At 42.4% G+C, this 63,230-nt stretch overlaps 1 protein-coding gene, 1 long non-coding RNA gene and 1 other non-coding gene across 7 annotated transcripts; 2 read left to right on the forward strand and 1 right to left on the reverse strand.

Moving 5' to 3' along the window:
- The first annotated feature begins 4,568 nt into the window (after nucleotides 1-4,568).
- On the forward strand, nucleotides 4,569-19,874 carry LOC136639463 (uncharacterized). Of its 4 annotated transcripts, none has more exons than XR_010793687.1 (4): nucleotides 4,569-4,927; nucleotides 12,472-12,715; nucleotides 17,228-17,334; nucleotides 19,496-19,874. It is a non-coding gene; the product is annotated as an uncharacterized lncRNA (long non-coding RNA). The 4 variants fall into 4 exon arrangements; XR_010793685.1 differs by having other exon boundaries at nucleotides 17,228-17,296; XR_010793686.1 differs by lacking the exon at nucleotides 17,228-17,334.
- Nucleotides 12,190-12,326, forward strand: LOC136643431 (small nucleolar RNA SNORA47). The gene has a single exon (XR_010794030.1). It is a non-coding gene; the product is annotated as a small nucleolar RNA SNORA47 (small nucleolar RNA).
- On the reverse strand, nucleotides 12,507-50,765 carry AGGF1 (angiogenic factor with G-patch and FHA domains 1). 2 transcript variants are annotated; one of them, XM_066613659.1, is made up of 14 exons: nucleotides 50,309-50,765; nucleotides 48,308-48,407; nucleotides 43,809-44,011; nucleotides 39,867-40,013; nucleotides 38,160-38,348; nucleotides 23,508-23,853; nucleotides 21,868-21,979; nucleotides 20,743-20,794; nucleotides 20,496-20,597; nucleotides 20,111-20,276; nucleotides 19,424-19,506; nucleotides 18,376-18,503; nucleotides 16,885-16,984; nucleotides 12,507-15,920 (listed from the first exon to the last, which is right to left on the reverse strand). In XM_066613659.1, exons 1-14 carry the CDS (start codon nucleotides 50,465-50,467, stop codon nucleotides 15,723-15,725), a joined length of 2,085 nt encoding a protein of 694 aa, XP_066469756.1. In that variant the 5' UTR covers nucleotides 50,468-50,765; the 3' UTR covers nucleotides 12,507-15,722. The 2 variants fall into 2 exon arrangements, with proteins under 2 accessions (XP_066469756.1, XP_066469757.1); XM_066613660.1 differs by lacking the exon at nucleotides 23,508-23,853 and adding an exon at nucleotides 30,996-31,065.
- Between the last annotated feature and the right edge of the window lie 12,465 nt (nucleotides 50,766-63,230).

A 63,230-nucleotide genomic window follows, 5' to 3' on the forward strand; every position in this document is an offset into this window, starting at 1 on the left:
TGTCGTCTGCAAACTTAGCCATCTCACTGCTCACCCCCGTCTCCAGGTCATTTATGAAGAGGTTCAAAAGCACCGGTCCCAGGACAGATCCTTGGGGCACACCACTTTTCACATCTCTCCATTGTGAAAATTGCCCGTTGACACCCACTCTCTGTTTCCTGGTCTTCAACCAGGTCTCAATCCAGGAGAGGACCTGCCCACTAATTCCCTGACTGTGGAGTTTTTTCAGTAGCATTTGGTGAGGGACTGTGTCAAACGCCTTCTGAAAGTCCAGATATATAATGTCCACGGTTTCTCCCAGATCCACATGCCTGTTGACCTTTTCAAATAATTCTAAAAGATTTGTGAGGCAAGACTTACCCTTACAGAAGCCATGCTGATTCTCCCTCAGCAAGGCCTGTTCTATGTGTTTTGAGATTCCCGGGTCCCCCCTCTTTCCCTTTTTAAAGATTGGTATGACATTTGCTATCTTCCAATCCTCTGGCAACATGGCCATTTTGAGGGATAAGTTGCATATTTTAGTCAAGAGATCAGCAACTTCATTCTTCAATTCCTTAATAACTCTTGGGTGGATGCCATCTGGCCCTGTGACTTATTGATCTTTAATTTATCAATGAGGTCTGAAACATCTTCTCTTTCAACTTCTATCTGACTTAATTCCTTGGTCAGGAGGGGCTGTTTGGGCAGTGGTAATTGCCCGAGGTCTTCTGCCATGAAGACAGATGCAAAGAACTCATTCAATTTCTCTGCCATCTCTAAGTTTCCTTTTATCTCCCCTTTCCCTCCCTCACCATCCAGAGGGCCAACCGCTTCTCTGGTGGGTTTCCTGCTTCTAACATATTTGAAGAAGCTTTTATTATTCCCCTTAATGTTGCTGGCCATGCATTCCTCATAGTCTCGCTTGGCCTCCCGTATCACCTTCTTACATTTCTTTTGCCACAGTTTATGTTCCTTTTTATTCTCTTCAGTAGGGCAAGACTTCCATTTATGGAAGTAAGCTTCTTTGCCCTTTACAGCCTCTCTAACTTGGTTGGTTAGCCATGTGGGCAGCCTCCTGGACTTAGTCAAGCCCTTCTTCCTTTGCGGTATACACCTCTGCTGGGTCTCTATTACTGTTGTTTTAAGCAGCCTCCATGCACTCTGGAGGGATTGGACTCTTTTTACCTTCCCTTTCAACCTCCGTCTAACCAGCCTTCTCATTTGAGGGAAGTCCGCTCGTCGGAAGTCAAGGGTTTTTGTGAGAGATTTGCCTGGTATTCTTCCCCCAATGTGCATGTCGAAACGGATCACAGCATGATCACTGTCCCCCAACGGCTCCGTAGCATTGACATCTCTAACCAGGTCCTGAGTACTGCACAATATTCAATCCAAAGTCACCTGTCCTCTGGTGGGCTCCATGACTAGCTGCTCTAAGGCACAGTCATTTAGCATGTCAAGGATTTCGGTCTCCTTTTCGTGACCAGAACACAAATTGACCCAGTCTATATGAGGATAATTGAAGTCCCCCATGATTACAACCCTGCCCCTCCTTGTCACCTCCCTGATCTGTTTCCTCATTTCAAGGTCCCCTTCCGGTTTCTGGTCTGGAGGACGATAGTACGCCCCCAGTATTACATTGCTCCTGAGGCCTGGTAATTTAACCCACAGAGATTCTATGGTGGAGTCGGACCCGCCTTCAATCTCTACTTTGTTGGATTCTATCCCTTCCTTAACGTAAACAGCCACCCCACCTCCAACAGGCCCCTCCCTGTCCCTCCTGTAGAGTTTATAGCCCAGGTATAACAGTGGGATTGCGGTATCCCACTGATTTTCCGCATTCCACCAGGTTTCCGTTATGCCCACTATGTCAATGTTTTCCCTTGTCACCAGACATTCCAGTTCTCCCATCTTTGCTCGGAGACTTTGGGCATTTGCATAAAAGCATTTGTACATGGAATGCCCCAGGATGGGCTGCTTATTAGCTCCTTTGTCCCTGCAACCTCTCACTGCGCCAAACCATCTATTACATCCCATCATGCTACCATTCCTAATTTCTTCTCCTACTCTGCCTTTACCTTGTTGTTCTCTAACATCCCCATCCTTGCCCCATAAGGATGAGGAGTTCCAAACTGGATGCCCTTCGGCTCCTGTCGGCTTTCCCCCAGGGATCAGTTTAAAAGCTGATCTGCCACCTTTTTAATGTTATGCGCCAGCAGTCTGGTTCCATTCTGGTTCAAGTGAAGCCCGTCCCTCTTGTACAGGCCCTGCTTGTCCCAAAAGTTCCCCAGTGCCTAACGAATCTAAACCCTTCATCCCTACACTAATGAAGGAAAACCAGGGAGCATAAGCTACACACATAAAATGCCTTCAGACAGACACATCTAAATCCCACCAGCGCGTTACTTGTGTCAAAGAATTCAGAAAGCATAACTCCGGGTGCCAAGTCATCGTTCACGGTCAAAATTAGCTTTCTGAAAGGTCTCTTGAAGTCACAAAGACTGGAACCCCTCTGAATGTTCTGGAGTCAGTCTTACAAAATCAGAAGTTCTTCTTCCTTTCCTTGCCAATGGTCTGTGGAGCATCCACCAGAGAGCATTTTCTCTTGACAGCAGGTGTACTCATGGACAAACAAGAAGGTACCTTTCCATAGCAAATGTCCAAGCTGCCTAAAAACAAATATAAAAAAACACAGTCATTTAAAAAAATGCTTAAAATCAAAATATCTCAATAAACTTTCAATAACTCTCTTCACTGCTTGGTAAATGATGCCAAGGTGGTGGTGTTTTTTCCTGGTAGGTCCTTGCTGACTTAGGGCCCAATCCTATCCAATTTTCCAGCACCGGTGCAGCTACAATGCAGCCAAGAGGTAAGGGAACAAATGTTCCCATACCTTGAGGAGGTCTCTATGACTGCCTCCCCACCACAGGATGCAGTGCATGCCCAGTGGCATAGCTGCACTAACGAGGGAAAATTGGATAGGATTGGGCCCTTACAGCCCAATCCTATCCACACTTTCCTGGGAGTAAGCCCCATTGACTCAATGGGACTTACTTCTGAGTAGACATGCCTAAGATTGGGCTGTCAGGGCCCAATCCTATCCAGCACCAGTGCAGCCACAATGCAGCCCCAGGGTAAGGGAACAAATGTTCCCATACCTTGAGGAGGTCTCTGTGACTGCCTCCCCACCACAGGATGCAGTGCTTGCCCCATTGTGACCGCTACACCTGCACTAGAAAATTGGATAGGATTTGGCCTTTTAACTGTAGAATGAGCAAAACAGTCAACTTGCAAATGTTTATTGCTTCATAGATGCATAACAGAAAAAGCTACACTGCTGAATTACTGCATGTCAGGCAACTCTTAAGGGCCCCTTATTGTTAGAACCTACAAGCATGTGACTTGTACAAAAGAGATACAAAAGTGCTGTAAATATAGCTGATGTGCAGCTCAATCCTAAAGGCGGCACTGCTGCCAGGTGCAGCAGTGCCAAAGCAGCTACTGCTGCATCGTACAGCACTGCAGCAGCTACATGAGGTCTCCTTGGAGGAAGGGGACTTTTGACCCATAAGAAAATAAGAAGAGCCCAGTTGGATCAGGCCATAGGCCCATCTAGTCCAGCTTCCTGTATCTCTCACAGGGGCCCACCAAATGCCCCAGGGAGCACACAAGACAAGAGACCTGCATCCTGGTGCCCTTACTTGCACCTTGCATTCTGACATCCCCTTCCCCGAGGGAAAGCCCAGCCCCACAATGGGGCTTCTCAAGCCTGTGCTGGCTGACTTGAGAGACTCTATGTTGGGCAGGAAGACCTGATGCGGGGTTCTGGGTACAATGAAGCAGAGCTCTACCAATCCCACCCACTTCTGTCATGCTTCCTCCTCTCCATCCTGCCCCGGAATGCCTTCCCCCCTGCCCTGATGAAGCGTAGTGCCTGGACGGTGTGTGGAGCAAAGGAAGAGTGCTGACTTGGCAAGGGGTGTCGTGGGTGTGCATTATGGTTTGTTTGCAACACCCAGCTCCAGTGGTACGCTTTTTCCACCGGGGCTGACGAACTCAGGATTGCGCTCTAAGGCTGCAATCCTATCCACACTTACCTGGGAGTCTTATTGACTATAAAGAGACATACTTCTGTGTAGACATGCGTAAGATTGGGCTCCAAGGCTGCAATGCTATGCACTTTCCTGAGAGTAAGCCCCATTGAAGACAATAGGACTTACTTTTGAGTAGACAAGCTTAGGCTTGTGCTCTAAATTTGTATGAAAAAGGAAGAGGAGGAGGTCATGTCTTTGAAAAAGGAAATAAAAGATCAATTGTTATTTGAAGCGTTCTCTTGAGACACACATGGAATGCCTTTTGCCAGAATATTGGCCTGGACATTGGTTGACTGATTTCTGAAAAGTAAAAAGTGCAAATGATTTTTTTGCAGCTGTTTTTGTTTTGCAACAGTTTGGGGTTTTTTTGTGTGTGTGTGTGTGTGTGTTTTTGCAACTGTTTTGCTCCATCTGCGTTGGAGCAAGGCAGACAAAATTGAGCACTGCTTCTTTAAGAGGAAGCACGTGATGTCCTGCACTTTTTGGGGGGCTGGAGTAGATGGCTGAGTGTGATGTAGGAGAAATAATGGCGTTTGCAGCCCTGGAGCCTCTTCCTGGGCTTCCTATGAAATGGATTAAAGGCTTTTTTTTTTGGTCTCCTCGCCTAAATCTCTGGAAGGAAACTGGGTTGCAGGCACCAGCTGCAGCCTCCGCTTGGGGAAGTTTGCCCAGGAAAAGGCGAGGGCGATGCAAGAAGGGACTGGGCTGAAGCTACTACCGGTAGGATTCTAGGCTGCAAATGGCTTTGCAAACGCCCCAAAGGCTTTGCATCCTCCGCCTGGGAAGTTTGCCAGGAGCGATGCAAGAAAGGACTCTGCTGGAGCTACCACCGGTGGGATGTGGGGCTTCCTGGGCAGGTAATCGCTGCAAATGGTTTTGCAAACGGTCAGGCTCTGCAACTGCCCTGTTAGGCACCCCGTGCACAGGGCGTCAGGAGTCCCACTTGCCGCTAGAAATGGGGTCTGGTTTTGGTTGGGGTAGTTTAAAACCGTCACCGTTCCCCTTCCCTCTGCAGATTAAGGCTGCAGTCCTGTCCACGCTTACCCAGGAGCAAGTCCCATTGACTATAAGAGAGGTGGGCAAACTTTCAGCTATAGAGATCCTGGACCTTTAACCTTGTGTAGAAGAGGAAATTTCAGCAAGTGCAGCTTCTAAGGATCTAAAGACTCTACACAAGATACAGACTATGCAGTCAGGCAGCCAGCAGCAGGGTGCGGACTATCCAGTTCTGCATGTAGTGCCACACGTAAGACTGTATGCCTGGGGGGGCATAAGTCATGGGTGTATCCTCATTGCAAGGAGCTCCAGGGCCTCAGGGATCATGTCTACTCCCTTGAAGCCTTGGTGGCCAACCTGCAAAAGCAGAGGCAGGTAGAGAGGGACCACAAGGGGCGTGCAGGCTTCGTCCCATCCTTAAGCAGGCAGCTCACCAGCTGCCCGGGTAGGAAGTCTTGGGGCTAGTGGATGTCACTCTCCAGGAGGGAGGAGAGAAACAATCCCCTAGGGATTGGGCCCATATCCATTTGCACGAAGGATACTCCTTGGTGGGAGGGGGGTTGGGGACTTCTTGGAGTGGGTGAATCAGTTACCAGGAACACAGAGAGGGGGTTCTGTGACGGAGGTGAAGATCGCATGGTGACTTGCCTGCCTGGTCCGAAGGTTGCAGACCTCACTTCTCATCTAGACAGGCTGGTAGATAGTGCTGGGGGGAGGTAGTGGTTGTGGCGCATGTCGGCACCAACAATGTGAGGAAGTGCAGCTGGGAGGTCCTGGAGGCCAGATTTAGGCTATTGGGTAGGAAGCTGAAAGCCAGGACCCCAAAGGTAGTGTTCTCAGAAGTGCTGCCTGTTCCATGCGCAGGACCAGCTAGGCAGGTGGAGATCAGTGGTCTCAGTGCATGGATGAGACAGTGGTGTCTGGAGGAGGGGTTTAGATTTGCTAGGCACTAGGGAACATTTTGGGACAAGCAGGGCCTGTACAAGAGGGACGGGCTTCACTTGAACCAGAATGGGACCAGACTGCCAGCGCATAATATTAAAAAGGTGGCAGAGCAGCTTTTAAACTGATCCCTAGGGGAAAGCCGACAGGAGCCAAGGGGTATCCGGTTTGGGACTTCTCATCCCTGTGGAATGAGGATGGGCAGGCTAGAGAAGAACAAGGCAGGGATAAAGTAGCAGTAGGAATTGGGAGCAGAAACATAATGGGATGTGATAGCGCATTCAGCAAAATGAGAGACTGCAAGGATAAAGGAGAGAATAAGCAGTCCATCTTGGATTTCGATGCGAATGCCTGAAGTCTCTGAGCAAAGATGGGGGAACTGGATTGTTTGGTGACTAGGAAAAACGTTGACATAGTGGACATAACAGGAACCATGGTGGAATGTGGAGAACCAGTGGGATACCGCAATCCCGGGCTATAAACGCTATAGGAGGGACAGAGAAGGGCGTGGTGGGGGTGGCCATCTATGTTAAAGAAGGGGTGAAATCCTGCAAAGTAGAGCTTGAAGGTGGGTCTGACTCTGTTACAAGGTTCAAAAGCAAACTCAGTAGGCAAGAGTGGGATCATTTCCAAGCCTTTATTCCATTCCCATCAACCTGCATCTCAAGGGATTCCATTCCAAGCGTTGAGAGAGAGTGAGAATACCTTCTCCAGTCTGAATCCCTCTCTTTTATTATAATTTTGGGTCCCCTCTTTGAGACATGTACACTTTTCATTGGCTGGGGGATTGACGTCATACTTGGAGCTTTGACATCATAACCGGGGTTTTACTTTTCATTGGCTGGAGATAGTGTTAGATATTCGATTGTTGAGTTTCAAGTCACCAGTTTTTCAAATTAGGCAATTCCATACATTTACAATTTAAAGATTTTGAACAGTCAGTAGATGGCACTGTAACCTTAATTTTGCTTAGAACCGGCCTATGCCCTTATCTTTTTGCACAGGAATTGCATGTCTTCCATTTTTTTGTTGCAAGCACAATTTGCTGATGCTACTTTTTTCTGTTCTCAGCAAATTCTGTAAGGTTTTCCCCAACCTTTGTTTTAACCTTTTCCCATTTGTATGTACCCTAGGAATGTATAGTGATATACCTTCAATGTAGCTTCTACTGTAATACAAAGCAAGCCAAAATTCTCATTATAAGGTAAGATTTGAAAGCAATCTTTTTCCTTTTTGAACCCACACTACCTTTGCTCTGTCAGCGTTTTAGAACTTTCTCATGGGATTTGGTTATCTCTCGTCAATCAAACATACTGAAACCTAATGTTGCAACCCCATTGCAACTTTATGCGTGTTCTCTTCCTACTCCCATCTTCATGACTTTCTTTTCCCCGCTTTTGTAGCCAAAGAACCTGTGAAATGCAACTTACTTTGCCATTGATGTAAAGGTTTTGGGCTCAGCTAAAAAAACTGCTGCCTGTACTTGTTCTCTGGGAACCTGACTTATGATGTTGACCTGAAATGGCTTTGTTATATCTTCTGAGACCCTTTTAATGAAGTTAGGCAACTACAACTCACTTAGGATAACTCCTATATGTTAGTTACACCTGTTTAGACACAAAACTGGTTTTAAAATATTGAATAAGTGAAAATAAGTAAAAATAAACTGACTAATGTTCTTCTGTAATATTGCTATGGTGTGAATACCTACTAAAATACCTCTCTTAATAATTTTATACATATTAGACTTTTTAGCTAAATCAATACTGTCCTGTGGTTTGAAAAGCAAAACAGACAGATTTTAAAACCACAACCCCCCTTTTTTTCTTTTCTTTGAGAACAAAGGCCTGTTGATTTTGCCTGCATATTCTTATCAGAATGTTCTGCTATGCCAAGAACATCCTGACATGCTGCCAAGATTTAGCAAAAGGATTGCATTTTCAAACCAGGGACAAAAAAAAATTTCTTTCCCATTTTCAAACAGAAAAATGATTTCTGAAGCATGTGAGCATCTATAGCATAAATGAATGTCATTCTATACTGTCCAACAACTCCACCATAGAATCGCTGTGGGTTAAATTACAAGGTATGAGGAGCAATGTAATAGTGGGGGCATGATATTGTCCTCTGGATCAGAAACTAGAAGGGGACCTTGAAATGAGGAAACAGATCGGGGAGGTGTTGAGGAGGGACAGGGTTGTAATCATTGGGGACTTCAATTATCCTCACATTGACTGGGTCAATTTGTGTTCTGGTCATGAAAGAGAGACTGGTTTCCTTGACATGCTAAATGACTTGTGCTTTAGAGCAGGGGTCTCCAAACTTTTTTGCCGGAGGGCCGCATCAAATATCTGGCATGGTGTTGAGGGCCAGGAAAAAAATTTAAATATAAAATTTAAATAAATTAGAGATGGAATTTAGATGAGTGAATAAGTGAATGAATGGGCTCATTCATTCAACCTCTCTGCCCCTCAGAACACCTTCCAGACACAATCAGAGCACAGTTGTGGTCATATTCAGCTGAGTGGGGCACAGGCTTTCAGGGGATAAGAGGTTGGCTGTGGGCCAGAAAGAGGCTTGCTGCGGCTTGTTTCTCGCCCCCGGGCTGGGGTTTGGAGACCCCTGCTTTAGAGCAGCTAGTCATGGAGCCCACCAGAGGACAGGTGACTCTGGATTTAATATTGTGTGGCACTCAGGACCTGGTTAGAGAGGTAAATGTTACTGAGCCATTGGGGAAGAGTGACCATGCTGCAATTAGTTTCACCATGCATGTCAGGGGAAGAGTGCCAAACAAATCTCTCACAAAAACCCTTGACTTCTGAAGGGCGGACTTCCCTCAAATGAGGAGGCTAGTTCGGAAGAAGTTGAAAGGGAAGGTAAAGAGGTCCAATCTCTCCAGAGTGCATGGAAGCTGTTTCAAACAATAGTGGCCCAGCAGAAGCGTATACCGCAAAGGAAGAAGGGCTCGACTAACTCCAGGAGGGTGCCCGTATGGCTAATGAGCCAAGTTAGAGAGGCCATAAAGGGCAAGGAAACTTCCTTCTGTAAATGGAAGTCTTGCCCTAACAAGGAGAATAATGAAAATGTCGACCCAATGCGTGGCAGCCGTGAAGAGGGCTAATTCCGTGCTTGGGATCTTTAGGAAAGGCATTGAAAATATTGTATTGGCAACCTTCAGTCTTGAAAGACTATGGTATCGCACTCTGAAAGGTGGTTCTGGCACAGCGTCTAGTGTGGCTGAAAAGGCCAGTCTGGGAGTGACAATCCCTTCCACACTGGGAGCAAGTGCAGTCTGTCCCTGGTTTGTCTCCCTGGCTATGGGCCTTCCTTCTTTGCCTCTTTGCCTCAGACTGTTGGCAAAATGTCTCTTCAAACTGGGAAAGGCCATGCTGCACAGCCTGCCTCCAAGCAGGCCGCTCGGAGGCCAGGGTTTCCCACTTGTTGAGGTCCATTCCTAAGGCCTTCAGATCCCTCTTGCAGATGTCCTTGTATTGCAGCTGTGGTCTACCTGTAGGGCACTTTCCTTGCACGAGTTCACCATGGAGGAGATCCTTTGGGATCCGCCCATCATCCTTTCTCATGACATGACCGAGCCAACGCAGGCATCTCTGTTTCAGTAGTGCATACATGCTAGGGATTCCAGCACGTTCCAGGACTGTGTTGTTTGGAACTTTGTCCTGCCAGGTGATGCCAAGGATGCGTCGGAGGCAGCGCATGTGGAAAGCGTTCAGTTTCTTCTCCTGTTGTGAGCGGAGATTCCATTACTCACTGCAGTACAGAAGTGTACTCAGGACGCAAGAACTCAGGACACATAACTGCAACAGAAGGCATCTATCTCAGATCTATCTCAGATCAGACGGAAAGCTCTTCAACCTTTCCAGACTGAGAGCAAAGTCCAGCTGAAATTGAAAATAAGACAGCTAATATTGTAATGCCGTTGTACAAATCGATGGTAAGGCCACACCTGGAGTATTGTGTCCAGTTCTGGTCGCCACATCTCAAAAAGGATATAGTGGAGATGGAAAAGGTGCAAAGGAGAGCAACCAAAATGATTACTGGACTGGGGCACATTCCCTATGAGGAAAGGCTACGGCATCTGGGTCTCTTCGTTCTAGAAAAGAAGCGCCTGAGGGGGGACATGATTGAGACATACAAAATCATGCAGGGGATGGACAAAGTGGATAGAGAGACGCTCTTCTCCCTATTGCACAGCACCAGAGGTTGTCCACGAAAGTTGAGTGTTGGGAGAGTTAGGACAGACAGAAGAAAATATTTCTTTACCCAGCGTGTAATTAGTTTGTGGAACTCTGTCACAAGAAGTAGTGGGCATCTTGCCTGGATGCCTTTAAGAGGGAATTGGACAAATCTCTGGAGGAGAAGTTCATTATGGGTAACAAGTAGTAGGTATGTGCAAGCTCTTGGTTTTAGAGGCAAGCTGCCTCTGATTGCCAGATGCAGGGGAGGGTACCAAGATGCAAGTTGTGTCTGTTGTCTTTTGTGTTCCCTGGGGCATTTGGTGGGCCACTGTGAGATACAGGAAGCTGAATGGATGGGCCTTTGGCCTAATCTAGTAGGGCTCTTATGTTCTTATGTCATCTGTGAGATGACAAGATGCACCTGCTGAAATTCCCTCTTCTGTACCATTATTAAAGGTTCAGGATCCCTACAGTTGAAAGTTTGCCCACCCCTGGACTATAATGAGGCTTACTCCTGAGTAGGCACACATAGGATTGGGCTAAGATTGCACTTCTGTGTGCTTTTCCCAAAGACAAACACAATAGGACTTATAATCATGAATAGGTTGCATGAATAGTAAATGCGGAAGTAGTCATGATATAGTTCTTCATTGTTTCAGTTACTTCCATGTGTCTTCTACTCTTTCATAATTAAGACCAGGTTTTAATCTGATAGGGTTCAGTCGTAGCAGAGTGCCTCTGAACACGTACGGAGTTCTGTCACTTCTAGGACCCATTAGTCATGTTGCTTAAGTAGTGCTGTTCCCCTGGATAATGTGAAACCCCCACATTGTAGATTTTGTCTGAACGCTGTTAACCCAGATTGTTGCTTGTCCCGGGTATAAGTTTCTCTGTCAGGGTCCCAGGATCCTCATGATTTTCAGGGCGGCGTAATAAGGGACAGCACTGCCACTATGAAATAATGCAAGCACCTAAATCCAAGATGTGGTCTGTACCTACAATAGAGTGGGGCTGTACCACTTTAGGCTGTAGGTAGCAGATGTCCTTTGAGAATGCACTTTTCTTCTAAGTAAAGAACCACTATAACCCATACCTAATGTATGAGGGAGTTCCTGACTGAGCCCACTGTACTCATTGTCTGCTGGTAGGGAGTCTTGTGCTCTTACAGGGAATCCCACTCAGTTACCAGAATTAACCATTATATGAAATAATGCAATTTCAGCTGGATCCTGGAATAAATGTTGCATTAACGTCCAGGCAGTGTTTGTAACTTGGCAGAAGTGAGGATCATTGTAGTAAGCTGTTGCACTTCTGCTGCTCAAGGTAGTACCTTCTCGTTGGCCCATCATCCTACCTCAGGCACCACAATCTAAAAACACTTATTTTCAGTTGGAACTGAAAAATTGCTCACATTTCTGCCTTTTGTTAACTATTGTCTCTTGGAACAGATGAATTGGGGGAGATGTTTTTGTAGAAACTGAGCCCAATAAAAGTAGCAGGCAACCTAGGACACTAATTACTGACCACAATTGAACAAAGATCTACGATCTACCTGTTATGAATTTGCAGCTTTATGATTGAACTTGCAGTTTAAAGCAGTGTACCTATCATCTTCATTAAGTGCTTTCTTATTTACAACCTAGATAAAGCACTTTTATCCAGAAGTAGCAGCCAAAACATATAGGCTGGAGTGATAATTCTTGCGATTTTGTCCTTTCAGGCTTCTCTGGTTCTTAGAACCACTGTAGAGAACAGACAAGAGCTGGGATCTGCTTTGACATATGTAACTGGCATCTGCGACATTTTCCATTTTCTTTGGGCTATTTAAATCAATTGCCTGCTACAACTTCCAAGAGCCAATAACCAGAATATCATGTTTTGTTGAATTGTACGTGAAAGGTTCTGAGAGGCCTCCATCTGAAAGGTGGTATCCAAAGAACTGTAAATAGTATTAGATCTTTTGAGCAGTTGAAAAATGTCATTTACGGAGGATTGAGAAGATAAGGCAGTTAAAATGTTTTGTGTCTTATTGGTTAATAACCTCCAAAAGCAAACTTCTGCAAAAGCAAATTGTGTTCCTCTGACCTGTGAGGGCCGCAGTGCTGCTGCTTGCATATATTTCATCAATTCTGCCACTGTCTAAAAACTCTATTTAGTAGCTTTATTTGTGCCATTTTAAATTCAAGCTTTTGAGTACAAATCAGTGAACAGGGTTTTTTTTTTGCAAACTTTAAAAAAGATACTAACTTGTTCTCATTTCTTTATAGGTTGTCTGAGAACGTTATGAAAAGCTTGGAAGCAGTCAAGGCAGCCAATGAAAATCTTTAATGTGTAACATGAGTTGCAAATACAAAACAAGATATGGACAAAGTCATGAAAGAAGGTTTTTGCATATCTAAATACGATGGCAGAGGAGTGCCTGCACCTACGAGTGCAGAATTTTTCTAAACTTGAATTATTATAGTATGTGAATGTACCTCCACAATGGGGAGGGAAGAGCTTAGAGATCCAGTAAGTGATTTGTATTTAGAAAGTAACTTTTAATAAAATCTGTTCCCCCTTGTTAGTTTTTTAGTAGATGGATATAAACCTTAACTTCTCTTGTGCTTTCATTTTCTGCCTCTAATCATAGCAGTAGCTTACACAGGTACTCACAGGAGTCCTGCCCTATTGTGGGAATGGTAACTTATATTACTATGAAATAGTTGAATGTAAAACCACCTTTGCTTGAAATGGTGGACAGAGTTAATTGGCTCTTAAGCTTTATTAAGGCAAGGTTTGAAATCTATTGCTAGTGTTCTGTTTGCATAGAAATCAGCTGACTACTGCAGAAATACCATACTCTGACAATACTCGGAGACCAAGGAAGGTGTTACGCACTTACATATGTATAGTTGGTAAGTGCTTCCCTTTCAGTAACTAAAACTGTACCTATGGGGGGGTGTATCCCCGGATCCTGTATCTGCAAATTAACTTATCCATAGAGTGGGTCCAGCGCCTCCTCTGGATGCGAGCTCCCCTTGCCTCCAGAGGGTCCTCTAAGCCCAGCAGAGGCAGCAAATGTCTGTCTGTGTCCTCTGTCAGGCTCCAACTGAGCCTGACGGTGAAAAAAAATCATTTCAAGTTTCTCTGTTAAACCGGAAGTGATGTTTTTATGCTGTATAACATATTGGGAGGCCCCACGTTCACTTAACTGCAGGGGGTTCTGAAACAGAACCCCTGCTAATATGGGGGCACACCTGTATAGACAGCATGTGCTATTAAATACATACCCTTAGCTACTAGGCAGCTTGAGTAGTTCTTACAAATCAGTGGACTACTCACCAATAGGACAAATTAAGGATCAAACTACATGGGACACTAAATACATAATTGTAGTTATGTTTAGGTTACTAAGGTACAGAGCGGGGTGTCAAATGTGTTTCATACAGAGGGCCGAAGTTAGCATTCAGGGCTCCAGCTGAGGGCCAGAAGTGATGTCATTAAGCAGCTAATGGCCAGAAATCAGACCCTGTTCTCATATAGAAACTCATTAACTGCAAATTACAGAAGAGAAAGTATGCAAATCTTGATCATATTTCAAGATCTGGGAAAGCCCAATTTTCACATGGGCTGCCATTTGTTTGTAACAGCAGCTGAGAGCCTGAGGGCCGATAAAAAGCTTCCGCGGACCGCATCTGGCCCCCAGGCATTATGTTTGACACCCCTGGTATAGAGGGAAGTTAGATTCAAGGGATAAAAGGTGGCTGTGTTTTGTTCTTCTGTTGCAGATTCCCCTATGCACAGCCACTTTTTCTCATTGTATTAATGTTCCCCTGTGCTCAGTGAGCCTTGACCACACTGGTTGCTTCCTTTATCCTTCCCTTCTGCCCCCAGGAATCTCTGGATTTTCAATACTATTGAGTTCTTCTCCATTGCCACAGCAAGGGGTTGCTATTTTCAGTTATTGAGCTGCTTGGATTGTCCCTAAGCAGCTGGCATTGTTTTGATGGTGTCTTTGTTGTGACTGCTTCAAAGCCCTGATTAGGCTCATTCATAAGTCAGATGTTTGTAACCTGACTAAGCTGAGGAACCTCTGTTCCCTGTCCAACTACTATGATGTATATTTAGTGTCTAAAACAGCCTCACCCTGAGATTGTTGCCAAATTCCCTCCCCTGAGTCACGTATGCATTATCTAAAGACTTGCACCACATAATTTGAAAGTATTGTTTATTAATGTTTCAATAAATAAAGTGTTCAGCCTCTCCCCAGAAGCAGAACAAAAAGAACCCAAAATGCCTGGCCTTACAGTCCATTGCCAGCAATGGACATACAGCTGCCCTAAAAGCTTACTAAATGTTAGTTTGCAGAAATCTTTAAACCATTCATTAATTTTTTAAAAACAGTGGCTTAAAGACCAACATAATAGATAAGTTTACATTCTAAGGCCAGCCTAGACATTAAGAATCATTCTACAGTGCAGAATGCTTGGACCTTATCACTTCAAGATCCTGCTGGGATACAAGAACCTCTACTCTCCCTTCCTGTACAAAATAGTGTAACATAAAAAGCTAGGTGAGGATCCTTCTTGCAAGTTGTTCTTTCAGAAATTGTCAAGATATTCCATTGTGTACCTGAATTTTCAAATAGTCCAGTCCTACAAAGCTGTATTATGCAATTCTTAATCAATAGAGCAGGTTTGACTATCATGACAGCTCCTGAAAATGCTACCTCAATAGTGTGCCACAACCTTACTTACTACACAACCCTCAAAGTAGTTCTTCATGGAAGATAACTACTTTCTGTTTCTCTGAAAAGCTGTTTTTGTACATTGTTTTTCTCACCACAAACAAGATTATGATATTACATTTAAAATGGGGGACTGTTGTCCAACTAAGGGTGCAATCCTAACCCCTTAATTCAGTGCTTTTCAGCACTGATGTAAGGGCACTGCAGCTCCGAGGTAAGGGAACAAACATTCCCTTACTTTGAGGAGGCCTCCATGAGTGACACCCAACTGCAGGATACAGCACATGTCCCATTAGCACTGCTGTGCCAGTGCTGGAAGGCACTGATATAAGGGGTTAGGATTGCACCCTAATTGTTAGAAAAATCTCAGGAATGTTATATCCTAAGAAAATGAGATGAGATATCAGTGGATGCTTTTCTTAAAGTTTGAATGCATACATTTTTTTCCTTTCTTGTCTTAGTCAATGAGAGCTGATGAAGAATCAAAAACCTAATAGAAATTAAGATTTCAGTTCTATGACGTATTGCATTACAAATCATTAAGCAAGTATCTTCCTCAACTGCATATTCAAAATTAATCTCAAAATCCCTTCAATCAAAACCTGGGCCATTTTAATTCATGCATGAAAGTGTGCTTTACAACACAGCACATAAACCAAATACAATGCAGATAATCAGCCATTACAGCAGTTTTAGAAATATACTACAAATAATCCAAATCCAGCTTTAGCAGAAAATAAAATCTCTTAACGGTTTGAACATATTAATAAATTAAAACTTTGAATAATTTCATTCTGCAGTTTCTTTAACCCAAGGCATGTCCTTTGGTATAGTCTTTTGTGTATTCGAGTCCTGGAAGTTTTCTGCAAATCTTTCTCTTGCTTTTTCCCAGTTTCTTTTGTTCTTTGTGGTGGTCTGAATCTCATCAGCTGAGATGGGTGTACTTGCACCTAGGCCTGCATGCTTTCTGTGCAGCTGAAGTGTGATCTGTCGGAGAGTATATTTTATAAGTATTCATTCCATAAACTCTTCCATGTTTTTAAACACTAGGCTAACTGCAGCCTGAGAACTGTTACTGCTTTGCTAAAAAAGTGCTAAGATTTCTTACATTAACATTTTAATTTATATTTTAAAAACATTTTTATCCTGCTTTTGTCACTAAAGATAGTATATTAGAACATAATCCTAAAAGACAAAGAGGAGACAGTGAACACCACTGAGGCTGTGCCATGACTACCTTTTCCTTTTATAACATTAGAGCAGCCTAGAAATTAGTGCAGCACTCTCCAGTCTCAAGGAACATGTACATCTCAATCAAGTGAGCCATGAAATCCAAGGGATAATCTTGTTCAAACCTGTATTGAGCATACATAAGACCACCTGTAGTTTAAAGCCATTGCAAGTCTTATTCCTCATTTTCAGATAAATTTCCTTAAGCCTGTAAATGTTCAGTCAGATGCATGGTGGTATTAACTAGGAAAGCCATGGGCTTTTTGATAAATAATCAAATTGTGAGAAATTTCAGTTTAATGCTTTGCTATATTCCAGCAAATTACAATAAATTTAACACCGTATAATTTACATATATTGAAATGGCATTTGTCTTCTAGTCACTGGCTTTTAAGGCAAGATTTCATATTCTTACAGCAATGGAATATGAGTTGATCATATTTAAGCTATTTTAAACATGCCTAAATTGTCATTATGGTTAATGTGTAGCTCAGCTATCTGAATCTTGTTGCCTTCTCTTCATCTGCTGTTTCCGAATACATAAGTATTCACCACCTACATATACAAAGCATCAATTTTTTATTCACATTTGAACAAATCATTAATGAAATGCTCTATGTTCAGTTTATAGAAATTGATACGTGTCAATCTGCATATGATATTTTAACATATTTAGCACTGAAGTACATTTAGTGCAATTTGTACTCTGAAATAAACCTACCGGATCTTTTATCCCGCCACCACTCTTTCCAAGCCCTTCTCCTTTCTTCCATCCCATTTTCTCCAACATTTTGTGACCTTTGTTGCTATCGCTAATTTCTCTTTAAAAACAAAAGTAAATATACTGATATGCTGAGGAAAAAAACATTGCACACTTTCATATCTTACATTTTTGGGCAGTTGTCTAATGCATATACAATTGTTTCTCCTAAAACGTCCAAGTAAAAACACCCTTTATAAGAAAGCACAACAGAGGGGTCACTGCATGTATATCTCTAGACTTGTGAAAGTTACTGTTCATCTATAATTGTACTAAGTTACAATATTTTATTTTCTTCCATAAGGTGAACAAAGAACCTCTGGTTTGAAGAATGGAATGTACATGATAAATAGCAGTGTTGAATGTTCGTGGGGTAATACACATTCTGCTGTATTGTCTGAGAGACAAAAAGTAGGAATACTGTTTAAAACTGCATATAAAGTCTCTATTTAATAAGCTGCTGTACTACTGGAAAATACAACGTGATTTTAAGACAGTGCAGCATCATGGTAACTTGGAGTGCACTGAAGTCGTTGTCAGAAGCAGTGATGCAATTGGTACTACCTTACTGACAAACACAATTACATAAAACACAGATTGTGCAGGTGTGGAGAAGACTCACCACATATCCTGAAAATATTTTTGCCACCTCCATGATAGCTGTATTGGCACATCTCTAGCCATTCAAAATTTAGTAACTGGTATACTAGGCTTATAACTGGCAGTAGAGCAGAACAATCGTGCACCAGTGCCATTATTGCTGTATCACTCCATTGAGTGGCATCTGCAGTTATCCTTCCTTCTAAGGAAGCCACACTAGATACCACCCAATGTTTTATTTGTGCATTATTCTCACTCTAAACCTTCACTAGAATGTAACTTGAAGCTTCCTTGACTTTATTGACGTGCACATAAGAAAGCTGAGTTTTTCTGATGGGTAACACTGAGTTACCGTAAATCTGAAAATCAGTGTGGCAACCTGATGGGTGCTGAGGGTTGTATCCAGAATTATCTTTCTGCTTGTGTAAGGACCTTTGTGCCCACAGAAGTGTAAGCTTCTTTCGTACAGAAATTCAGGTGGGAGCCTGACTTGGCTTTATGCTTGCATAACATCTTGAATTACACATTGCAGAAGATGTTGCATATAAAATTGTCAGTACCTTACTGTAGTTCAATTTCTTCTATGTGCCCTTGCACAACTAATATGCTACCTTATTTTCCTGTGTGCTCCACAGGATACAGCTCTTTTAAAAAAAAGAAATTTAGACAGCATATTAAGTCCTAATTGGTGAAAGTTGTCTCAGTACCTACAGCATTTCTGTGCTGTATAATATGATTTTGGTACAGAGAACTGCATGTCTGCATCGTGAACAGCTGAGCACGGAAAGTGTGTGAAATACCTAACTGTAACATCTGTGATTTGTAATGATATATAACAACCAACCAACTTACACATGTACAGAAGCTGAAACATCATCTCGGTGAAAGGTTCCTTCGCTTCCAACGGTCTCACGGCGCTTTCCTGCTCTGTCTTTGTACTTTGGATTTTTCACCACTTGATCATTTTCATATTCTGTATTCTTTCCAAACAAATCAACCCAATGTTTATAACCTTTAGCCCCAAAGACGACATTCAACAATAAACAAGGTACTTAAACTGGGGTTTTTTAAGGTACACATTTGGTATAACACAATTCAGACGTGTCCTGTAGTTTGATTGTAATTTCAGAAATATTTCATGGTTTCCTTGAACTTCAGGTACACGTCATCTAAGCTGTGTATATGAAGGACTGCTCTGAAAATCAGAGTTGTGTTAGTCATAGCACAGTGGTTCTCAAACTGGTGGATTGTGACCCACCAGTTCATGTAAAGGTTCCCCATCCCTTTAAGGGGTGGGGGAAGGGGAGAGGCAGGGAAGCGATCCTCAGGATTGTGGCCCTATGGGGAACGAGTGGGGTGCTTTCACTTTTAAACAGGTAGGGCTGCTGGAGGTTACAGGAGGTGCAGGGAGCCCTGCACAGTTCTCTGCAGCACTCCCGAGTCTTGGAATCTTCACTAAAAGCAGGAGCAAAAAAGTAAGTGGATAGCACCCCCTCTTAGCAACGCGATCCTGGGGATTGCATCGCTGCCCTAGCCCCTCCCCACAAAGACTTACTGAGGGAGTAAAGTTCCCTCAAAGTTTGAGAACCACTGTAGAATGGTATCTCGAGCCTGAAAGGTGAGATTGTCCTCTGTTTTCCAATGGGTTGCTATTGGTACTACAGCTGTAAGGGAATCTTAAATTCGTATGCTCAACAAACTCCACTCTACACTGTATAAGTTTAACTCCATCTTATGAACACTTGTCACTATTACAACTGTGGCAAATGCAATGCAGAATACACTGTATTCTGCATTGCCTAATACATAAATGTCATAATGTAAAATGTCATAATGTTTATCAGAAATGAAAGTAAAACAGTTTAATAAAACATTTTTTAAATTTAAAAAACCACCTTACCTGTAAGCCATATTTTACACGTATTTGTTTTAAGGCTTTTCTTCTAACTAATTCTCTCTCTTCTTTTGACAGTGAAGGACAAACTGAAACCAAGAATACAAAAAATGATTTCACTGAGAAACCTGGTTCCTTCCCCTATATTTAACTGGAAAAAGATGTTAAGAGAAAATCACTACCATTCTGCCTAACTTTCCTTCACAGATATGCCTGTAAACACCGAGTTCATTCAGAGAAGGGCAAGATATAAAGAAAGCAACAAGTTACAGCTGCCTCAAATATGCATATATTTAGCATAAAATGCAGCAACTCATCATGCTTCAATACAATACTAAAGCAAAATTCAATTTACAGAACACAACATGGTAGAAAATAGTCCAACTGGTTCACTGTGCTATACAGTCCCAATCCTGTTAGATCAAAACAATGACTTCTGCTGCAGCATAATTAAGACTGAAATATTTCTCTGTTGTGCCTGCATTCCAAATCAACTGCCATTTTTATCTTTATTACATAGCTACTCATGTAATGGGACAGTAATATTATACCTTTGTTAATATTAAATGCTTTTTCTACACTGTTAGCTTTCATCAAAAAAGTCTAGAACAGCTTCACAGAATGATGAGACACTTTATTTGAAATCTAAGTTACCAATAGCATTTCCACAACCAACACATTTTTATCACTTACTAAAAGGTTCAGTTTTCTTATCAAGACGAAGGTGGGCTCTGACTTGCCCTGGTTCACATCCGTCACAGGTTTCACTACCTGGGTGTATGTGAAAGGACAGTACTGTTTCTCCAATTTTCACTTCGTCACCATGTTCTAGAACATAGGGCTCACTTTTTGTTTTAGGCTACAGCAAAAAGAAAAGATAGGAAAGGCAAAAAATACTGATGATTGTAGTAATTCAAGAAAAAAGTCAAGGTGATATGATGTATCACAAGATGTAAGGCAGCAACACCAAGAGGAAAATTAGGTGGTGACAGCAGTGAGGCTAGGGTTGGAAGTGAAGCTTTCCAGTGGCAAGAAAACAGGTAGGCTAGTCACTTGCAGTTTTAATTTCCATGCTTACCTGCAGAATTTGACTTCCATTAACCACAGTACCATTCTGACTGCCTTGATCCACAAGAACGTAACTCTGCAATTCATGATCAAAGTACACTTCTGCATGAAACTAATAAAAAAAATAAAGTGTATTTATTATAAGCCTATTTTATAAACACTGCGTCAAGCACATAAAGATATTTAAACTGCAATAGTTTGAAAATTAATTTTTTGTACTCTTCGATTGCATACAAAATTGCCAAATTATTAGTTACCTTACTCACTCCAACCTCTGGAATCTGTAGTGTATGTTCCATGCCTTTTTCCCTGTAAAAAGAGGTAAATCATTTAAGAAATACTGCAAGAGCTTGCCCTGAGTGATCAAGATACATTGATATTCAAAAAGCATCCAAGGAACATGTAAAAAGTTTAGAAGTCCTGCTGTTTTTTCCTTTCTCTGAACTGTAATACAAAGAGTCTATGAATTCTGCTGGGAGTCCTGTTACATTTGTCCCTGGGTTAATTGTCCATACCTCATATGAAGTTTGAGGTGAGCATTATTAAGAAAAATATGGCCTTATGAGGGAACCTACTAAAATTTATATATGACACTAACAGCAACAGATAAAAAGGAAAGTTACTTTTTTCATAGTTCAAAGACTGCTCTTTATAAAAAAAATTTGGAAAAAAGTAAGGTAACAGCACTGCATATGGAAATTTAAACATGAAGCTAATAGCATGTCTTAATATTTTAATATCTTAATATCTGAATGTGGAAATACTGAAAAAATATCTAATCTACCAACACATAAATTAAAAGTGATTTATTTTAGTTGGTGTTATGGAAACCCTCATACAGATTTAACATATGCTTTTCAGAAGTATGAAAAGATTAGAAGCTTAAAAATGGCCATAGCTTACTTTAGAAAGAAATCATTATCACTTCTCACCAAATGGCTGTACTGGATCTGGGACGCTGTCATCATATCAAAAATGGAGGAACTTGTGACACAAAACACATACAAAAATGGTGTTTCTGAATTATTCTGAAGACAGTCTAGGATGGTATCAGATTATCTGAATTTTTCTTATATGATATGATGCCCTTTTTCTTAAGTGGTCACAATTTCCCTTCTAATTCAATATAATGTGCTCCCATTTTAGAGTAACAACCCAATCAGTACGTCTTCCATCAGGGGCTTCCTCCAGGAACAGAGGCTCCTTCAATTCCCAGAAGAAGCTCCTGAGATCAAAGCATTAGTGGATACCATGCCATCCTTTTTAAATCCTTGGTTATACTGTAATGGATAAAATGATTAGGACTCTCTTCCTTTTGTAAAGAAAAACGAGAAAGAAAGCAGATATTTCAATTTCTACTATATGCAAAGTTTCCTTGTCACCTTCCAATTGTGGCAGGCTTGACAGCTGTGATGATATACAGAGCTCCCATTTGTAGTACTGGAGATCTAATTACAATCACTCTAATACAAGGAGGCCAGATCTTATCTCCATCTGAATTAATAAAAAAAAACAAACACATTAGACAAAGCAAGGTCAGGTCCTCCTATAGCTTTTTGGATTTTTAAACTAATTCATTAGGGATTAATCACATCATCAATTAAACCAAATGGTCCAATGTAACAAAATTCTATAAAAATGAAGTGTACAAGTACATCACCTAGAAAAAACTTTGACAATAATAGATTTTTCAAAGTTTGACCATTTAGACACCAGGGTAACTGGCAACCCAATTATTCTGTTGTATATAAATAAGAAATATCTCCCTGGCACTTCTAATTAAGAGGCAGATTTAGAAGGATCAGTACAGTTGCAAATTCATTAAAAATAATGAAAAGTTCGTGTAGACCAGGGGTGTCCAAACTTTTTGGCAGGAGGGCCACATCATATCTCTGACACTGTCCGGGGCCGGGGGGAAAAAAGAATTTATTTACATTTCAAATTAGAATAAATTTACATAAATGAATATATTAGAGATGGAACTTATATGAATGAATGACGGTCTCACAATAGCTCAAGGCCTATCAAAGACTTTGCACAAACCCTTTCCTTCATTGTTGCTGCTGCTTCACAAATGTTAAACAGCAAGCAGTGGAGGGAGCACTCAGCCCGCAGCTCACATTAGAGGTCAAACAGTCACCCTTACACTGAGAGCAGTTGTGTTGGACCAGCACGGGCTCCAGCAAGTCTCTGGAGGGCCAGAGAATCACTGGATACTGGAGGTTCCCTGTGGGTTGGATTGGGGGTCCCTGAGGGCTGCAAATGGCCCCCGGGTTGGGGTTTGGGCACCTCTGGTATAGACTGAAACTTATTTTGCCTGTAGGAAAAGTTACTTAGATTTATATGGATTAACTCAGGTATCTACCTAGAGAGAGCGGATCATTCTAATTCTGCAGCAGCTAGAGCTTGGCACTATAATGGAACTATCTGTCACAATTCACTCTAGGGGTAGGAAAGCACTATTACTCTTGTATTTTACATGTTTCTTATATTTTATGGGTTTCACTTGAATATGCTTTTTGTGAATCATTTCATACATAGTCTCCCACATGGTGACTGAGATTCAACTACACTGTTCTATAATCTTGCACTTTTGAGACATAGACAGGAATTGTTCTTAACTCACTAACTGCACATTTTCATATGTTCATACGAGAAAGTAGAACAATAAAGTCAAGAACCAACTTCATGAATTAGAGTAACTGCTGAAGTTCATTTGCTTGTTTCAGGACACATTCATTTCTCACTAGCTGATACAAAATGCTTTAGTAACAAGTCAGTCTCTAAAAGATCCATGTAAGTATACATTACAAAAATGTCTTCAAATGACAACTTTCACATAGATATAAGCCATATCTAGCTGCAACACTGGAAGATACTTGAAAAACCTATTAAGCAACTGTTAACCATTTTACTGAAGGTATCAATTCTGAGATCTAAACCATTTAAAACTTGATTTCTTTTTTATAATGTTTTTTCTGATTCCCTGAACTGCAAATATTTGTTAAAAGCAAAAATTCACCTTCACTGTCAGTATCTTCTGAATTTATAGTTTCTTCACTCAGTCCATCATCTTCACTGCTATATTCCGCCTGCTCAGAGTCTGTAATTTCCCCTTCTTCTGGCTCACTTTCTGTCTCCGTTTTGTCATCATCCATAAGAATAGCACTGCCTTGTGTGTTCTTAAGATGTAAACTGGTACCATTTGTAGTAATTGTTTCGTTTGCTGCTAGGCTGTCTCTTATATCATTGTCCACTTTAGCCTTTTTCACATCTGGAGATTCTTCCTCTTCTGGAGAACTGAGTTCACTAGTGGCAGAAAGGCAATTCAGATTTTTTGATGATTTTTGCTCATCTGTGTTCAAGTCCTGGAGAAGATTTACAGAAAAATCACACTTGAGGAATTTTTAATTTTTTATTGTTGGACTCTTTTTAAGCCACCAGACAGGATGCAAGTCTGTAAGCAAACTAATATGTTTAAAGATTTTTTTGCAGATTGTTGAATAGTAGAATCAGTTGATATCCAGTCAGCAATTTTAATGATTCTAAGTATACAGTAAGGTCCTCTTCAGTGCTTGAATATTACAATGGTTTACCATCAATCTTCAAATCCCTTCACTGACTTTTATGAGGTTCTGTCCTCAAAAAAAAAAAAAAAAAGGAAAAAAATGTTGTCTGTCCTAAACATGCATTTGTGGAGATAAATATTGGTTCTTCCCTCAGTCTCTATGCCCTAAGACCAATTTCTAGTTTCTTTTGTTCCAGTGGTCAGTAAGCCAGCCATTCACCCAATGGTTACTTTCTTATTATGTCAGGAAGCATATAGTAAACCATAACTAGTTCACCCGAACTTTCAATTCCTCCTCTTAAAAGAAATCATATAACATCCTGAAGCTCTCTTGGGGCAACAGCAGGGTTGACTGCCTAGACAGGCAGATTAGAGGCTCCTTCTATAGTATTGTATCTGCAAGTGGTTCTCCTTGAGTCAGATTTGTTTGAATAGGAGAAGAGACTGCCATCCATATTATATTCATTCATTATTCAGAACACTTACATGATTTGATCTCCCTCCTCATATAGCAAATTATCTTCTTTCCTTCAAACCATATTCATGAACTATAAAGGACTGCATGCCTTCTCAACATGTGTGCTGTATCTGGGGATCATTCTTCCCTGTTGACTGACCTTGCTTTTAGGAACATTGGCCTAGAAAATCATAAACCATGCAGCTCTGGTGCAGTAGAGCCCACTGACTTCTGAGTCAACTTGGTTCCAGACATCATAGCATTACACTCATGTAAATGTTTCGGTCAAGACACTTAAAATGTGCACATGCACACATACTTGCAACTTCCTTGCACCGTTTTTCTTATCCTAGGATGCAAATGTATCAGCATCCCCATCACTTTTAATTTTACAAAAACACCAAACACACAGATCCACTCAGCAATTGATATTGACCCAGGAATTGACTACCACCCTGACAGAATACTCTTCTTTGGAAATAAGATCAATTTAACCAAAACATGGTGCGCCCTTCAAATTAAGAACAGAACATAAGAACAGCCCCACTGAATCAGGCCATAAGCCCATCTAGTCCAGCTTCCTGTATCTTACAGCGGCCCACCAAATGCCCCAGGGAGCACACCAGATAACAAGAGACCTCATTCTGGTGCCCTCCCTTGCATCTGGCATTCTGACAACCCATTTCTAAAATCAGGAGGTTGCACATACACATCATGGCTTGTAACCCCTAATGGATTTTTCCTCCAGAAACTTGTCCAATCCCCTTTCAAAGGCATCCAGGCCAGATGCCGTCACCATAACCTGCGGCAAGGAGTTCCACAGACCACACGCTGAGTAAAGAAATATTTTCTTTTGTCTGTCCTAACCCGCCCAACACTCAATTTTAGTGGATGTCCCCTGGTTCTGGTGTTATGTGCGAGTGTAAAAAGCATCTCTCTATCCACTTTATCCTTACCATGCATAATTTTGTATGTCTCAATCATGTCCCCCCTGAGGCGCCTCTTTTCTAGGCTGAAGAGGCCCAAATGCTGTAGCCTTTCCTCATAAGGAAGGTGCCCCAGCCCAGTAATCATCTTAGTCGCTCTCTTTTGCACCTTTTCCATTTCCACTATGTCTTTTTTGAGATGCGGTGACCAGAACTGGACACAATACTCCAGGCGTGGCCTTACCATCGATTTGTACAATGGCATTATAATATTAGCCGTTTTGTTCTCAATACCTTTTCTAATGATCCCAAGCATAGAATTGGCCTTCTTTACTGCCGCCACACATTGGGTCGACACTTTCATCGACCTGTCCACCACCACCCCAAGATCTCTCTCCTGATCTGTCACAGACAGCTCAGAACCCATCAGCCTATATGTAAAGTTTTGCTTTTTTGCCCCAATGTGCATGACCTTACACTTACTGACGTTGAAGCGCACCTGCCATTTTGCTGCCCATTCTGCCAGTCTGGAGAGATCCTTCTGGAGCTCCTCACAATCATGTCTGGTCTTCACCACTCAGAAAAGTTTGGTGTCGTCTGCAAACTTAGCCATCTCACTGCTCAACCCTGTCTCCAGGTCATTTATGAAGAGGTTGAAGAGCACCGGTGCCAGGACAGATCCTTGGGGCACACTGCTTTTCACTTCTTTCCATTGTGAAAATTGCCCATTGACACCCACTCTCTGTTTCCTGGTCTTCAACCAGTTCTCAATCCATGAGAGGACCTGTCCTCTAATTTCCTGACTCTGGAGTTTTTTCAGTAGCCTCTGGTGAGGGAAATTCAAATAGTGCTCCATGTAGAACTGGACATACATGCTCCCATCCACTGTTGCACATTGTTGTAAAACTGTTGTAACATTATTTTGTGTGACCAAGGAGTTTTTTGGTCACAACATAAGCCTTCTTTTGTGATGCACGGGTTTTTAAAAAAATCACAACAACAAACAAGGATACTGCAGTATTTAAACTCTTAAGGCACAATCCCAACCTACTTTCCAGCACAGACATAAGGGCAAAGCAGCTCCGAAGTAGGGGATCAAACATTCCCTTACTTTGAGGAAGCCTCCATGATGCCACCAAACTACAGGATGCAGCACATTTTTCATTGGCACAGCTATGCCAATGCTGGAAAGTCGGCTAGGATTTGGGCCTTAAGGTATTAAATAAGTAGTTACATTCTGATTTTTTCTCTTAGGCTAGCAGTTTGCTTAATTCCCAAAATATGACCCAAACTTTACTTGAAAACTGATGTGTTCCTACCATTCAAGCAAGACATGTGAGTAATAGCATTTCTTCTCCAATGAGCTGGTTTCCCTTTCTTATTGAAAACTGAAGCTATATGTATTTATTAGATTTATATCACCATTTCGTTCATCATCATTGTTACAGTAGTTCTCTCAACATAACTATTTTCTAACCTAACTCAAACAAGGAACAATTACAGGCACCTCTCAATTTATGGGTGTTGTGTTCTTGGAAAACAGCATATATTAAAAATGCATAAACTAAAATTACTTTCCCTTAGGAACCAATATAAATGTAGTTAGAGGAAAAGTCATTGAACACTTATGCTGATAACTGGTGCCCTCTGCTTGCCCAAGATGATGTAGGGGTAAGGTTGAGGACAGAAGTGAGTGGAAGTGACTTCTGAAGTTGATGGCTGATAAAGCAATCAAAACAAAGATGCAGCACCTCTGTGAATGCATTTTCTTTCTCTATTTCTTACCTTCTGGGTTTAAACAAGCCCCCCCCCCAAAAAAAAAGCTGTCAGCATCTTCCAAAGTTGCTCATTAGCAGTTAATTTAGTTGCTAATTAATTGCATTTGCCAGCTTTGAAACATCACAAAACATCTTTGTATCTTTGCAAAGAAACGATTGACTGAGATATTTCAAAAATTGCCCATGTAAATTAGATTAGCATTATTAATTTGCAAATCATGCAATTACAAATTTCAAAAATGTGTAAATCAAGAGGTGCCTGCACTCTTCGTATTCTCAGAATGTCTATATACACTTGTGTTGAAAGCTCTGTTCCCTCCCCCTTTTCCTATTTCTCTGTGTTTTTGGACACCCTTAACTCCCCAAAAGCAATTGTGCAGGTTCCACAGTCTAAAAAGTTTTGCAGCATTGTTTGCAAACAGCCTTTGACCTTTGTTTGAAACTCAATTGCCTAGTCCCACGAGTTTGTAGATGGGGGAAATTCCTCCATTTCTGGAATACTTAGACTAACGTGCACTTAGCAATTGAGCAACCAAACCTGTTCAACAAGGGCAGGAGTCTCCAAATTCCAGTCTGCAGTGTTATTAAAAAAAAAAAAAAGACCCTCGTCAGGCATGGTGGTGCTGTAGCCTTACTGTTCTGCACTGCAGCCTGCTCTCATTGCAACCAACCACTGCAGAAATTCAGAGGAACTCACTGCAGAAACTCACACCAGGCAGCCATTTCTGCTGCTAATCACTCTAGAACAGGGGTGCCCAAACCCCGGCCCAGGGGCCACTTGCAGCCCTTGGGGCCTTTCAATCAGGCCCTCAGGGAGCTCCCAGTCTCCAATGAGCCTCAGGCCCTCCAAAGACTTGCTGGAGCCCATGTTGGCCTCTCAGCAAGAGAAAGACTGTTTGACCTCTCACTTGAGCTGTGGGACAAGGGCTTCCTCCACTACTTGCTGTTTCACGTCCGTGATGCAGCAGTGGCAGCAAAGGAAAGGCTGGCCTTGCTTTGTGCAAGGCCTTTTATAGGCCTTGAGCTACTGCAAGACCTTCATTCATTCACACAAGTTCCATCTCTAATATATTCATTTATGTAAATTTATTCAAATTTTAAATTGTAAATTAATTCTTTTCCCCCCCCCGGCCCCCGACACAGTGTCAGAGAGATGATGTGGCCCTCCTGCCAAAATGTTTGGACACCCCTGCTCTAGAAGGCTCTGCACCCCAATTTCCCAGCAGAAGTGGCTGCTGAGCACAAATTTCTGTAGCAGGGTTTCTCAAACTGGGGGTCCTGAAGATGAAACTGACAAGCTAATAGCTGAGAAGAAAAATGCATGGAGCCCTATGGAAAGTGAAACTGAGCCACACTGGGTATAGGCGATCATGCCTTGATCCACTGCAAAGAGCAGGCGAAGAGTAATCCAGTGCCACCAGAATGGTCCCTATCTGATGAAAGTGGAGCTGAACAAATGCTCCAGAAGGCAGCCTCCCCCCCACCTCACACTAAAAAGGATAAAAACTGAGCTGGTAAGGTGAATTTTTTTTATTTTTTAGATTTGTAAAGCTAGATAGGTTCTGATAATGTGTCATTTTAAATAGTGGGTTCTGGTGCTAATAGGTTTGGGAGCCATTGCTTTATTGGAAAGGGTTGTTTATCCCCCCCCCCCCAGTTGAGCCTCATTTCCTCTCCTCATCACTTTGGAGTTTTAAATGCTGTTTAGAGGGAAGCTTTGAATCTCAATCTAGCCCAAACAAACAAAAAAAATGTTGGATTTAAAACCACACTGAACTCGTTTAAATATAAGGACTTAAATTGAACTGGGCACTGGGTAGGGCAGAAAATTTCACTGATTTGGAGGGGTGGGTTTGAGGTTTCACAGGCAAGCTACAGAGAATTCACTTGGTGAAACAGGTCTGGCTTCTCCTTTTTTTACTTTATTTATAATTATTTTTTTCCAATTTGCCTGATGATGTCACTTCTGGCTATGACATTACTTCCAGTGGGCCCTGGACATACTGTCATTCTAAAAAGTGGGTCCCAGTGCTAAAAAGTTTAAAAAACACTGTTCTATAGTGATCAGCTACAAAGATGGCAAGCTGCAGTGCAGAACAGTAAAACTGTGCTACCACTGTACTTAAGGGGCTTTTTTTCCTAACACCAGCCTGCAGGCCAGGGTTTGGAGGTCCCTGATCTAAGGCAAGGAGGTGGGATGGAGTGACCAGATGGGTTACACTTCTCTCATCAAGTAACTTGATGACATAATCAAAACAAAGTTATATATTTTCCAGTCCACAGAATGTGTGTGTCTTTTCTCTGCCAGTCACCTGACTGTCCCACTTCTTGGGAGCACCCACTCTCATCCATGTTTGCAATGACTAGGGATTTTTTAAGCAATGTAAGTAGCTACAGCTAGGGACCATCGAGCTAAACTGCAATCAGCACTTTTTGTTACTTAGTCTGCTGAGGGACTCCCAATCAGTTGGCAAACTTTTGCAAATTTCCCCAAGTTTAAGGCAGTGAGGCATGATGGGGGAGGGCTCTGCGGGCAGAGAGCCAGAGTAGTATTCCAGCAGCATCTGATGGATGGATATTAATGGATGGATATTAATGGTTACTGCATCCACTTTATGAAAACTATAATACTTTATTAAAAATAATACTGGGTCATATGGTACAAATTAAACTTGTCCTCAAAATAGAGAGTACTTTGAGCTGTAATTTCTACCTAATAATTTTTCACAGGCAAAGCCAAATGTCTCCATACCACTTTTCTAGAAGCTATTAGGAGGTGTAAGGCAGCTGCAAACATAAGCAGTTAAGTAACCCCTTAACTCAATCTGTTAATTACAAGTTATAAACACTTGAGAAAAATATTTCCTTATAATTAAACTGCATATATTTGACATCAAAATTTCACTAGTCATCCATCCATTTTCCAACTTATGTAAAACCTCAATTTTTCAATATTCTTTATTTCTAATAAGAAAATACAAATAGGAAAACATACTTTCCATGAACTATCAAGCCTTCTTCAAAACTAATTTGTATAAACAACCATTGCTTCTTGAAATGAAATTTCAAGGTATAAAAACTACATTTGAATGATTTTGAAATTAAGCTACATATCTTGTTGAGACAAAACATAATAGTGTAAGGATAAATGAAGTTTACTGGATTCAGATTATTGATGTGCCAATCATGTGAGATCTGCTGTATATTAGTCATTTTGCAAGGTTATCAAAGTATTTCTTGGAGATGGACTTGTACAACTTTTCACTATAAACAGTTCATGGCTAATATACTCATGCAATTGGCCTCTTGCTCCCTTCCTTTGGTTGACAGAAAATTGGCTAATTGAGCCTGCCATCCCCCCTTTTTCCTATTTCTTTTGCTGCTGCTTGGCCCCTTCTTTGCATATGTTTACAATATGGTTTTGCTATTAAGGCTGCAGTAAGAGTGAGCTTGTTCAGCCACTCTACAGCAGCGCTTTGTTGAGGTGAGCAGAAATACAAAAGGGAAAAAAGTGCAAATCACTAGAGAAAAAGGAACAAATGCAGCAGCTGGGTGGGGTAGGGAATAAGAGGAGATGGGGTGAGCAAGGGAAAGGGGAAAGTATCCCCATAAAGATATTTTCAAGGTCATCCCGAATTGTTCTTTAGTCATAGTAAATAAATGTAAATTAGCATTTATTGAATTATATCCTGATATGTCATGTTTAATTTTAAAGGCCTCTCAAGTTAAACTCTCAATGGTAAACATCCACAGACTAATGCGTTTGGTGTCACAACTCTACCTTCACCAGAAGTTGCCAATCCAGAAGATGAAATCTTCAGATTAGCCATGGTTTCTGTCAATTGATGTACCTAAAGATGAACAGCAGCAAACAGTAAACTATACAGTGTAAACATGAAATATGTGTCAAGAGTGCTATGGAAATGTCTTGCTTCTAGACTGACTTGTTTCCAAGATTTCCATAACTCTAGAAAAAGAAAAGAAGTCTAGTTCTCCAATATGCTTTTTCACCTGAAAGTGTACAATCACAGATTCACAGTTTTCCTTGGAACCAAAAGGCTCAAAATTTTATGTACATTGTGCAGATGCAGTAATTTATAGGCTTAGGAGTAAGATTCAACTTCAACACAAGGTCATGAGGGTTCAGGTTCCTGTTCATAAGTACAAAAGAGCCGTACTACATCAGGCTACATCTAGTCCAGTTTCCTATATCTCACTGTGGTCCACCAAATACCTCAGAAAGCACACAAAACAGCAGGATACCTATATCCTGTTGCCATTTCTCTTGCACATGCAATTCAGAGATAGGCTTCCTCTAAAATATAGAGGTTGCATAAAGTCATTACAACTTGTAACCTGTGATGGTCTTTTCCTCCATAAACCTGTCCAATCCCCTTTTAATGACAGGTGCCATCATAAACTCCTGTGGCAAGGAGATCCACCCATTGATTATGCACTGGGTGAAGAATATTTCCTTTTGTCAGTTCTGATTCTCCTGCCACTCAATTTTAGTGAATGTCCTCCAATTCTGGTGTTCTGCAAGAGGAAAATAATTCCCCTCCATCCACCCCTGCATATTTTGATGTCTCAAATATGTTCACTCTCAGGACCTTTCTTTCTAGACTCTGAAGAGCCCCACACGTTGAAGCCTTTCTGTATAAGGGAAACACCCCAGCTCACTAATCATTTTGGTTGCTGTATTCTGCACTTTTCCCAGTTCCACTATATCTTTTTTGAAATGTGATGTCCATAATTGGTCACAATAATCCAGATGTGGCCTTACCATTGATTTGTACAATGACATATTTTATTCTCAATCCCTTTTTTTAATGACTCCAAGCATGGAACTGGCCTTCTTCACAGTTGCTGCACACTGGGTCAACACTTTCATTGAGCCATCCCACCTCACCCCAAGATCTCTCCCCTGATAAGTCACAGTTAGCTCAGAACCCTTTGAGCTTGGTGCGGTACTTATCCAGTGCCTCAATACACCAACAGTCAATGGCTGCTTGAATGGCATCCAATAGGCCAGTTAGACTAATAGTTAAGGAAGAACTGTCTCACTCTCCCTGCTTTCTAGATTCTGAATTAGTTTTATGGTAGCAGCATAAGGCACCATTTATATTGCAGCAGACTAACCTTTTGACTACATGGCTGGGCTTGGAAACTTTTTCTACAATAGAAAATGAGAGTATCAGGATGCCAAAGTATCATCTAAGGAAGTTCAAGCCTTCTTGGCTGCCATGACAACCACAGAACTTCCAAATATGTTGATGATCACCTGCTAGATTTGTGAATTCTGCTCTACCTAAATGTAAGTCAGGACAGTATCAGGATAATACTTTTGTCATGACTAGGTAATTGCTTACTGAAGGCTCCATTTCTATTAGCTCATGACCTTTATTGAGAAGGAAAAGAGCTGGACTGACCATATCTGGAGATGTAGGGGCGCAGTTCCTAAACTGTAAATTGAACTCAAAAGCTACACCGTAAAAAATCTAGTCAGCTTCTGAAGCAAAAGGCTTCCCCTGTCCATAGGCACAATGATTTCCCCACAACCTGATGCAGCTCCTCTCCTTAGCTTACCAAGCCAAGAGAATGGGAAAAAACTACAGAATAATATTCTTTCGAATGCCGTGGCAATGGGGGGGAAAAAAAAAAAACTTTGTCACAATTGCATCTTTGAAGTCAGTCATCTGCTGTGACAAATTTGCTTAATAAAATCATTCAGGTGCACAGGGACTTTAATGGGTATAGACAGAGTTTATGCCAGACATGTCTTGAGCAGCTGCTTTGTACACTTACAGTTTTGGTTGGTTTCTGTCTCTGGTGTTAACAAGATGCTTGGAGAAGTACATGCTCTGATCATTGTCCACCTTGGCTTAGACAAATCATCTCCCTTAGAACATGCATTCTTTCAGAGGGTTAATATGCCAGCTATATTAAAATAGTAATTCATTCCCTATCCAAATAAAAATTAATCCTCTATGTATATCATCCAGTTTCTAATCTGCCTGTCTCCTGGCACAGGAGATGTGTTTTGCTATCATAAATCAAGGCATTATCGGAAGATGCAAATATATTTGATCTGTTCTAACAAGCTTTAGTCTAATCATTTGACTAAGGTTTCAGTCTTATATACACTTGCCTGAGACTAAATTCCATTTAACTCAATGGGACTTCTAAGACAACATGCATAGGATTGTGCTGGAAGACGATCATAAAAGCTGTCAAGAATTACCTTCATCTAGACCAGCAGTTCCCAAACTGTGGCCCAGCTGTGGGACATGAACCAATTTTTGGTGGGTCACAAAAATGACAAGGCAGACTAGGCTATGTGAATCAAGGGTTAAACAACCTGCTACTTGGGGAGAGCATTGCTGCCCAATCAACATTACAGCTACGGAGGCTTGAACAGTTGGTAAAGTGAAACATTTTTTTAGGTACTAAAAAGTTTGGAAGCCACTGCTCCTATGAATTCATGGCAGATCAGAGATGCTAATGTGGCATATGATCTTGGACAATATCAGTTATAATTTAGTATTATTCATGTTACCACATTAAATGTGGTTTGTGGGTGTACAAAGCAGAGGTGACTTTGTTTTTATATTGTGATTATTTAAATTTGTATCCTGCCTTGCCATTGCCATGGTCAATGCACCTGAAAGAATAAATGTGGCATGTAATAATCTTCTCAAATCAATACAAAAATATGCATTAGTCTTAATTGCTTAGGGAGGCTTGCTTGGTAATACCTATGAGTTTTAGCAAAATTAAAGAGCTTCCTGTTCTGCCAAGCTTTTTCAGCAGACTACTGAAGTCTGTGAAAACCTGTTTCTGATAGTTTCTTGCTCTTTTGCTGCTGTATTTGGTGTTAAATTGTGTAGATGGATATTATAAAAGAGGTTTCATAAACACATTAGACCTGTCACCAGCTTTTGATGCAGCAGGTCATGATATTGTTGAACTACCTATATCAGTGGTCCCCAAACGTACTGGGATCATGGCACCCCCACAGCCTTTTTCCTGGCTCAGCCAGTTGTTGCCATATTGGATTGTGAGAAATTTTGCACTATTCAAGATGGCGCCCAAATCTTGCGAGATCTTGCTCAATCCAAGATGGTGGTGCTCAAATTTTGCAAGCTCCAAGATGGTGGAGCCCATGGGAGCTGGTTGGAGGAGCCACCAGGGACATCCCACCATGCCCTAACAAGTCATAGCACACAGTTTGAAAACCACTGACCTACATTATCAAGTATGACTAAAGAGACAGCCTACTCCATCAGACATAAAATATGAACAGAGACTGTAGTGTTCCTAAGGGGGATTTTTGTACAGTCAAATCATATTAGCCGCTGGAATTAGGTTCCTGGAAACCATGGTTTACTGAATCATTGATCCTATGGGGAAAACAGGTTAGGTTCATGTGGACCCTCTTCACTATACACAATATGATGAACCTGAACTCATGGGCATGAACAGATGCAAAGAGACCACATATGTGGCAACATAGGTTGCACTTTTATTGCCACAGATAAGCAAAACAGTAGGAAGGGAATCTGTGGATAACAAGGACTGACTCTACTGTCTTTCCTTTTTAAAGGGTTATACATGCAAGTTTTCATGGACAGGCACCAAATTTTCATGTGCTTAAAAATCAAATTAAAAAGATGTTGAAACACTTAAACTGCTCCATACATTTGCAGGAAGGGAGAAGGAAAAAGAAACAAATTAGGCTTCATCAACATTATGCAATAAATGCCTGGAACAGTTATCACCACAACATTTGTGAAACTTCTGGGGTTAGATTCAGCTTTTCCAGTACAGTTTGAAGCATTATTAAAACTTGCAAATCTAGCTTGATCCAATAAACAAATACAAAAAAATTAAATGTTACCACAAGCAATGACACTTCAATAATATTGTCTTCAAGTTTTTGAAAAGACCATCTGTATGCAGCAGTGGCTTCGCAAGGGGGCTGCGGGTGGTGTGGGCTGCACTGGGTGAAGCGCACGGGGGGGGGTGATGACATGCTAAAATCACGGTGGTTAGAAGTAATACTGTCATGATATATACCATGGGATGCGGAATTTCCAGCAGAATGCAATGCAAAAAACCAGAGGGAAATATCTCCTTTCTATCAAAAGTTATGGCCAAAAAAACCAGAGAATGAAAAATGCATGGTGCCCTATGGAAAGTGAAACTGAGCCTATTGTGCGTTTATTTGTGAGTAGGCAAACTTGCCTTTATCTGTCAGAAAGGGCAAGCTCAGAGGAATCCAAAGACACCAGAATGGTCCTAATCCAATGAATGCAGCCCCCAAAAACACCTGAGGAGGTCCCTCCCTCCAAGCCGAAGAATGTATTGAGCCCTATGGAAAGCGAAACTAAGCCTCACGGTCGCTTTTACTCGCGAGTAAGCAAATGTGCCTTGGCTGGTGGTCAGGTCAGGCAAAGGGGAATGTGAGGCCACCAGAATGGTCCTGATCTGATGGAACTGCAGCTCAACAGTTGCTCCAGAAGGCAGCCTCCCCCCCACTAAAAAGGATCAAAACAGACGCTTCAGCTGATAAGGTGAACTTTTTTGAGACTTGCAAAGCCAGGTGGATCCTGACAGTGATCTGGTTTAAACAGAAGTTCTTAAACTGAACTGGGCACTGGGTAGGGCTGAAAACCTTACTGATTTTGGAGGGGGGGGTGTTATTGCAGGCAGGCTACAGAGGAAATCCACTTGGTGGACTAGGACTGGCTTCTGCTTATTTAATTATTTGTTTTACTTTATTTATACTTATTTATTTTAATTTGCCTGATGATGTCACTTCCATCATGACATCACTTCTGGTGGGTCTTGGACAGATTGTAATTCTAAAAAGTGGGTCCCAGTGCTAAAAGTTTGAGAACTGCTGCAATAAGGTGTTAGTAAGTTGACACCCTGGGGGGCGGGTGTGACACCACTAATGACCAAAATCACTAAAATCACAATTTAGAAGAATAAAACCATCATGTTACATATCAATCAATGTGTAATTTCATGCAGAATGTGTTCTATCTTTGTTCTACCGAAAGGTACAGCCAAAAAACCAGTGGGGACAGAGTGATGGTACATCACCACGCTCACCACCTGGGGTGTTGCCCCACCCACTGCATGGGGGGTGGCGTGCTGGCATCCCGCACTGGGTGACGCAAACCCTAGTGACGCCACTGGTATTCAGCCTGAAAGGTGGAGGGGCACAAGCCTGCAGTTTTGATACAAGATTAGCACAATTACTCTTCTGGAATTAAAGAAACACTGCTCCCAACTCCCTTTCATTACTTCCTGTGTGTGCTAAAAAATATGAAGTACAAAATTCTGTGGTAACTGGAAATAGCTCTATTTGTTTTGTTAATAAAAACCTTAACTTATATTTTCCTGTGTTGGCTAGGTGCACATTGAATTGGAGCTAAAGAATCTCAGCTGGAGCAAGACTTACCACTAGTGCTCTTATGTAAATGCTTGTAGAAGAGTTCACACAGTGCTATTATCATAAAGCTGATAGCAGTTCTCATCTTCCAGTTGCAATTTTGTGCAGGTGGAAAACACCTTTGAATCTAGTAACACTTCTCAAATGATACTCAAGCACAATACATAAGAAATCCAGGAGTCAAAGATCTCTTGCATATTTGGAAGGGGCATCACTGGATTCAGCCCACTGTCACATGGAACTCAAGCCAAACAATACATCTATACTATAAACTGCTTTCCTATACATTAGCTTGAAAAAGAAACTGAGCTATATTGAAATAGACTGAAAAATAAAAAAAACTACCTTGCCTGTTACTCAGTATATAGATTATATCTCTTTTAGGAATGACAAGTATTTCAGTTGAAGGCTACATTGCATATGAAGTGTCAAAACAATCTATCATATTATACTTGTGTCTTCCCCTTCTAGGAAATCTCCTGCATTCTTAGCCCCTCTAGCTTTCCAAAAGTACACAACCCTTCTTGTACCTATGTCATATATGAAAGTTTTTCTAAAACTAATCCGACTTCTCATTTCCCTCAGTCACACAGAATTTCAACATTTTACGGCAAACCTTTTCCTCCTTCCTTCCACAGTCAGAATACTTTGAGAACATTCTGTGACATCACAACAGTTCATCAGAAGGGCTAGGAGGAGCTTGCTGACAGTTAGCAGATTATTTATAAAAATGTTAAGGCTACTATCCTACACACACTTACCTGAGAGTAAACCCCACTGAACATAGTGGGACATCAGAGCAAACCTGCACAGGAATGCACTGCATAAGAGTCAACAGAAAGACAAGGGCAATCTGAAAAATTAATGTAGTTCTGTGCACCACTAATGCAAAATACACACAATGGCTTTTCTAGCCATTAAGACAGCCATTAAGGATTTGCATTCAGAACTTAATTAGCAGTACAAAAATACATCCACAGAATTCTATTGGAACATACACCCTATATATACTCCCAAGGCAGTATACAAGTTAAGTACAGTATACTAGTTTACAAGTTAAGATGGTTCGTAATGTGAAGAAGCCATAAGATCCCTTTATTGATTTACCCAGGTCTTTTTTGAAACCTGTGATATTAATTGCTCCTAGAACTGTTCTACAAAGACTATTTTAGAGTTTAAATCTCTTGGGTGTAATATCCTTTTCTCTAGGATCTTTACCCTGCTACATCACATATGGAATGGGTGTATTTATTACTACAATTCTACCCCAATGTACAAGGTTTTGAGCTGAAGTAGAACAACTGAACAAATCTGAGCATTTTCCTTGTCTGTATGTAAATCCTATTTAGCATTTATACTATGTAAATTTTTCTTTGAAACATAATCTATACTTACCTGATCTCAGAAAATTAGACAGATACTAATCTGAATACAGATTCACCACACCACAATTTAAAATTTAATGAGTTATTGTTGAGGAAATACCTTAGGATCATTTGCCCTAGGCCATTCACCATCTCTTCTCTTCTTTTTGCCTTTCCTGTCTTTGGAATGCTGACCAGCTGAAGTTCCATAAGACTGAAAATCCACTCGCGAATGGAACTGATATCGGCCACTTTCAACATCACAATAGTAATAAATTCCAGTGGTTGAATCATAATAAAGTTGAGTTTCCTTTAACAAAAAGAAAATGTATGCTTAAAATACATTTGCTTAAAATACATGTACATTTGCACACAAGCATACAATTGCATACATTTGCATACAAGTATGCTTAAAATACATGTATGCTAAGCAACAAGGTGGCCAAGTTTGCAGATGACCCCAAACTTTTCCGAGTGGTGAAGACCTGAAGAGATTGTGAAGAGCTCCAGAAGGATCTCTCCAAACTGGGAAACTGGGCAGCAAAATGGCAGATGCGTTTCAATGTAAGTAAGCGTAGTCATGTACATAGGGGCAAAGAATCACAACTTTACATATAGGCTAATAGGTTCTGAGCTATCTGTGACAGATCAGGAGAGAGATCTCGGGATGCTTGTGGACAGCTCGATGAAAGTGTCAACCCAATGCGCAGCAGCAGTGAAGAGGGCTAATCCCATGCTTGAGATTGTTAGGAAAGGCATTGAGAATAAGACAGCTAATATTGTAATGCCGTTGTACAAATCAATGGTAAGGCCACACCTGGAGTATTGTGTCCAGTTCTGGTCACCACATCTCAAAAAGGATATATTGGAGATGGAAAAGTTGCAAAGCAGAGCAACCAAAATGATTACTGGGCTGGGGCACTTTCCCTATGAGGAAAGGTTACAGCGTTTGGGCCTCTTCAGTCTAGAAAAGAGGTGCCCGAGGGGGGACTTGATGAGACATACAAAATCATGCCAGGGATGGACAGAGTGGATAGAGAGACGCTCTTTTCCCTCTCACATAACACCAGAACCAGGGGACATCCACGAAAATTGATTGTTGGGAGAGTTAGGACAGAAGAAAATATTTCTTTACCCAGCGTGTAATTAGTTTGTTGAACTCTTTGTTACAAGAAGTAGTGATGGCATCTTGCCTGGATGCCTTTAAGAGGGGATTGGACAAATTTCTAGAGGAGAAGTTCATTATGGGTTACAAGTCACAGTAGGTATGTGCAAGCTCTTGGTTTTAGAGGCAGGCTGCCTCTGATTGCCAGATGCGGAGGAAAGCACCAGGAAGCAGGTTGTGTCTGTTGTCTTATTTGCTCCTTGGGCATTTGGTGGGCTACTGTGAGATACAAGAAGCTGGACTAGATGGGCCTTTGGCCTGATCCAGAGGGGCTCCTCTTATGTTCTTAAAATCTCTTTAAAAATCAGATAAACAAGCTGCACTCTAAAATACCAAGGTCAAAAAGGAATGTACAGGCGTGCCTCGGTATCCATGGGGGTTCTATTCTGGAACCCCCTGCAGTTAATTGAAACCACAGATAACCAGGGATGCCCTCCACCCTCTGGAGGTGAGGAGAACTGGACTCCCCTTGCCTCTGGAGGCTTTCTGAGGCATGCAGAGACTGCACATGCAACTTGTTCTGTTGCTTTGACAAGCGGCAATTCACAGTGATCCAATCAAGAAATATTTCACATTAGAACTGTCATTAAACTCCACCTCCATTTTACACTTCTTGTATCCATTTATGTATTTATAAGGAAAAGAAGCAAGTCAAATATTTACCGAGTTATAATAAAATCCAGTTCTATGGTCATAATATAATCCGGTGCTTTCATCATATATAAATCCTGTTTGAGATACAGCAGCTTCTGCAGCAGCCCTCAAACTTTCCGCTAATGTACCTTCTGTCAATAACATATCTTCTGGTTTCTAAGATTAGGAAACACAACATACATGAGGATACATGCAGCACTTAAACACACAACACATTTTGCATTCTTAATTTTGCTCCACTTCCTGCTTATAGCAACCTTATGACTTACACTGCTATTATCCCATTTAATTGATGGGGAATAGCAGCTCAGAAATAGTGATCTGCCTGGAGTGACATATTAAGTTTCTGACTGTGTTGGGGTCCAATTCCAAAACCAATACTCTACCCATGAGAATACATCATCTTTTAAAAAAGATCTTGTTACACCTAATGTTGTTTCCTACTTCGTAAATTATACCATTTGTACAGAATGTCACTCAGTTTGTTTTTTAAAGCACAAATGTTACTATTTGCAAGTATTAAAGAATTATAAGATCCTTCACCCTAATTGGGAAGCTCCTTTTGGTAAGTCAACTTTTACAGCCCCATAGCTTTTACAGCCCCAATTTACATGTTCACAGGGAAGAATTAACCTAGTGAGTTGATAATACTAGTGCAACTGACATCTGGCCCAAACAGAACAATGGACCAGACACAGGTACCTCATTGGGGTTTGCTGACACTTATCCATTGGTCAAGTCTGTCCACCTGACCATGACAAGGATTGTCATTGTTGGATTGGGGTTTCCCACTGTTGGAGGAGCTAGTGAGAAAGGTAGAATCTCAATTCCACTAAATCCCATAAAAGGAGGGAGCTGAATTGAGAAGTTGCACATTGTGTTCCAGTTCTAAATTGGAGGGGCATTAACAACAATGCCCCTTGAGGAGACTAACTATGGAACTGCAATTGGAGTGTCTTCTAGGCAGGAAAGAGTCTTAATTTGTGTTATAATTTACCTCTGCTTCTAATCTCATGACCTGATTTTGTGTAATTTTGACTACAGAGAATTCTCAATTTAACAGACTAATGGGGGCAAGGTGTTACCTGTAAATGACACAAATCTATTAAATCTTAATGCACTGAAGTCAATGGTGATGTATATATGCAAAACGTTGTGAGAGAAAGTTTAAAAACTGGTTCTTTTCCAGCTAAGTGAAGACTCATTAGGTGAGGCTGCATTTGTTTCAGGAATTTCTTATTTTATTAAAACAGTTGCTTTGTCACTCAACATTTCTGACCCACCTACACAGGAGCAAGCCCTATTGACCATGATAGGACTTACCTCTGAGTAGACATAGACAGAACTGTGCTTTGAGCCAGGGATGGAGAGTAAACAGGTCTCAGGACAAAAGAATTCAAATTTTATATACATTCACACTCAATTTTTACATTGAGTTAATACAAACAGATCTGGCTTCATGCCAAATAAGGTAAGGTTCTACACTTAGACCAATCAGAACCCAAAACAATACACAGATTCTCTGAGTAAAAGAGGAGTAGATATACATATTCAACCAGTAATCCATGCATACTTAATAACACAGCATCCCCTTACAGATCATAGCATTTCTTCTTTCCTGAGAACTCACTTTTGCATTCCTGAGGAAGGGGCTCTATTCTTGAGCCTACACAGGATTCCTTATTTCTCTTGCTCAGGATTTCCTTTGGAATGTGGGAAGATGAGTTTTCAGTTTCCCAGAGGGATGCTTTTATATGTTTGGGAGAGCACCAGGATGAGGTCTCTTGTTATCTGGTGTGCTCCCTGGGGCATTTGGTGGGCCGCTGTGAGATACAGGAAGCTGGACTAGATGGGCCTATGGCCTGATCCAGTGGGGCTGTTCTTATGTTCCACCAAATTAAACTAATAGCCCATGAAAGTACTGCTGTTTTATGCTCTTTTTTATTCTGACTTTTATCTGACTACTGTTTTTATGGGTTCTGCTAATGTGTTTTTATCTGTTTGTGAAACTATGTTTTAATCTGTTTTATATGTTGTTAGCCGCCCTGGGTCCCTTTGGGGAGAAGGGCGGGATAGAAATAAAGTTTTATTATTATTATTATTAAAGTACAATTGCTAGCACACAATGCAACTCAACAGCTAACCAAATAAAATGATTAAAAATGAGTATGACAGGATCACATCAGAAATGGACTCTGCATTTCCTCAACAATTTATACGAGTTTTTCAACAAAGTTCCTCAACAAAGCAGGAAAAGTCAACTGTTTCTGAAGTCAGTTAGAGTTCACTATATTTACTTTCACTTATCTTAAACTAGTTTACTTTTCTGCTTTTTATTCTTAATAAACTATTTCTATGTTTGAAACCATCTTGCTTCAGTCAGGCCAGAGAGGTATTGATCCTCACAGCTAACTCTACAAAGTTGTGTGTATAGTTGTAAAGAAGCTGGGATTAAATAGGTCAGTTGACTCCCCTGATGCTTCTTTGGCAACTGGCTTCCACGCTGGGGAGACCTTGGTAAATGGGCTCATGAAAACCCCAGATGGGAGGAGAAGGAACCCCTCTTAGTTTTCCCTTCCCAGTGGCAGCAAGCTGCCCTTTAAGGGACTATCTTTGTCAGGGTAGAGTGATTATCACTGTGAGGTCCCCAGATGTGTGCAGAAAAGCTCTGGTTCATGGGTTAGTGAGCCATGGCAGCTTTACCATATCATCACAGATGCTCATAGTTCTGCACTTATGAAGTTTGTTGTCTAGAATAAAAGTCCCATTAAAAACCTCATTTCAGACGTAGAGTTTTATATTTTATATTTTAAAACAGGCCTGAAGAACAAAGTACTCTTTGTACGCAGTTCTTAATACTGAGCCATCCTGAAGTGCCCTTGGGCCAGCACAAGTCCCTTGTACTGGTCCACAAGGGTCACAAGCATGTCATAAAGCACATTTGCGCCTCCTTGTGAGTCGGCTGGGCTGCCGCAGGGATGTGCACCAACCCATGGAGGCTGAATACAGCCTCTGTGCCAACTCTGCTGGGGAGCCTCACATTGGCCAATTTCAGCTGACACAAGGCTCTGGGGTGGGCAAGGATGGAGTAGGTGGGAGGTGTTCCGGGGCAGGGGAGGGTGGTCCCGGGGGTGGGCGGGGAACGGGAGATGGATCTGGGACCCAGCTCTTATACCAGATCCCAACCCCCGTTCCCAAGCAGAGTGGAACAGCTTCAAGTCGCTCCACTCTCCTCTGACTCATACCATCTCAGGTGGTGATGCAAGTCCAAGGAGACTCACTGGGGCTGCAGTGCCTTACCCGGGGTAAGGTGAAGAGTTTCCCCTTACTTCTAGCTAAGCCACTTAGGGGCCCTATCTTGTGCAGGATACAGCGCAGGCCTCCTGGCCTGCCTGTTTCAGCGCAAGATAGGATTCAGGCAGATATATTTCATAACTGAAATTAGATTGATTGAAAAGAATCAGCTCCACTGCATGGGCACAGCAGCACACAGTTGTGCTGGAGATTGCCACTAAACAGAATTATACAAGGTGCTTTTAGAGGAAGAGAGAGGCCATGTCTTCTATTAAAGTACACCATCATACCACCAAAGAAGGTGATGCAGAGAAGCCAAAAGGGTTTTGAGAGGCAACTAATGCAGAGCTAGAACATTCTGCCTCTAACCCCAGCAGGATAAGGTAAAAGTAGGTCATAAATCACAACACTAAAAAAAGTCTGAAAGTACTGAGAGCCAGTGCTGTGAATTAGTTTTGGATTAAGGATATTCAGATTCAAAATACCCACTCAGTCATGAAGTTCACTTGGGCTAGAAAACTTAATGGACCATCTCTCAGCCAAATATGACTGACTGAGTTGTCATGAGACTAAAATAGAATAACCCTGTATGTCACCCTGAACTTTTTGGTGAAAGGGCAGCATATGGAAGTATGATAAATGAAACACTCAACTCACCTGTACATTATGAATTTCATTATCCTGTTTCTCATGTTCATCATGTGTTTCACCATTCACATCTGGATGATAATATATTTGTAACTGATCTATACAATTAGCACTTGATCCTTCTTTATCATTACTTACACCAGGCTGTACAGGTGCTCTAGATAAATCTTGCTGAAGATCAGTACTGTTATAATAACTAGAATAGTAATAATCTAAAAAAAAAAAGAAATTTAATGTATTAGCACAACAGTTCCAGATTTCCATTAAATCTAATCCCACTATTCTGAATTCAAATGAATTTACCTGGGAGCAAGCCCCACTGACTCTGATGGGACTTCCTTCTGAGTAGACATGCATAGGCTTGGGCTCTGAGGCTGCAATCTCAGCCACACTTTCCTAGGAGCAAGCCCCAATGACTTTAATGAGACTTACTTCAGGACCAGCACCACATGCAGGGCTGGCGGCCCAAAGCCCGCAGCAGCAGCTTTGCTGTGCCTGCCCGACATGCCACACCTTCACGTTGCACCTTACGCCAGACAGGGGAGGGACTCCCATTGGGCTGCTGGGGGCGATGTGAGAAACGTCCCCTCACAGCCTTGCTCCTCCCCCGGGGAAGGCCTGGCTAGATGGGGTGCCTTGGGAGCATGCCTGGGTCTTTGGCGTCAGCCCCCCCACCGCCGCCGCCGCCGCCTCATCTCCCTCTTCCCCCTGCTGTCCATTCCTTCCCCCTCTTTGCCTCGCCCCTCCCTCCCTCCCTAGATCAGTGGTGGCAAAGGAGGGAGGTTAGCCACCACTGATCTAGGATGTCTCTCTAGAAGACATCATCACCCTGTTAACAGATGTGAAGACTCCATGCAGCTGGGAAGATGGGTGCTGGCCACTGAAGCTCACACCATCTCTGCCTCCAATATAGACTTTAGACTTTAAGGATCTAGAAATCACAAAGAGTGGATGAAAAATGTCTGGGAAAACAAGGTAAACTAAAGAATTTTAAAAAGCAAACATTTTGGTGCTCTCTACCTACCTACATAAACATAGAAAGAAACTGAACTACAGGTCTAGAGGGTAGAGCCTCCATTTGCCTGAAGATAACATCCACAAGGTTGCCAGTTCGAGGCCACTGGCACCGTGCGACCTTGAGGCAGCTGACAAGCTGAGCCGAGTTATTCCATCTGCTTTGAGTGTGGGAGGATGGAGGCCAGAATGTGAAACCAGACCAGAAAGAAACATCTGAATGTTGTGGTTCTTGGAAGATAGAACCTTCTTTCAATTGTAAAAATCCCTACAGGGATTTAAACAGCCTGCCTATGTAAACTGCCTTGAATAAAGTCTTGAATAAAGACCAAGAAAGGCTGTATATAAATACCTGTTGTATTATTATTATTATTATTATACACAGTTTTTTTATACATAGATTTGACTCAACATGAATGGCCCCTGCAAATGAGAAGGAATGTGCTGATCTCTGGAGAAGGGGAAAGATGCACCCCTTTAAAATGTTTTTCTTACTGTTGTAGAGATTTTTATCTCAACATGATGAGAAGGCCCTTTAAATTAAAGGAAAACAGCCCTTTACAATAGTTAGAGAGAGGGCAGCCAGTTGACAATCCAACAATCATTCTCTCTCCAAGCAACCCCCTCCCTTCCCCCTGAACACATGAAAGAAAGATAAGCTTTCTAAGTGCCTGGAGAGAGACTGTTGTATTAAGGACTATATCTTAACATCACAAAGGTCAGCAAGGCTGTTTTTAATTCATGGGAGCAAAGGAATTTTGTTTTTTAAATTGATTTGCTATAGTGCAATTGAGTTCTGGGAAGGGAACCCACCCGAATTGAGTTCTGGGAAGGGAACCCACCCGAATAATGAGACTCAATCTGTATTTACTTTAAAAATGTTTTGCTTTAATGCATATTTGTTTTATCTTGTTAGGATAAAAAGGGGAACACAGTGTTGTAAACACAGTTTGTAAAAAGGGTAACACAGTTGTAAAAAGGGACTCCAAACTTGGATTAATACTTGCCCTATATGTTTAGTAACAAACACTAATGCAAACATGATCTACAGTACAGAACAGCGAAAACTGCTACAACTGGCAAAACCTGATTAAATACTTTACAGATCTGATCAGTGACAGTTGGCCAGTTTTCTAATCTAGAGAGAATAAGGACACTGATCATTGATGGAGTTTGCCCTACTAACCTTGGGGTGTATTTAGATATCAGACAGTCCTTCGCCTGGTGTGGCGAAAGGATGCTGTCCATATGCAATGCCTGGTCTGACTGGTGCTGCTTGGCGCTGATGCTGACTGCTGTCCTCCTTCACCTGGGAACCATGGGCAGGACGTCTGGTCTAGAGGGTAGAGCCTCGGTTAGCCCAAACATAACATCTGAAGGTCGCCAGTTTGAGGCCACCAGCAGCTCCATGAATGGTGAGACCTTGAAGCAGATGACAAGTTGAGCTATTCCACCTGCTCTTTGGTGTGAGTGAAGAAGCATCTTGGCTGTCCTTCAAGTGAGAGATGAAGGAGCTGCTTGTCAGCCAGTGTGGGAAGCAGCTGGGGGCCAGAAGTGATACCAGACTGTGAAAGATCCATCTGAAATGTTGTGTGGTTCTTGAAAGATAGAACCTTTCTGTTATTGTAAAAATCCCCTTGGGGGTTTAGAGATAGCCTGCCTATGTGAACCGCCTTGAATAAAGTCAGAGGAGTAATCCAATGACCAGAAAGGCGGTATATAAATATCAGTATTACGCGTATTATTATTATCTAATGGCAGAAGAGACCCAAACCAGTAGCTGCTCCCCCACCGGGAGAATTGGTTCGCCAAAATTCAACAGCAACAGTGGAAAACAGGGCCATCTTTGAAACATCAGACAGACGACCCACACTGATCCATAGAAAGACCTACTCCATCACCACTGAGAATTAAAAAGCCTCCCGCAGCCCTAGGGCTAGCCTGCAGAGACTCGGAGCTGCTCACTCAATTTCAAGGTCCTGGTGACATCACTGGAGGCTGCTGCTGTAATGTGGATGGGCGGAGGTGCCACCCACTTTATCAGAAATGCCACTGAGCACCTGTTAGAAGGAGAAATAGGACTGGATACAGCAAAGCCAGGAACCCAGGCCTTGGCCCAAAAAGGCACTAACAGCCCTGGCCTGACCTCTGCTCATTTGCCAGGCCAGAAGAGTGGACTTTAGGGTAGGGAGATGCCTGAGCACTACAGTCTGCCCCCTGCCCCTCACTGGCCTTTTTCCACTCTGGGTCCTGCTCCCCCCTGCATCTCCAAGGGGCGGTGACAGTGACACTTGTGTGCCTGAGGGAAGACGCCCCCCCCTGCTCTGCTTGCAGGGTACAAAGCAGCGAAGAAACAGACTTGCTGTTCCTGGCCTTCTTCCTCCTCCCTCCTTTTTCCTTTCAAACCCCCTCCCCACCTGCTCTGCACTACCAGAACTGCATTCATTGGTCTGTTGCCAAAGAACCCCAGTCCCCAGATCTGTCCCTGACTTGATCCCTGACTTGGCTTTAACTAACAGCACTGAGCAGGCAGGGTGGGACCTCATCAGCTCCTAGGGAATAAGGTCAGCCATAAGGAAGGAAGGAAGGAAGGAAGGAAGGAGCCCTCCCAGAGGGGCTTCAGATGCATGTTGTTGCTGAGAATATATAAGGTATTTAGATATCAAAAAGGAAGAGAATAAATTGCAGGGCTGCTTAATGGTATCTGTTCTTACTTGGTTTCACATACTTTACTGACTACTTTCTGCTCTATGTTCTAGAAATAAGTAATGTGACTGTCATGAAGGAACTCTCTTAGCAAAACCTTAGCAAAGGTCAAAGATCAAGGACATAGGATGCAATCCTAACCAACTTTCCAGCACTGGCATAACTGTGCCAGTGGGGCATGTGCTGCATCCTGCAATTGGGGGGTGGTGGTCAAGGAGGCCCCTTCAAGGTAAGGAAATGTCTGTTCCCTTACCTCAGAGTTGCACTGCCCTTATGTCAGTGCTGGAAAGTGGGTTAGGATTGCAGCCATAGAGACACACATTCTAGGTTTGACATTTATGTGCATTCTATTCCTCTGGAGGTCTGCCACAGCATATTTTGGAATCAGCTGAAACCTTTCCGTTTCTGCTGGCATAAGGAGGACAGAATTAGACTCACAGAATGATAGTTGGAAGGGGTTTTAGAAATCATCTACCTCCCTACTCAGTGTAGGTGACTGCGGTATCCCTGACATAAGGCCATCCAGCCTCTGCTTGAAAACCTCAAATGAAGGAAAGCCTATAACTGCACAAGGTAGACCGCTCCAGTGCCAGACAGCTCATACAGTTAGGAAATTTTTCCTTGTATTTAGCCTAAATCTACTCCTCTGTAGTTTCCACCCACTGGTTCTAGTCCTATACGCAGGAACCATTGAACGTTCTCCTATTTTTTGCACAATAGCCCTTCAGATAAACAAGAATTCATTAGAATTTACAACTCTTATTGAACATGCACCATTTGCCATCTACCTGTGTATGACCATGCAGCACAGTCTTCAGTTTGCACTTCTACACTGGATGTTGTCTTCTCACTTATATCTCTATCAATTTTCTTACTGAGTTCTTCAACCTACAAAAACAAAGCAGAACTTCTTACAACATACTAGACCTTTAAATGTAAAAAGCAGGAAGTTAACTGCTTCCTGTTAATATTCAATCTAGTCTCTTCAAGCATTTGGACTGCCTGCAGCCTGCCTGCACTGCAAGCTTGCACACTTATAGTGTGCTGTTAAAGGAAGAAGCTTTTTGCTGTGGTATGCATCTAAACATTAATGGGCACAGTGGGGACCCTGGATCTGTGCATAATTGAATCCATGAATACCAGATCTGTGACTATGGAAGGATGCCTATAAAAGCCTTTGAAAGTTTTACTTTACCACCACAGAAATGCAGGCTACCATATTACAATCTGTATGGTGGGTGGATGCTGCACTAACTTCAAGAGAGAAATTGCAAGAAGAGCTGGAGAAAAGTGGGAAGGAAGAGCATAAGGAGAGATGCCCAGGTGCAGGATGAAAGGGGCACTGTTTCTAGGCAGACACCCCCCCTTTTTTAACAAGGCAGTGGATATAAAGGGTGATGTGGGGTGAGCTGAAATAAACAAATGACTGGAATAAAGACAGAAGGAAGAGGCTTCTGGAACAATGGAATGCAAAATCTGAGAACATTCAAGGAGATGGGTGCTTGAATATGCAATTCAATTTACCACTCAAGTTGCATTTTTATTATACCTCACTTTTCAGAAAAGATTTGATTCCAAAGTGGCCTACAGTTAAAATCCACAAAAAGTCACACTGTATTAAGCATGTGCACTGCATACTGAAATGTTAACACAAAATATTGAGTAAACATTTTTCCAAAATAAAATAAAACACATGAAAGTCTCTGTGCTGGTACAAGTGATGAGAGTTCAGGTTGAAGATTCTTGAAAGGGGGCACAAGGAGCTGAAGGTAAGACTTGTGAGCTAGCCAATAGTAAAGATTCCAACACATAGGAGGAGGTTTTCAGATTATCCTTATTGTAATAGGGATCAGAACGGAAATGGTATAAAAACAACAGGAATCAGCCACTGGCACTACACAAGGAGAACTCAGGGAGTAGCACTACCACTTTTTTACTCCCTGGTGTGACTCCTGTACCTTAAACAGCTACATCAGACAGAAACTCAGTACTGCAGTGTATTCCGGGGCAAGGGAGACAAAATGGTTGTAGCTACAATCACTGAATTCCTGCCTGTCATTAAGAAACAATCATTGTATCTATTAAGAAACATAGTCTTGTCATTAAGAAAGGAATCAATAATAAGACTGCTAACATTATGCCTCTTGTATGCTAGGGACACATTTGGAAGAGTTTACAGTTCTGGCTGCCACCACAACCAACATCAGCAAGGTCATTGTAGAACTGGCAAAGATGCAAAGGAGGGCAACAAAAATTATCAGAGAACTGAAGCATTTTCCTAACTGATGAGAAACTACAATGTTTGACTTTGAAGCTTGGAAAAAAGGCAGTTAAGGAGGGGGGTTTCATTGGGCTTACAAAATTACGCATGGTGTGGAGAATGGCTAGAAAGAAGTTTTTCTTCCTCCCTCAAAGTACTAGAACCAGAGAAACATTCAATGAAACTGACTGGTGGGAAATTTAGGAAGGATACAAGGGGCACTTCATAAAGGGCATTAGTCTGTAGAATTCATTGCCACAAAATGTGGTGATAGGCACTGGCTCCGCGCATGGGTTGTGGGGTGCTTGGGTGCCTCACAGGGTTGCAGCGCTTTTCAAAGGACTCTGGTGGGGAGGCTCTGCCTCACCTGTCTCCCCACCCACCCCACGTCCCTGGTTGAAAGTGAGGGGCCCCGGGATGGGGGCAGCCTAGTCAGGTCAGGTCGAGCCCTGCGGGCGGGGGCGGGGCGCCTGGCACTGCGAGGGCCGCTCCTGCCCGCTCGCCCACATCACCCCAGCAGGGCCCTCACCTGCCGGAGTAACTTTGCAGCGCCGGCCTGGGCTTTGAGGCGCAGCTTCTTCTCCCGCTCCAGGAAGCTCTGACAGGCTCGCAGCTCCTCCTCCAGCGCCCCCACCTTCTCCCGCAGGGCCTCCACCTCAGCGGACGGCTCCGCCGGGGGCTCGGCCATCCTTGGCACGCGCTCCCTCTCCCGGTTGGGGGGCGGGGTCCTGCTCCCTCACCCCCTCAACGGCCGGGGCAGAGGCGCAGCCGCCGGACGCAGCACGACGGAGCCAGGTGACGGCAACGGCCGCTCTCCGGCGCCTCTGCCCCCCGTGCGCCTCCGGTAGCCATGGCAACGCCCGCGAGGACCAGACGGAGCCAGGCAGCCCCCTCCCCTCCCCCACTTCCTCTGTGGGTCTCCCTGCGGGGGGGCGGTGGCGGGCCCTGAGCAGAAAACTTTCTCAGGGACGGGAAATGACCCGGATGTGAGCGAGCCTGGTGGAAACCGGAAGTGGCGCCCAGCTGCGGAAGCAGGGGGGGAGTCACAGAGCTGAGGGAGCAGCAGGGAGCGCGCCCCTCCCTCACGGCAGCATGTTAAGAAACCCCTTTGGACGGCCTTTGAAGTTAGGCTGCACTGTGCATGGGAATGGAAGAGTAGGTGGTGAATGGCCATAAAAACCTATGAAGAGCCCAAGGCCCACCGAGGCCAGCCTCCTGCAGCCCACAGGGCCCACCAGTCGCCTCAGGGAGCACCCAGGACAGCAACACAACTGGATCCTTTGCTACTGCCTTGCACCTGGCCTTCTGAGGGAACCAGGAGGCTGCGCAGACCCATCCTGGCTTGTCACCTGTGGTGGACTTTTCCCCTGAAGTCTGTCCAGTCCCCTCTTACAGGCATCTAGGTCAGGTGCCATCACCACATCCCAGGCAGAGAGTTCCACAGACTAATCACATGCTGGGTAACTAAGTACTTCCTCTGAGAAAGACCCTTTGAGAAGTACTGCCACCTGCATAAGAAGAGCCCTGCTGGATGCAGGCCCATCCAGTCCAGCTTCCTGCATCTCACAGCAGCCCACCTGGTGCCTCAGGGGGCACACAAGACAACAAGAGACCTGCATCCTGGTGCCCCCCCCCCCTTTATCTGGCTTTATGAGACAGCCTCCTTCTAAAACCAGGAGGTTGCACATACCCATCATGGCTTGTAACCTGTATTGGAGTTTTCCTCCTAGAAAAGAGACGCCTGAGGGGGGACATGATTGAGACATACAAAATTATGCATGGGAAGGATAAAGTGGATAGAGAGATGCTCTTTACACTTCACATAACAGCAGAACCAGGGGACATCCATTCAAATTGAGTGTTGGGAGAGTTAGAACAGACAAAAGAAAATATTTCTTTACTCAGCGTGTGGTTGGTCTGTGGAACTCCTTGCCACAGGATGTGGTGATGGCTTCTAGCCTGGATGCCTTTAAAAGGGGATTGGACAAGTTTCTGGAGGAAAAATCCATTGGGGGTTACAAGCCATGATGTGTATGCGCAACCTCCTGATTTTAGAAATGGGTTATGTCAGAATGCCAGATGCAAGGGAGGGCACCAGGATGAGGTCTCTTGTTATCTGGTGTGCTCCCTGGGGCATTTGGTGGGCCACTGTGAGATACAGGAAGCTGGACTAGATGGGCCTGTGGCCTGATCCAGTGGGGCTGTTCTTATGTTCTTATGAATATGTTGAATTCCCTTTTAAAGGCATCCAGGCCGGATGCCATCACCGCATCTTGTGGCAAGGAGTTTCACATACTCATCGCACACTGGGTAACTAAATATTTCCTTTGAGATGGACCTTTGAGAAGTACTGCCAGCTCCATACAGACCAGAGGCCCATCCAGTCAAGCTTCCTGCATCCCACAGTGGCTAACCAGATGCCTCAGGGAGCACACAAGAGACCTGCATCCTGGTGCCCTCCCTTGCACCTGGCATTCTGAGACAGCCTTCTCAAACCAAAAGGTTGCACATAGCAATCATGACTTGCAACCTCCAATCCCCTTTTAAAGGCATCCAGGGCCAGATACCATCACCACATCCTGTGGCAAGGAGTTCCACAGACTAATTACATGCTGAGTAAAGAAATATTTTCTTTTGCCCTAACTCTCTCAACACTCTCCCAACACTCAATTTTAATGGGTGTCTCCTGGTTCTGATGTTGAGTGATTAAGAGGCGGTAGGAGGATAGATTCTCAGCACAAGAGCAGATCCTTATAAATGGTATCTGTGGCATAACATGGATACAGACTGAGACAGAGATTTCACTTAAGTGGAATTTAATTAATGAACGGAATAATCCATTGCATACAGCTATCCTATGCTATCCACCCTATATTTGATACCCCTTTCCTAGGGCAGTGGTTCTTACACATTTAGCACTGGGACCCACTTTTTAGAATGAGAATTTGTCAGGGCCCACTGCAAGTGATGTCATGACCAAAAGTGACATCATCAAGCAGGAAAATTTTTCACAATCCTAGGCTGCAATCCTACCCACACATACCCAGAAGTAAGTCCCATTTACCATCATTGTTAAAAGAATATACATAGTAGCTTGTTAAAAGTACAGGTCTGTCACATTTCCCCAAATGCAGTCACATACTATGGTAGCATCAAGTTTAATATATTAAAAATAAAATATTGAAATGAATGGGGACCCACCTGAAATTGGTTCACGATCCACCTAGTGGGTCCTAACCCACAGCTTGAGAAATACTGTCCTAGGGGATTCTTTGTTAGGTGAACCCTGCATTGACAAGTATGTCCCTTTCTAAACCTCTTCACAGAAGCGGAATGAGAACAAAAGGAAAACAGGTTGTTGCTGCAAGAGATTTTGTTGTTGTTTAACAGTCACCAAAAACCACAACTGTGTGACTTACAAAGGCCAGTGGCTAAAATTGGTACAGGCTGGGGGATGGTCTGGTCTGATCTGATCTGTGGATTTTATTAAGGACCCCCTGGTTTGTTTCCCCTAATCTGAGCATTGCTCATAGATAGTGGTGCTTTTTCTTTTTCCATTTTCTTTTTGGTGGTAAAATATCCAAATAAAACCACAAAACACTGCATTTTGGTGTTTTTGTTTTTTAAATTTGCATTAATTTGCATTTTGGTGTTTTTAATATATTTTCCAGAAATTAAAATACATTACTTTTCCAGATAGAAATAATACTATGGCTGCATCTTGCTGACACAATATCATCGATATCACATCCTTGGTGCAATTTTAAAGTTATTATAATTTATAAATATAATTTATTAAAATACACCCTTGGAACATACCACAATTTGCAATTTTAGTCAAGAAATTTTGGGGAACATATGACAAAAAACACCCCTATTAATAGGCAAGTATGTTTAAGACTGCAGCCTTGGGGTCTTTGTTCTTGATTTTGCACAAAGTAATGTTCACTTTTTTCTTTGGCAGAAATCTTGTGCTTTCAACCGTAAGAAACTTTCTGCTTTCAAATGTCTTCCTGTGTTTCCGTCAATATCCAGCAGATGGTGCAGACGTACAGGCAATCCATGAAGGTAGACTCTTGAGGTCACATACTGGATTAGTGACTTCTTAAAAGCAGTCTGTTCCTGCTAACTGGCATGCTTTGAGCACAATCAGTTTCAGACCAGTAAACAAAATCTTTTTTCATTAATACAGGGGGAAAAAAGAAAGATTGTAACCTGCAGAATATGTGCGTGCCTTTGGTTCCCATCATATGGCAAGTAAGATAGTTACATCTGCTGCCAATACTGGGTGCTGTAGGCTTATACCATAGTCTTTCAAGACTGAAGGTTGCCAACCAATACCTGTTGCTCCCCTGGTAGGGTCCTTAACATATTTGAACTAATATGCTATATATTGCAAGAATGACTCAATAAATGTAATTTTTCAGAAAAATTTCTTTTTTCTGTCTTCCTTTTCTTACAGTCTAATCTTATTCAGATGCTGCACTGATATTACACAGACACCAGCACGATCCCCGACTTATCCTAAGCCTGCCCTGGCAACACTACATTGATGGCTTACTGATGCTGAAGTAACATCTGGGTGGTAGCACGTCGTCGCCATTACATCAGCCTGTTATCTGTGTAATATCCGTGTATTATCCCCATGAAGTTGGTGCATCATTTGTGTGATATCTGTGTGTCATTGGTGTGATGTCCAAGGGGTAAATAACTGAATCCAATCAGCTCCAAAACTAGCAGCCAGAGAACATAAGAACGTAAGAAGAGTCCCACTGGATCAGACCAAAGGCCCATCTAGTCCAGCTTCCTGTATCTCACAGTGGCTCACCAAATGCTTCAGGGAGCACACAAGACAAGACACAACCTGCATCCTGGTGCCCTCCTTTGCATCTGGCAATCTGAGGTAGCCTACCTTTAAAACCAGGATCTTGCACATACTACCATGACTTGTAACCCTTAATGGACTTTTTCTCCAGAAATTTGTCCAATCCCCTTAAAGGCATCTAGGCAAGATGCTACCAGAGTGAACTGAGCAGGGGGCAGGGCCAGGTGCTGGGGGACACCCCCTGCAAGCCAGTAGGAATGAGCAACATCACAACTACTGCCCCCAACCATGAGGATATGCCCCAAGGACTCTGCACAGAAACACACACACACAAGATGACACAAGGATGCCTCAGTGCCCCCTCCTCCTACAGGAATTACAGTGGCATCAGCTGCAAAGGGGCAAAAGCAAAGAACTGTTGGAGGCCCTGCATCCAGGATTTAAGTCTCCTCATCCCACTCACACACACATCCAAGGAATACATTTTTGAGCAGAGCAAAGGTAGAAAGATAGCTCGCTTGGAAGAGGGCAGCCATAAGAAACAAACAGAAATCTCTCCAGGTAAGACATGAGAGGGAGATGCAGTATCTATGTATACATCTATACATTGGAGCAAGGGATTCCCTCTCCTCATTTGTTTGCCTGTGTGGGGTGCATTATGCTTGCTTGGGGTGAAGTAGAGGTTCCAGTTGGGTATTAGAATGTGGAGCCCTCCTGGAACAGAATACATGCAATAAGAATTCTGAGAAATCAAGAGCTAACAAAATATCTTGCCATATATGCTGTGAGGGACAAGAGGTTGTTTGTGCAGAGTGATCCCTTTGTGCTCCGAGTGCCTTCTCACTATGGTTCCCATCACCAAAATTCCCCTTTGAGAGACCAGAGAGGTATACCTCCATGCTGCAAGTCTTATTACCTGAGATGTAGGCTGCAATCCTAACCACACTTTCCTGAGAGTAAGCCCCATTGAACAAAATAGGACTTACTTCTGAGTAGACCTGGTTAGGATTGTGCCCATAGTCTACCTGGCAGAGGCTTTAGAACTGGGGTTGGTGTACTGTGATTGGCTGCCACATGTAGCCTGTATCCTATGCTCTGTCATAGGACAATGGGTAGCAAGTTGTGCAATTTTCTGCTGTTTTTCCCTTCTTCATTGTTCCTATGGGACAACTCCTACCTATGTCAGCTCTATCATTAGTGCAGTGTTTTCTGGTTTGGGCGCATGTTTGTTTTCTGAAGGTGGGTTAGGATATCATGTATGTTGAATCCTCATCCATCCTTCATGGAGATACATGCCCATGGAGACTGGGCCCTTATACTTCTCAAATGCATTAATCTTATCTTTAAAAAGAATTTTATAGCTTTTGCAGCCATGTAGTTATCTCTAGTAGTGCTTGCGATTTTTTCCGAATATCATTTCTGGCTTTTGTCAATAAGGTTATCATGATTTCTGTATCTTGTCTGTCAAAATGAATTTAATGTAAATTCTAGCAAATCATTTTGGCTGTTACATTTATGAGTTCCTTCCAATCTTTTTAATTATTTGACTTTCCTATCTCATTCCCAATTCATTTTCTTGGCCTTGATCATATTTGTAGCATTGGTCACCAGGTTTTTAATGCATTTATATGCGCATGAATTTGAGGGGCCTCAAATCTGTAAGCTAAAATGATTTTCATTTACATTTGTTGCAATTTTTTTGGTTGTTGTTTTACTACACATAAGTAAATATAAGCAGTTTCATTATTCCTAGGCCCTATGGTCTTACAATTACATATTAAACATAGCATCACCATATTAACATTCAAAAGTGCTAATTTGTCCTGGAAAAGATGAATATATGGTAGGGACCAGCAACTGGGCCAAACCTGCATCTCCCTCCAGAGTTATCCTCTAGAAACAACCCTTTACTGCTGCCTCAAGTTTCTTTCCAGTAAAACTAGCTGTTGACCATATTGCACACTGGAAGTTTTCCAAGGTCCCTCATCAGCTTGTAGAAGCAATCACTGTATGAGTCATCATGCTGACTTGACTCATGCCATATCTAGTAATAACAGAAGAAAGGAACACATGCTATGAATATTTTTATAATCAATTATAGCTTGATCCCCCCCCTTTCTGCAAGACAGTTTATTTAACAGGATAGTCAAAACTTATTAAGTTTTTTTTGTTAAAGTTAGTTGTGACTGTAAGCATGAAGCTCATGTGCAAAGAGTAGTAGAACTGCCTTTAAAAAGCTCTGAGGTAGGCTCTGAGGTAGGTGGAGAGGGGGCGGAGAGGGGGCAGGAAGGAGGTGTTCCTGGGTGGGGGAGGGCGGGCAGTAGGCGGCCCCAGGAGCAGGTGGGCGGGAAGCAGGGGGCGGGGCTGGGATCCAGCGGTTGCTTCAATCTCCTCTGACTTGTGCTACCTCAAGAGGTGGCACAAGTCCAAAGAGACCCATAGGGGAAAAGGTGCCTTACCCAGAGGTATGGGGAAAAGTTTCAACTTGCCTCTGGCTGAGCCGCTTTTGGCCCCTATCCTGTGATGTATACAGCGCAAGCTTCCTGGCTTGCCTGATCCAGAGCAGGATAGGATTATGTCCTAAATGACACAAATTGGAAAAGTAGCAAGAACAAGCATAAAAAACATTGAGCTGTTCTCAGAGATGAATTATCACTGTTGATTATATTGCGAGCTCTGTTTAGTTGACTCATATTTCCTGATAACTTCTATAGGTGTATCATTTATTAAGAAACAACTGGGGGATATATCATTTATGGCATTCAAAAATACTATTAAGTATTAGTTTCCTAAGGCAGTGGATCTAACACATTTAGCACCTGGACCCACTTTTTAGAATGAGAATCTATCAGGACCCACCAGAAGTGATGTCATGACCAGAAGTGACATCATCAAGCAGAAAAATTTTTCACAATCCTAGGCTGCAATCCTACCCACACTTACCCAGGAGTAAGTTCCATTGACTATCATGGTAAAAAGCATATACAGAGTAGCCTGTTAAAAATACAGGTCTGTAACATTTTCCCAAATGCAGTCACATACCATGGTAGCATCAAGTCTAATATATTAAAAATAAAATATTGAAATGAATGGGGACCCACCTGAACTTGGCTCACAACCCACCTAGTGGGTCCCAACCCACAGTTTGAGAAACACTGTCCTAAGGAATGTACTAGCTATGCCTGTTCCTATATCATTTAGAGCTGACCTTGGAAGAGTGCCAGGGGAGGAGGAGTGCCAGGGGAGGGGGGGAGGGGGACCAGCAGAACTTTCCCTCACTGGGTCCAAAGCCTCCGCATCAGGCTCACCGCCCAACACGAACGCTCTTGATTCACCGCCGACCTTTTCATTGGTGGAAATTGAGTAGCCTCATTGTGGGGCTACTTGCTTTGTCTGGGGGAAGGGGACGAAAGTCCCCTTCTCCTGAGGAGCTGCCGGCAGCTGCCCAGACTGTGCAGGATGCGGCAGCAGCCATTTTCGGTGCTGCTGCAGCCCCGTACCCTGGGCAACTCAGGATTGGGCTGTTAGTCTCTTCTTGCTTGGATTACTGAAACACACTCTTCGTGGGACTGCCCTTGAAGACCACCCAGAAGAGGCTACAACTGGTCCAAAATGCAGCCATTAAGTTTAAGTTCAAATTCATTAAGTTTTATGTTTATTAAAAGTTTATTATGAGGGTTAAGGTATACAATCATGCCATGACCCTGCTTTTCTGATTGCATTGGTTGCCAGTTTGTTTCTGAGTGCAATTCAAGGTATTGGTTATGATATTTAAGGCTCTAAACAGCTTGGGCTACTTTCCTACATGTGAATCTACCTGTGTCCTAAGGTCTTCTGGGGAAGTCCTCCAGTGCATCACACAACTGTCGGAGGTGAAGCCAAAAGGAACACACTGGCTGGCCTTCTCAGAGGTGACCGCTCCCTATGGAACTTCTTCCTGTAACAAGTCTGCTGTACTCTCTCTCCAATCCTTTCAGCAACAACTGAAAACTAATTTGTATTGTAAATCCTTTTCTGCTTATGTTTGAATATGTTAATTGCTGTGGGTTGGTTTTTGTTCTCTTTTTTTGGTTATTTTGGGATTGCTTCTGCTTTCTTTTTGTATCTTGTGTGTTTTATTGTTTTATTTTATTCTTGGATTGTGTTTGTAATTATGTTGTGAGCTGCTTCAAGCCCCTCAAGAAGTGACAGGCTATAAGTGTTTTAAAATAAATAAAAGTCCCAGAACACTTCTCCCCGTTGCTCTCCATTGATTATACACTTGCTTATATTATTTGCATATATTATTGTGGTATCACATAAGCTGACCGAGTTAATGATACATTAATAATATATTCATAATTTGCAATCATTCTTTCTGCCCTAGACTGTGACAGCTAGTGTGCGCTCTATTTCAACAACAGGAGAATGCAGCTGTAAAGCTGATCATATTGCAGACTGAGCAGTAAATGGTTAATTTTTTAAATATTCTATGAATAGCCTTAATACTTATCTAATGAAAGTATGTCATAAGTACACAATAGTATAAAAATGTACAGTGTCACTCACTGTCACGTCTATTTCCAAAGTGTTCCTTAATCACTGAATCATTCAGGCATTAGAATTCTGCAGCAAACACCTATACTGTGTATTTTTTGTCTTCAATGAGAAATGCTCATCTTGGCTCTTGGTCATCCCCAAATCTGATGAGGCCATGGATATTGTTCACCAGCAGTAATTTTTGCTAGGCCTTCATAACTGTCCTTCAAGGGTAGGATGGATGGCAAGTGGTGGATCTCTGGATATCTCCTAACCATTAGCTCCCACTGAAGAATCATCAGCCAGGTATTCTCGGCCGAGAACAGTAAGCAGTTACAGTAATCGGGGTCAGGAATATGAGATATTCCTTGGTGGAAGAACCCAGGCTCTGTGGAACAATCTGCCTAGAAGGTCAGGCTTACTTGGTCATGGGGTGAGGTTGGCTTCAAGGGAGTGATGAAAACACTTATTTTGATTGACTTTCTGTTGATTCTGATTGTTTCATGCGTATTGTCTCCTTTTCGGATTGTTTTCATTGTGTGTTTTTGTATTTTAGTGTGTTGTTAGCCACCCTGATGGTTCCTTTTTGTATTTAAGTAAAAAAAAAGTTTTAATAAATATATTAAATCAGTGATTCTCACATATTTAGCACCGGGACCCACTTTTTAGAATGAGAATCTGTCAGGGCCCACCAGAAGTGATGTCATGACTGGCAATGACATCATCAAGCAGGAAAATTTTTCACAATCCTAGGCTTTAATCCTATCCACACTTACCCAAGATTGAGTCCCATTTACTATCATTTTTGAAGGAAATACATAGTAACCTGTTAAAGTACAGATGTGTAATATTTCCCCAAATACAGTCACATACCATGGTAGCATCAAGTCTAATATATTAAAAATAAAATATTGAAATAAATGGAAACCTACCTGAAATTGGCTCATGACCCACCTAGTGGGTCCCGACCCATAGTTTGAGAAACACTGAATTAAATAATCTGCCTAACAAGAAGGATGGCAACCCAGTAACCAGAACAATATATTTTAGCCAGAACACATGATGTTAAATGCAGGCTCACATTTTCATTGTTCTTTCTTTTTTCCTTAAATAACAGCTGCAAGAGTAGTAGAGGGGGAGAAATCTAGATTGGGATCACGGTGTGCAGAGAGCTGGGGTTGAATCCTTTCGGTCATGTTGCTTTCACAAAGAAAATTGCTCCCCCCTCTGCACACAGCTGCTATTTAAAGAAGAAATAGAAGGCAATCTAAGCACATGTTTAATGTCATGTGCAGTTTGACCCTTAATGGAAGTAACTTGGTAGATATTTTTACTCATATTTATTCACGGAAATGGCAGCGTTTAAGTATCACGTACAAGAAGAGATGAAAGCTTTTGGGGGGAAAGTGCCTTATGAAAAGGGATTCACTGTGCCACTGCAGATATGTACACAGATAGTTTTACCTCCCAGTTACTTTTAGCATGTGACAATGCTAAGCAGGAAACAAAGGTTTATGTTATGAGGGCACAATTTGCATATGAGGGGGCTGACTGTCGTGCGTCATGTAAGTTTGGTGGGAGTTAAATGCTGCCAATATGGGAAAGCTACAATTTACACCCCTTCAGACATTTAACCCAAGTGAATTTGGGTACAAAAGGTTTGATGCAATGTATTGTTTCATGTTTTTCCCTTCCCCTGAGCAAGGGGATGTTTCATACTAGCTATACTGGGTCAGGTTGCTTTGGAGGAAGAAGCAGTTGAGATGGCAATATCTGTTCATGCACAAATATAAACAAAGAAACGGGCAGCAATCCTAACTTGCGCTGGAATAGGCAGGCCGGTGGGCCTGTGCTGTATCCAGCGCAAGTTTGGGGCTGGCTGTGGCTCAGCCTGTGGTATGGGGAAATAATTCCCCTTACCCTGTGTTGCACTGCAGCAGCCCCAGTGGGGCTACTTGGATCTGCGCCACCTAAAGAGATGGCGCAAATCCGAGCAGCCCGGGATGCCCAGGGCTGCCTGGGAACTGCGCTAGGATCTGGCATAAGTGCTGGATCCTGGCCCTCCCCCCCATTCCCCTCCCACCTGCCCACTGGACTGCCTGCAGCCTGCCCTCAAGTGCCCTGAAACACCTCCACCCACCTTCTTCCCACCTCCCACTCCCCCACAATTTTCACAATTTTGGTCAGTAGTGGTCACCTCCCCAAGTGTGTCAACTTACTAACACCTTATTGGTTACATGATGTGTCAAAATAACATCTCATTGGCTCTTTGAACAATGTCTCATTGGTCTGAAGGGAAGGAATGCCAGTTTTGAATGCAGCCTTCCATCAAAAATCTTCCTGCAGGTTAAAAAAAGAACACATGTCTAGCATTGGGAGAAAAGTACTTGTGAAGATGGCTCCCTGTTGTGCTCCTTTTCTACTTTTGGAATGTATTTTTTAATGTATCGGAGCATTCATAAATATGTCTCTTCTGAAGTGGCATAGTCAGGACGCTTCCATCTTATTTTGCTGCATGTGTATACCAGACCATCTGTTGTTTCTCACCATCAATTGGAACTGAGCACTAAGGTATTAGGAGAATACGTTTAATTAGGAGAATTAAACAAAAAAAGACCCATCCATGTGGGTTTTGCAGCTATTGTTCATTGCTTTTTGTCATCATGGCCAGCTGTTCTGTCTTTCTTTCAGTGGGTCTTTTCCCCATACCATTGATCTGCCTCAACTGCTGCTACACTACAATCTGATGTTTTCTGATCATTTGTTTTCCTACATTGTCATAAGCAAAGGTTAAGAACTGTTTCCTTTTCTGGAAATATGGTTAAAATTCAAACTGTTCTTGTTTTCTGATTGCTCTGCAATGATTCCCTGCCTCTAGTCTAAACCCTCTCATCATGATATCTCTGGCCTCAGGCCTGCATGATTTGCACCATGGGCTATAATGAAGGAGAAATCCACAGGATCAGGCATAGGAAAGCTGCTTAGAAACAACCGGCTAATCAAACACTGGTGGTGGTTGTTTCTTTTTTGAGTTACATTTTGAAGAAACTCTTATCTGCTTCACTTGTGACATCACAGTTATTTCCAGCAGAAAAATCAGCACTGCAGCAAATAGGAAATGGATTGTAAAGCTGATATTACGATAAAATAGGATGGTGCTATATAAAGATGGATGGAAAAATCTTCACATGAAGGTTTGATATTAAAGTGCCAACTCTGTGCCATAAGGTACAGTTCATTGGTGGGGTAGGTCTGCAATTGTTGGAAGTGAAGGATGAAGCATGATCATATCCGAAAATACAAGAAAGCTGTTTGGTGACAAGTACACATGAAAGGTTTTCCTTGGGAAAAGGCTATTGAAAAATTCTTGTCAAGTGCAAAAGGTCTGTGAGAGTCAAATTAGAAAAGATTTGAAGCTGCTCTTACTGAAAATGATACTGTACACATTGCACAATATTTTTGGTAAAGAGAAAATACTGGTCTGGAATTTGCCTATAGTTATTTTCCCTAATATGCATGTTGAAGCTTTCTCAAGGGTAAATACAGGCAATTTTTCTGGCAAGGCTAATTCTCATCCCAAGCAGAAGATAGTTGTAGAAAGACAGGGGAAACACAGTAATAAGAGGGTAGACACATTAATATGGTGTGTGAGATTTCTCATAAAAGCAAAAAGAACTCACAAAATGCCAGTGTAGTTGATGGTACTGTTAAGAAACCCAAGCACGCTGGAGAAGAGCAATAGGGTTTTTAGATCCCATATTATGAATTTTGAAATCTGGTAAGTTGCCTTCTTCCAAGTCAGGCCAGTAGTCCATCCTGTTCAACATTGTCCACCCACTGATTGGCAATAGTTCAGGGTTTCAGGCAGGGGTCTGGCCCAGCCCCAGTGGTGTCTTTAGGGTTTGTGTCACCTGGTGCAGGAGGCCAGCAGGTCATGCCCACGATGGACCTCCTCCCATGCAGTGAGCAGGGCAATACCCTGGGCAGTGGGCATGGTGATGAACCATTGCCCTGCCCTGCTGGTTTTAAGGCTATAACTTTTGATAGAATAGAGTTATTTCACCGTGGTTTCTTTCTTTGTATTTGCATGAAATTATGCATCTAATGA

This window comes from Tiliqua scincoides, chromosome 2, assembly GCF_035046505.1.
Source record: "Tiliqua scincoides isolate rTilSci1 chromosome 2, rTilSci1.hap2, whole genome shotgun sequence".
NCBI lineage: Eukaryota > Metazoa > Chordata > Lepidosauria > Squamata > Scincidae > Tiliqua > Tiliqua scincoides.

What these genes read in the sequence shown, in the direction of transcription:
- AGGF1 (XM_066613659.1), bottom strand. Translation starts at nt 50,467, where the DNA reads ATGGCCGAGCCCCCGGCGGAGCCGTCCGCTGAGGTGGAGGCCCTGCGG. An exon ending in TGCTGCATGGTCATACACAG is followed by an intron (nt 44,012 to 48,307) that starts GTAGATGGCAAA and finishes TTTTTTTTTTAG; the next exon opens with ATTATTACTATTCTAGTTAT. An exon ending in ATGGAAGTCAAATTCTGCAG is followed by an intron (nt 20,277 to 20,495) that starts GTAAGCATGGAA and finishes TTTTTGCTGTAG; the next exon opens with CCTAAAACAAAAAGTGAGCC.